The sequence below is a fragment of the Gallinula chloropus genome (assembly GCF_964237585.1).
Source record: "Gallinula chloropus genome assembly, chromosome: 16".
Taxonomy (NCBI): Eukaryota; Metazoa; Chordata; class Aves; order Gruiformes; family Rallidae; genus Gallinula; species Gallinula chloropus.
Genome location: NC_140101.1, coordinates 1,054,603 through 1,114,757, shown reverse-complemented (window position 1 = coordinate 1,114,757; position 60,155 = coordinate 1,054,603). Strand labels below are relative to the sequence as shown.

Below are 60,155 nucleotides of genomic sequence, written 5' to 3'. Positions count from 1 at the left end.
ACCAGCTAAAGGAGCGGCGCAGGAGGAGGTGAAGCCACCCACCACCCTGGGATCACTGGCAGGGGGGTAGCTTTCTCCTCTCGCCTGCATCCCTTGGGCTTCATCTCTCCTCCCCTGGAGTGCTGTGAGCGTTGGACCCTGCTGCCTGCTGCCTTGATGTGCTGCAGCGTGGAAGCCCCCCAGCCTGAACAACACCACATCCGGCTGCTTGTGGGGCTTTGCACAGGGTTGTGAGCTACGCAGGGCGGGTCACCAGCTCCCCGGAGGGAGGGAGCTCCGCAACCCCCCGGCGTACAGAGCAGGGGGGCTGCGGGGGGTCCGGCTGCCCGTGCGCGCGGGGGTGGCTCTGGGCCGGACGAGCCCTTGTGTGCGGCTGGGGGCAGCGCTGCTGGCGACCTGCGCCCGCCGAGGGGATTAAACCCCCTTCCTCCCGGGCTGGCAGCAGCAGCGGCGGGCGCGCTGCCCCCCTGCCCGCGCTGGGAAGGAGCCGGGCCGGGCCGGGGCTCTGCCCCCAGCGCCCCTCGCCACGGGCACCCCGCGCATGCGTGACCGCGTGAGTCTTCCCGCCCACCGCCAACCTCGGGGAACTGCGCCTGCGCGTTAGGGCGTCGTGACGTGGCGCTCGCGCGCCGTCGCTTGACGGGCGGAGGGAGCGGGCGGGGGCGGGACGGGACCGGACGGAGCGCGGAGCCCCTAGCCCGGCCCGGGCCGGCCCGGCCCGGTCCGGTCTCCCTCCCGGCATGCGCCGAAGCGCTCGGGAACATGGCCCGGCGGAGCCCGCTGCGCAACGGTGTCGGCGGCCACGGTACGGGCTGAGCCGGGCCTAGCGGGCGGACGGGCGGTGGGCACCGATTCCTCTCAGGTGGGCAGGGGCTGGAGCGCCCCTTGCGGGTGCGGCCGCGCCCCCTAGCGGCGGGGCGGTACTCGGCGCTGCGCTCGGGGCCGTCCCGGCGGGAGGCGGGCGGGGGCCGCGACGGGGGGGTCCCGGGGCCCGAACCCTCCCGCGGCTCCGGACCCGTCCCGCAGCGGGGCAGCGCGCTCCCTCCCCGGCCAGGGGCAGGCGGGGAGCAGCCGCCGCCGGTGCCGCGGTTTGGCGCTGCCTGCCCGCAGGCCGGGCCCCGGAGCTCTCCGGGCCGCCCCTCCCGGCGGGGCCCTGCAGCAGCGCCGGGCCCGGCCTGGCCTCGCCGGGCACCGCGTAGCTGCCGGCGCTCGGTGCCCGCACGTTGCTCCGGCAGTGGGAGACGCGCAGCGCTGCGGCCCTGCCCCGGCCCCGCAGGGGCTGCGCTGGGCCAGGCAGGGAGCGCAGAACCGCCCCGCTCTCCGCCGGCCGGTCGGACCTTCGGCCCTGGGGCCGTTCGAGCCACGACAAGCGGCTGCGGTGAGCCCCTGCGCTGGCGGCTCCAGCTCCCCTCCAAAGCGCAGCCGGTGCCAGCAGCTCAGGCTTTGTGGGTGCAGGAGGAAAGGGTTTGAAACGCTCATTCTTCTCTGACGCCTCCAGCTGTTGCCCCCTGTGCACCTGAATAGTGTAACTGTTGGGGTGTTGGCTCCTGCCTTCACCTTACTCCTGAAGTACTCGTGTGTGGACAGGAGTTTCTGCTTCCTGAGGCTTTGTCTGCTCCTTCCCGAGGCTTCGGGTGTGTGAGAGCTCAGTGTGTGTGTGTTGCAGCACACAGGGAGCCAGCTGAGCAGAGCTGGTCGTGTCCAAACCCCGTCGCTTGCGCAAGGGGCAGAAAAGGAAATGAAATTCCAGTCACTGGGTGAGAGGTGGAAGCGTCAACATTACCAGGAACCTGGGCTTGGGAGGGGAGTTGGAGATCTGTCCTAGGCTGTCACAGCTTGTTTTCATCCAAAAAGTGTTCACAGAGGGTGCTGTGAGAAGGGGCAGTGGCTGCTGCTTGACCTGCTTGGCGTTGCTGTGTCTGAGCAGCCTGCTGTCCCACGCTGTCCCAGCGCTACCAGCCAGCCCCAGGAGCAGGGAGAGGGCTGGGGCAGTGCTGGAGATGCCACGTGTGCAGGGGAACGTGCTCCCTGAGTGGCTGCTGGGAGGGTGGGGTATGGAGAAATTCCTTTGAGTTGCTCCCACCCCAAATGCTACTTTGGGACACATCCCTTATCAAACAAATCCCGTTTGGATCCCAAGAGTAGTTGGGTCTGTGGAAAAAGCCTTTAGGTAAAGGCAGCATTTGCAGCCTCATCCTGTGCTCCAGCCCCACTGCTGCTCAGCAGAGCCTCCTCAGTGGAAACTCTTGCAGTGTGGGGTATCAGATGGCTCTCAGCAGCCGCTCCCCTTCCTCACGTGAGGCAGCGGTGACAAACACCGTGATGCAGTGTGAAATAGTGTCCTTTCCCAGCCCCCTGAGAAGCTCTCTTGTGTCCTGCCAGTGTGTTTAACCCATCTGAAGCCAAAGCACTGTGTGCTTTGTGTGTTACTCCCCTCCCTACCTGCCCCAAGTTCTTGTGCTCCAGTGGTGTTGGTTTCAAGCTGGCTGACCCCCACGCAGACAAATAGCTGGCTACTTTGTGTTTGCAATTCATTAGCTCTTCTATAATTACGTCCTCTCTTCTGACTGCTGCTGGCAGTGGAAACGCTCAGGCTTCTCCCTAGACCAGCTGCATCCCAGGGTTCCCAGGAACACAAAACCCTGGTCTTGGGAAGCCCTTGACACCGGAGCTGGCAGCTGCACACGCACTTCAGGGTGGCTTTGTGTGGCTGCTGCTGCCCTGCCTGGAGCTGTGAGCTGCTGGGGCCTGTGGGAGCTGAGGGCTCTGCTTGGGCAGTGCTGGCAGCTCCCATGCCACAAGGAGCAGCAGAGAGCACAGTGTCCCAGAGTGGGCCCAGCAGGGTTGATAGGCAAGTATTGGGGGTGCCCAGAGGGCACCATGAGGTGCCCCCAAGGCTGAGCCTGTGGAGATGGGGACAGTCAGCTCGTGAGTCAGTCCCCAGGGTCATCCCTACCCTGTCCCATGTCATCACCCTTGCTCTGTGTGACACGCTGTGGGTGTATTTTGCCCCCTCTGGTCAGAGTTGCTGCCCCCCTCCATGCGCTGGCACTGCCTGTCACCTCCCCTCTTTGCCATCTTCCTACAGACTTGGACTCTAAGCAGAAGAGAAAAGTGGCAAAAATCTACCAGGCTCTGAACAGCGACCCCATCGACGTGGCTGCGCTCAGGCGGATGGCGATCAGCAGATGGGGGCTCCTGACAGATGAGATCCGCTGCAAAGTGTGGCCAAAGCTGCTCAGTGTCAACACGGACGATCTGCCCCCCCTGCCAGGTACAGAACAGCCCTGTGAGCTCTGGGGTCAGGACAGGCTGGGGTCACCTGCTGGAGAGGAGCTCTGCGGAGAAGGACCTGGGGGTGCTGGTGGGTGACAGGGTGGCCACGAGCCAGCAGTGTGCCCTGGGGGCTGAGAGAGACAATGGGATCCTGGGGGCATCAGGAGGAGTGTGGGCAGCAGGTCACAGGAGGGGATCCTCCCCCTCTGCTCTGCCCTGGTCGGGCCCCACCTGGAGTGTTGTGTCCAGTTCTGGGCTCCCTGGGATCAACCAGCCAGGGATCTCCTGGAGAGAGTCCAGAGGAGGGACAGAGGTGATGAAGGGGCTGGAGCATCTCCCCTGTGAGGAAAGGCTGAGCGAGCTGGGGCTGTTCAGCCTGGAGAGAAGACAACTCAGGGGGGACCTTATTAATGTTTATCAATATCTGAAGGATGGGCTGCAGGGGGAAATGGGCAGCCCAGGTGTAGGTGAGGCATGAAGCACATGGGGGGGTTGGTCAGAGCAGAATCAGGGAAAATGTCCTTCCTGGTGAGGTACCTGTGTTGATTTTAAAGCTCTAAGCCCTGTAGCTTTTACAGTCACCATCCCTGGGATGTATTTTATTGTCCCTGAACCTGTTGAGAAGTGTGCATCCCCTCAGTCCAGGCAGCAGGTAGGTGATCAGAGCTGCTGGAAGGCAATGCTGAATTTCACAGGATCATGCAGATAGATCAGTGTGCCAGCAGAGGTCTATTTTTCTCTTGTAAGTATTCCATGCTCCCCATGGGTGAGGTTTTCTTTTCAATTATTTCTAGTTAAGAAACTATTCTTGGTGGTCTCCACAATGTATCATGCCTTGGTCCTGCTGAGTATGGCTTTGAATTCCCCAGCAAAATCACAGAGGCAGGATCTTCCAGGAGTGCTGGGAGTGGAGTCAGTTTGAGCATTTTAACCTGTGCTGTTTAAAGAAGTAATAGTCTTGTTTCCACCCCCTGAAGTGCTGCTGGAATGTGCAGCAGTGAAAGGGAGGGGACAGGGCTGGTGTCTGAGGCATGAGAGGGGGTACATGGAGTGGTGTGTCTGTGTGCAGCCTCCCCCTTCAGCAGGGTTCCTCTGGCTCCCTCCCACTGCCCCATTCCCAGCCCCTTTGCACTGCTCTCTGTTCATCACCCCCCTTTCTCTCCTCAGGAAAGGAGCTGCGGGAGGACAATAAGGATTACCAGCAGGTGTTGCTGGACGTGCGGCGCTCGCTGCGCCGCTTCCCACCAGGTGAGAGGGGCTTCCCCTGGTCCAGCTCTGCAGGGGGGAGGTCTGTGCCACGGGGCTCCCTCCTGCCTCACGCCTCACTCGAGGGGTGCAGGAGGATGGGCATTCTGGTGCTGCCAGAGCCTGACTTCTGGGAAGCCTTGTCCTTGTAAGCTCACAGCAGCTTCTTTGGAAGGGCGATGGGATCCTGGGCTCCATCAGCAGAGGGGTGGCAGCAGGGACAGGGAGGGGATTGTCCCTCTCTGCTCTGCCCTCCCCAGCTGGAGTCCTGTGTCCAGAGCTGGGGCCCAACACAAGGAAGATGTGGGGCTGGTGGAGAGGGGTCAGAGGAGCCACAGGGATGCTCAGAGGGCTGGAGCAGCTCCCCTATGGAGAGAGGCTGAGGGAGCTGGGCTGGTTCAGCCTGGAGAAGAGAAGGCTGTGGGGGGACCTCACTGCAGCCTTCCAGTCCCTGAAGGGAGCAGAGGAACAGGAGGGGAATCAGCTTGTTAAAGGGCAGAGACTGGCAGGACAAGGGGGATGGAGTGAAGCTGAAGGAAGGAAGGGTTAAATTGGATATTAGGGGGAAGTTCTTTGCAGAGAGAGTGGTGAGGGGCTGGAACAGGCTGCCCAGAGAGGGGGTGGGTGCCCCATCCCTGGGGGTGTTCAAGGCCAGGTTGGCTGCGGCCCTGGGCAACCTTGTGTAGCTCCAGGCCTGGAGGTTGATGTCCCTGCCTGTGGCAGGGGGTTGGAGCTCTGTGACCCTTGGGGTCCCTTCCATCCCAGCCCAGTCTGGGATTCTATGATTCTTCATGCAGAGGAGCCATTCTTCTCTATCTGCTCCCTTCAGCTGCATGACTTGTTCTTGCTGTGGCTCTTCCAGCTTCCCCCAGCTCCACTGAGCCCCTCTGCCAGCAGGGCAGTACCAGTGAACAGTTGCAGCACAGAGAGGCCTGGACCCTGTGTGCCCCTCTCCTGTGAGCAGGGTGAGATTAGGATAAAAGGAGTGCTTGAGAAATGTACCATTTGTTTCAGTTTATTTTAGCCCATGGTCTGGCTCAGGGGCATGAAAGGCAGGTTTGTCAGTGCCTAGAACAATTTCTGCCATAAAACAGTCTCAAAATGTGTGTTTTGCACCAAATTTAAGAGAACCCTAAACCTTGAGAAGCAAAATGGTTTTGCTGTTGTTCAGCTCTGATGGGTGGTTGGTGCCTTGTGCTATTTATAAAGCATTTAATCCAGCAGCTATCTAACTGCAGAGCAGTCGTTATTTCTGGCCAGAATCTGCTTCCCCCTTCTGCTCCCTTTATTTTGCATAAACAGTTGGTTCCCTCTGATCCTCTTCCCAGTGCAGACTCTGCTCCTGAAGGGTCTGCTAGTAGGGATTTTGTTTTGCCCTTGAATGGCAGAGTCCTCCCTATTTTTAGACTCATTAAGGAAACGAGGAAAGGAGAACTTTGTCATTGCAGGATCTCCACTGGGACTTTCTGCTTGGCCTTTGAGTGTTTTATCTGTTGACAGGGACTGCCAGGAACCAGCTGCAGCTGTGTGTGGCAGCAGCAGTGTTTGTCCTGTGGCATCCTGGCCCTCAGCATGTGTCATCAGCAGGGGACCGGTGATACCAAGCAGTGGTGGTGGAAGCCTCACAGTCTGATGTGGCTGGTGTGGTTTCTGTGGAAATGGGTCCTGGTTGATTTTTGTCAAGCTCCTGGGAAATGACAAGTTATGAAAACATCCTGGGTGTGCAGAGCCACTCACTGCTGGGCACACAGCAGCAAAGCCTGCTCCTGTCCCCCAGCCTGCCTGCCTTGCTGGTGGGGACGCTGCAGCTCCACAGATGAAATAGTGTCACAATTGCTGGCTTCCCCTGGGCCATCAGGGTTTGGGGTGGGGGCAGCATTAGGGGTGTTTCTTCTGCTAGTTTTACACACCCTGCCTCCCCTCTGCACCTTGGGATCGGGCAGGTTGGTGAGTGCACAGGTCCTCTCCCTGAGTACTGCAGCTGCTCCCACACAGCCCATCCCACTGGCCCTGGTTGTGTCCTCACAGGGATGCCCGATGACCAGAGGGAAGGCTTGCAGGAGGACCTCATCGACATCATCCTCCACGTCCTCAAGCGCAACCCCCAGCTGCACTACTACCAGGGCTACCATGACATCGTGGTCACCTTCCTGCTGGTGGTGGGGGACAGGCTGGCCACAGCTCTGGTGGAAAAGCTCTCCACACATCATCTCAGGTACTCACCTGATGCCCGTGCAGATGGGGCCGGCCTGGAAGGGGAGTCTGGAGGGCAGAGCCTTGGGTTACACCCTCTACCTGTCACACCTGTACCCAGAGGGGTGTTGCGAGAGCGCAGCGTGACCGCGGTGACACGTGGCTCTGCAGGGAGCTGTGCTCTGGGGAAGGGATAATTGAAGCCTGTCAGTTCATTTGTAGCATCTCTTGAAGTTGGAAAAGCCAAGGCACATGCATTATTCATAGTTCCCTGGCTGGCTGTGCTGTCGGGGCCTCTCTGGCTCCTTGGGGGCTGGCTCCACACGCTGCCTTCCACTTGCCTGATACAGCCCTGGGCAGTTTTACACTGAAGCAGTGGCCTGTACAACCAGCACCCTGAGCTCCTGTGTCAAATGACTCTCCTGTGTGCTGCAGAGTGGTTTGGAGGGATTCTCCATCCTCTCCCAGATGGGGAGTTAGGTTTTGGGTGCTGGAAATGCTTTACAGCTCATGCAAATGCTGCAGCAAAATAAGTAGTGTCAGCTGACACCAGCAGGATTGTCTGGGCACAGGTTTTCTGTGCAGATCAGCCCTGTGTGTCCCAGACAAGCAGGAAGGAGGCTGTCCCAAATAGACAGATTTCCTTGGGGCTGGGGTCCACCCTGCCAGCAAAGCTGTTGATTGCAAGTACCTTTATCTACCTTCTGGCTGCCTCCCTGGAGGGACACTTCACTGGTGTCGTTGCTTAACAGAGCTGCTTGTCATTCTTTCCTCAGGGATTTTATGGACCCAACGATGGACAACACCAAGCACATTCTAAGTTACCTGATGCCCATCATAGACCAGGTGAACCCTGAGGTGCATGACTTCATGCAGAGGTATGCAGATGTTCCCCCTCAGCTCTCCCTGCCAGCCTCACTTACTGTTCAGGGGGCTGTGTGCACTGCAGTGGCTGTCTCAGAGCGGGCTGACAGCTGACCCACAGCAGACAGTAATGCTCCAGAGCCATTCAGCACTTTGCTTCTGAACAGACCCAATCCTGCACTGCCTGTTCTGAGCAGTTTTACATGGTGCCATGAGGTCTGCAGTCTGTATGGAAAGGCTGGGGGGTTGTGGACTGTGTTCTATAAACCAGCTACAGCCCCTTCACACACACGGTTTTGTGGCTGCTGTCACCTTGTGGTTTGTTGCTGCTTCTGGGGGTAATTCTCAGGTTGTGCAACAGGGACACATGGGTGTAACCTGGGCAGAATAAAGCAGAAGCAGGAGGGTAAAGTGGGAAAGTTCAGTCCAGAGTCCTTCCCTGGGCAAGTGGCTCTGTTACATTTCACAGCCAGGGTGACTTTGGGTGTGGAGCTTGATTAGAAACTCCCACAAACTGGTTAAACCTTTGGGCTGGAAAAGAATCTGAAAAGTTAACTCTGGTGCAGGACTTTTGGGTGTCCTCAAGCCAGCGTGCCACACAGTGACACGTTCAGGTTCTCCTGAAAGCAGAGCCTGTGCTGTGGGCTGCACTGGGTGTGAAACGAGTGGTGTCAGAGCCGCAGGTCGTGGCTGTGGGCGGAACTCGGAACGCTCTGCCGACAGCCAGCTGTGTCTCCCCTCCCATGGAAGTGCAGCACAGGGATCCATCCCCTGGGAGCATTTCAGCACTGATCCTGAGCTGCTGGCAGTGACTGCCCTAACAGCACCTTCTCTCTGCAGCGCGGAGGTGGGCACCATCTTCGCTCTCAGCTGGCTGATCACCTGGTTCGGGCACGTCCTGTCCGACTTCAGGCACGTCGTGCGATTATACGACTTCTTCCTGGCTTGCCACCCACTCATGCCCATTTATTTTGCTGCTGTGGTAGGTATCAGCCAGTGATGGGGGTTAACTGAACTCTTGTGAGGTGCTGCTAGTCTGGGGCTGCATGGAGGGGAGGGGGGACTGGCAAACCCTGTCCCTGGCTGCACCCGGTTGCGCAGTGGCCCCCAAAGCCAGTGATGTGCTTGGTGGTGGTGGAGAGCAGGTGGGATCCAGGGTTGTTTGACACAACCTGGGGGTGTCCAGATCTTCAGTCTGTTCTAGTTCAGTGCCATGGAGGCAGCGTTTCTTTGCTGTTATGTGCTGGGCACTTGCTCAGTGCTGGGGAGCCACTCAGGCTGGGGACAGCCCTGTGCCGTGCATCCCTCTGCCCTTTCTCCTATGAGGGGAGGTATGAACGAATCTCTGAGAGCAAGTCATGGAGTCAAGGCCTGCTGAGGTTCTGCTTGGGTTTCTGACCTGCTGGTAGCAGGTTCTGCTCAGAAGACAGATGTAAGTACCCAGAAAGGGGTTTCCTGTGTCCTCAGAGTCTTAGGAAGCTTTTGGCATTTCTTTTCCCAGAGGGGACGTGCTTCACTGCAGTGTGTCCCCTGAGGCAGGGCAGGTCCTTCAGCTGGAAGTGAAATGTTTCTCTTCTGTGTGTGAAGTGGCAGTGGGTGACAGGGAGCTGTCCCTGCTTTCTGGCTGTCCCTCAGTGCTCTTGCTCCTCTCTGCAGATCGTGCTGTACCGGAAGCAGGAAGTTTTGGACTGTGAGTGCGACATGGCATCTGTCCACCACCTCTTGTCCCAGATTCCACAGGACCTTCCCTATGAGACTCTGATCAGCAGAGCTGGGGACCTTTTTGTCCAGTTCCCACCGTCTGAACTTGCCAGGGAGGTAGCCCAGCAGCAGGCTGAACGGTGAGTGCAGGTCACCCCACGTGTGTTCCGTACATCCCCTTGCTTCCTCATGGAGACCTTCCTCCCTGGCAGGAGGCTTGTCCCAGAGCCGAGCCAGGGACGCTCCTTGACCGGTTCCTCCTCTTGCAGAACTGCAGCTTCCACTTTTAAGGACTTTGAGCTGGCGTCAGTGCAGCAGAGACCAGACACTGTGTTGAGGCAGCGCTTCAGGGAACGGCCCCGAGGGGAGGAACGGACAAAATCCATCTCCACAAAGCCCAGGACCAACCGCCTTGTCAAGCTGGTGGTGATGGGGCTGACAGTGGCTCTGGGAGCAGCTGCCCTGGCCGTGGTGAAGAGCGCGCTGGAGTGGGCACCCAAGTTTGAACTGCAGATCTTCCCCTGAGGCCAGAGGAAGAGCCTTCCCTGTCACCACGTCCTTCCCTGGCAGGAGGGGCTGCTGTTGGATGAAAGGATGTGTCTGGAAACCACCTCCCTGGAGATTATTTTTTATTCTTCCTGCATCCAATGACACTTTTGGCCTTTGCAGCAGAGACTGGTGGGAACCAGCCCAGCAGGATTGTTCCCCACACTGATGCTCACCTTGTTCTTTCCTCCCCGTACAGGGGGGAGCAGATGGGCAGTGCCACCCTCTCGTGAGGAACTGGAGGGGTGGGGGAGTCGGGCTCTTCAGGCTGGGCACAGGTGGGTACAAGTGGAGAGCTGCCTGTGGGCTCTGCCAAAGTGATCCCCCATTCTCTGTCAGGGGTAATGAGTGGGGGTGAGGACAGATCCTCACCTGGAGGAGAGTGCCATGGCAAGGTTTGGCCTGGGTGTGTGCCCATGTGGGGGCAGGAAGCTGCTGAAGAAGAGGAGAACCCTCTGGCTCTGCATCATTCTCATGTGCAGGCTGCTGGCGCTCCTCACCCCTGTGTTCAGCTTCAGGTGTGGTCCAGCCCTTCCCTTTCCTACAGGTAACCTCTGACTAGAGCCAAACCTTTCACAAACCCCTGCCATGAGGTTGTCTGCAGTGTGTCACACTCCTTGGCTCCTTTTGTTTCCTCACCTTTGTGGCCTGATCTGTTTAGAGGAGAGAAGGACAGGGGACAGGACCCCCAGGACTGCCAGAGGGAGCTTGGCTCTCTGTTGCTGGGTCCTTTGCTGGCAGTAGCGTGGTCATATCACAGGTCAGGGAGGTGAGAAAGAGTGTCACTTGCCCTGCCTGAGCTGTGTACTGTCATGTGTCACCCCAGGAGTTAGCAGCACCCTAAACACTCGTTGCAGACTTCTGCAGCTCTGGAAGCAGGCTGTGATGCAGAGAAAGGCTTTTTCCACCTTGTGGAACACTTTGCACAGGACAGAAGTCGCTGCAATAGGAAGTCTTGTCTTAAATCTCTCCCATGAGCTGATCAGACTTCAGTGTCACCCCTCAGAGTAACACCAGTGAGGGATTTCCCAGAAAGGCCACCTCCCCTTGCCCCACCCAGCCCCAGTAACTGTCCCAGCACTCCCTGTCCTTCAGCCTGAGCAGCGGGTCCCACTGAGACGAAGCCAACAGACACTCTATGCCTCTACCTCTCCCCTGAGCTGCTAAAGCCTCCCACAAGTGCCCTTACCTGCCCCTTCCAGCCCCCATCCCGCTCCCCTGCCGTGCCCTGTGCTGCACACCTGAGAGTCGGGTGTTGGTTGAAGAGTGAAGAGATTTCTGGATAGAGAAGAGAACTTGTGCCCTGCCAAGCTCAGCAGCCGCCTGTCCCAGCCCCCTGCCCCTCAGTTCATCACCAACTCTGTGTGAGTCCTGGGCTGCCCTGTCCCTTGGAGGGGCTGTGCCTGTCAGGCAGCTGGGCTAGCCAGGGGGGTGTGGGCAGTCGTCATGTCTGACCTGTGTTTCCCTGAGGCTCTGAGCAGTTTCCTTTGGCTCCACAGCCAGAAGCTGGGGCGGGTGAACCCACAGGGGCAGGACAGAGACCAGTTCCCTCTGCGCTTCCCCGGCACCAGCAGCTGGCTCATCCCAGGGCTGCCCCTGCTGTTTGTGAGGGGTTTCCTCTCCCAGAGGCAGGTTCTGGCCCTCAGCACCTCCCCAGGGCAGCGGGGGCAGAGGGCTGGCTGATTTAGCACTTTAGACACTCATGGCACAGGAGAGTCTGTCTGGTGGCTGCGGTGAACTCGGGCTGCTGCCAGAGGTCCTGGGACCCCTCTGTACACTCCCCCGCTGCCCCAAAGGAGGGGATGGCTGGAGCCCACCATGGGGGGAAGCCCCTGCGAGCCCCCCACACTCCCTGGCCGTGATGCACTTTAGTTCTTGTGTTGTCCCCAGGGGAGGAAGGGCTGGGGAGGAGCCGGTTGCTTTGGGTGCTTCAGTTCCTCTGTACAAAGACTTACACACACCCGTGTAAATGCAGATTTGTACAAACCTTACAACTGTAAAATAAACAGTTACTAAACACACCTCTCCCTCCTCCTGGCCCAGGAGGGGACCAGAGGGGACCAGACCTGCTCTCCTGGCACGATGCAGCCAGGACATCCCTGTGGTCACCACCCCAGGCGGCCTCACGCCGGCAGCCCCGGGGGGAAGAGGAGCAGGAGAGGAGCCAAAGGGCTCCTGCGTGCCCCGGTTGCTGTTCTCCTCCCATCTGCCAACCTCTGGGCCAGCGCCAGGGCTCCACGTGCCGTTGGCTCTCCAGCACCTTCCCCTATCCCCAGCGGAGCGGGGCTGGAAACACCCTGACCTCCCGGCCCCTTCCGCACCCGGCAGCCCGAGGAGACCCTGGGCACGGTGCCCATCAGGCATCCTTCAGCATCCTTCAGCATCCTTCAGCATCCTTCAGCATCCTTCAGCCGCCGGGCACGCTCTGCTGAGCCAGGGTGCCACGGCCACCTTCCCGGGGCTGGGAACGGCAGCAGGAGGCCCTGGCAGTGTTTACAGCATCAGCCCCCGGGGTTATTTTTAGTTCCCTGTGGCTTCCTCTCTGGGAGCGATTTTCTCAGCAGCACTCAAAGCCCTTGGGGAGGAACAGGCAGGGAGAGGCCCAGGGGCTGTGAGGGGCTGCTGGGGGCTCAGTGGGGTTTGGAAGGGGCAGAGGGGAGGCCAGGCTGAGATCTTACAGCAGAGGGAAGCCTGGGGAGCCAGCAAAGCACCTTTCCTTGCGTGATGTGTCTTTGTTACTGCGTTAATGAGGTGCCCTGCCCGGGGTCTGGACAGCCCCCCACCAGCTGCAGCCCCCCACCAGCTGCAGCCCCCCACCTGCCAGCCCAGAGCTGCTCCCTGCTCTTCCCAGGCACAGCCAGGCCCTGACTTAGGACGCTGTGGGCAGAGAGAGCAGCCCTCAAGGAAATGCCACACGCCTTTTATTTACCCAGGAAGGGCACAAAGAGGGCAAGGGGGGGCTCTGCAAGTACCTGTGTCCCTCCCAGGTGCTGTGGCATGGATGCAGCCTGGCACGCTGGGCACAGCTTGGCACAGCTCAGCAGCGTGCTGAGGGCAGGGGCTACGGGGGGGGGGGGTGACCACCCCAAATTCCCCCCACGCCTCTTCTTGGTTGTTGCAGCTCTGGCAGCAGCACAGCACCTGGTCCTGCCAAGGTGGGGGTCCTGCCAAGGTGAGGGGGTCCTGCCAAGGTGGGGGGGTCCTGCCAAGGTGGGGGTCCTGCCAAGGTGGGGGTCCTGCAAGGTGGGGAGTCCTGCCAAGGTGGGGGTCCTGCAAGGGGGGGGGGGGTCCTGCAAGGCATGGGGTCCTTCCAGGGCAGGGGGTCCAGCGCCAGGAGCTGGCAGTGCACACCCAGCCCTCCCAGCAGCATCCCAGTCTGGCAGCTGCATCGTGCCACAGCTGATAGCTGCAGTGCCAGGCCCTGGAGCCCTCCCCTCCTCTTCCTCCTCTGCTCACCAGCACCTCTGGACATGGAACCACGCAGTGCTTCCTCCCCATCTTCTTCAAGGAGCACCTGCCCACACCAGAGCGTGTGGGGTGGATGGACTTGGCCTGGGGCAGGGGCAGCCTGATCCTACAGATCCCTGTGGGATGTCCAGCCCAACCCCCTGGGGCAGCAGTCAGGGGGTCACTGGGGGCACAGGGGTTTCAGCCTTGCTGGCTGGGGGCTGTCCTGTGGCTCCAGGCTGGATCCGGGCTGGGCTCAGCAGGTGTCCCACCCCATCCTGCCCCTCCCTGCTGTGGCTGATGTCACTGGGAGCCCAATTGCAACACCCCTGGCCCAGCTCCCCTGTCCTGCATCCCCCTCCCACGTCCCCAGGCAGGCTCACCCTGCCCACACCCCACTTACCTCTGGGATGACCTTCCCTGTCCCAGGGCCATGTCCCCCAGCAGTCCCTCTGCTGTCCCTGTGTCCGGGAGGGGTCCCACAGCACCCTCCACCAGCATCAGTGCACCCCCGATCCACCCTCCTCCCAGGGACTTGGGGTGGGGATGGCGGGGGGGGGGGGGGGGGGGGCTGTGCCGGGCTGGGGGGGAGAGGGCAGAGTGTGCTGAGCGCCTGGGACCTGCCGCTGCCCCGGGGCGCTGGCGAGACCCCCTGAGCAGCCGCTGGGAGGGACTCCAGGCAGGAGCCTGGTCCATGGCTGGGGCTGCGGGGCCACCATCGCTGTCCCCACTGCTCTGGGATTGGGGTCGGGGCACCCCAGGGCCTGGGGCGCTGTTGGGCGCTGCTCCAGAGCGGGTGCAGCCCAAAGGGCTCTGGGGGGGCGGGGGGGAGGTGTCACTGCAGCACGGACACCCCCGGACACCCCCATCCCCGCCCCCCGGCCCAGGGCGGGGACCGGCGGTACCCGGGGATGCTCCAGGCTCCCCTTGTTGCCGTGGCAACAGCTGCGGGCGGGGATGGGGGTGTGACGCAAGCAGTGCGTGCCCCCCGTAGCCCTCCCCGCACCCTCCCGCGGGGCCGGATTAGCACCCCCCGCCCCCCGTCCCTTCCCTGCGGGCTGAGCCGAGCCGGAGGCGCTGCCGGGGCTGCCCCCAGCCCCCCCCCCCAGCCCCCCCCCGGCGCCGTGGGGCTGCGTGTGCACGGAGCGGGCACAGCAGCGGCGTGCGCAGTGCGGGGCACACGCACAGCACCGGCGTGCGCAGCCACACGCGTGTGCATCCCCCCCCCCCACCCCTCCCCACGCACACACAGGCAGGCGGGGCCCACGCACGCGCTCTGCACGCCGCCGGGTGCGGGCACACGCGCAGGGAGATGCACACGCGTGTGCACACACACTCACACCCTCCCCAGCAGCCTGACACGGCTCCCAGGCAACGCCCGGCAAGGGTGAACCCTCCCCCGGGGAAGGGTCAGCACGGGACCCCCCGGGACCCAGGGCTCAGGGTGGGAGCTGTGGGGTGGGGTGGGAGCAGAGGGTCAGGGTGGGACCCGGTGGAGCACAGCGGGAGCCTGTGGATCACGGTGGGAGCTGGGTACTGGCCACTGGGAACCCCCCACACCCTTGGGAACCCCGTTCTCTGGGGGACCCCAAATTCCTTTATGAGCCCCACATCTCCCTCGGAGCCCCCCCCCAGCCCCTGGGGAGGAGCGAGACGGCGCAGGAGGAGCCGGAGCCGTGGGCAACAGACCAACACACTTTATTCCACAGTCACAACAGTCAGGATAACCACCAGCCGAGCTGCTGCGGAGCCGGCCACACCGCACCCCCGGGCCGGGCGGGGGGCCGGGGCTGCCCCTCGGCTACGAGCCTATTTCTCCAAGACAACAGATACAGGAACCCTTCCACTAACACGACACTACAAAGGTGACCCCGAGCGCTGGCGCCCGTCCGAAGGCTGCGCCGGGGCCCCACCAGCTCCGGGGGCCCCCGGCCCACTCGGCCGCCGCCGGGGCAGCTTCTTCCTGAGAGAGGTTTGGTTTATTTTTCATTATTCATTTATTATTTATTATTATTATTATTCTTAGTGGCTTGGTCTGGAGTGATGACGGGATGTCGCACGCGCACGCACACACGCTCGCACACGCATGCCAGCCAGCACCGGGCAGCGGGGGGGCGCAGCGGGAGGGGACCACACGCTGGGGAGGGGGGTGGGGAACGGGGGTCTCTAAGCACTACAACCACACGGCACAGAAAATCCACCACTGTCCACAACGGTTCTCCCCCTGACAAACACACCCAGCGAGTCTCGAGGAGTGGGGGGGAAGAGGGGAACGGGGATGGGGGGGTAGGGGATGGGGACGAAGCGGATGGTGTTGTGCTTGTGGCCGGGGGTGAGGTTTGGGGGGGACACACACACTCACACCCCGGCTCTGGCTCCGGTTCTGGCACTGACCCAGAACCTGCTCCTGAGGAAATGTTTCGCCTGAGGGTGCGTGGAGGGAGCACCCTGGCCCGTGGGCGATGCACAGCACGTGGCGGCCGCGTGCCCCGAGAAGGCACCGAGGTGCTGGGTGAGATCTGTGCGCATCAGAGACACCCCCCCTGGAGCCACAGAACCCCACGGGAACCCCGAACTTGGCTCACGCATGGGAGGGGGGCTTGGAATGCTCCTGGCATGGGGCTGCCCAGGGGTGGGAAGGCAGAACCCCCCCGGGCGGAGGTGAGGCAGGAGCAGGCTGCCGGCATCGCCACTGGTCCGGCGCTTATTTGGCTTTTCCAGCTTGGGTTGGGCTGAGTCTGGTGGGGAAGGGCCAGGGAAGGGGGGGGGAGCAGGGATGGGGATGCGCTCTACACGGGGAACACGTGTGTGGTGCGGGACACCTGCCTGTGCCCACAGGCTGACACCCGCACCGGGGCTACCGAAACACCGCGGCTATCGCACTGCCGACACACACACAGCTACCGCTACACACCGACACATCTACACTGCTGCTGAGGGCTGCCCCCCGGGGAGGCACCTCCAGGCCACCCGGGACAGGGCTGGGGGACACTGAGCATCCCTGCAAAGGGCCCAGGGACACACCTCTCCCTGTGCCACAGTGCCTGGCCCAACGGCTGAGCCGGGGGCACTGGCACTTCTGGCCAGGCAGGTCCCTCCCCCCCCACCTCTGAGCCACCCTGGGGGGATGCTGGGACCAGGTCGGGGGGATGCTCTTCCCCTGATCACAGCTCTGTCCAGCCCCGCACCAACGGGCAGGCACAGGGCAGCCTGTGACCAGAGGAACTGGCAGCCCCAAAATAGGGAGCAGAGCCCCAAGGAGCAGGTCCCTCGCTGCCCCCAGCATCCCACTACCCAGGAAGGGTCAGAAGGGCTCCCGTACACCCAGAGCCCCTGGGGAATTGGGGGCGTGGAGGACCTCAGACACTGCTTGAAGCAGCAGTCCCAGCCAAGCCCAGAACAGCTCTTCCAGATGCTGCCAGCCCCCACCATGGCCGTGTCCCCAGGGCTGGCAGCTCAGGGTGGCTGGGGTCCCTACCGGCACCCCACACAGCACGGCCATACCTCTGCACAGCCCCTGCCCTGCAAACGCAGCCTGCAGCGACCACCGAGCCGGCGCCGCAGCCACGTGCTCCCTGGCAGCGGGAGAGGAGGAGGCAGCTCCTGGCAGGAAGGAGCCATTAGGAAACGCAAGAGAAAAAGAAACGGCGCCTGGAGGAGCCACTGCGGCAGCACCATCCCTGCTGGGAAGCTCCTCGGCAGCGCTCTGCCGGGATGCCCCTCTCTTGGTGGGGCCGCGGCGAGGGGATGGCGAGGAGCCGCGTGGAGGAGGCCGGCGCTGGAGCATCGCTCGCGCATCACGCGCCCACCAGCACCGGCTGCCCACGCTGCTCTCAGCCCCGTTTGGGTGGTTCCTTAAGGCAGATTTCCCACAGCATCCCTCCCAGGCCACCCTGTCCTGCCTGCTCCCTGCCACGCTGTGAGGGCATCACCCACTGCTGCAGGGCACGGTGGTACCCAGCTCCACTGGCCAAGGGAGAACCGGCCCAGAGCGGGACTGGTGTGGCCACCGGATCCAAGGATAAAAAAGGGGGATGGCTGCTCTGGGAAGGGCTCTTTCCCTACTGGGGTTCAGGGTGGCTCCTGGCACGGGCTCCCCCCTCTGCACAAGTGCCTGGCGAGAGGAACAACACAGCCTCCCGCGTCCACGTGCGCATCACGTGTGCGCAACTTGGCTCTTCCCAAAGTCAGTGGCGGGGAGAGCGCAGGGAAGGAGCTGGTCTAGTGGGACACTCAACCCCCCAGGCTGGGGACCACCACAAAACTGGGCATCGGGCAGGAAGGGCTCTGCATAGTTCTGCCACCCCCAGATGTGGTGGGGCCACAGCTGGGGACCCTCTCCCAACACCAAGGGAGAGGAGAAAATTGAGGATGCGCTTTAAACGCGGCCAAAGAGGAAAAGGAACCGGCCATTCCCCGAGGAATGGAGAAGGTGGGATGGGCGCTGAGAGCTGGGGCTGGTGTGGGTCCTCCCACTGCCCGGAGAGCCAGAGGGAACACAGCGCAGCGGCCGGTGGCCATGGGAGCGGCTGGGAGCAGCCTGGACCGGCAGCACCACGGCAGCCGGAGCCGCAGGGGGAAAGGGCCGGGTGGTGACAATAAACACCCGAGGAGCCGCCTGCATTTCACGGGCAAATAACCACGGCGGCCGGGCAGGCATCCCGCGGGGGCGAGGCAGAGGCAGGGCCAGACAGACGGACGGATGAGGAGTGGGTGTGTGCTGGGGGGATGGGGTGAGCAGGGAGCTCTGCCTTCCAGCAGCTTCAAGGCAAAATACCTGATTCCTGCATGTAAACAGCTGGTTTCTGTTCTGTTCTCTTTTTTTATGGGTTTTTTTTCTTTTTTTTTTTTTTGATACGACCTGATTGGGTGGGTGGGGGGGAGAAAAAGAGAGAGAGAGAGAGAGAGAGAGAGAGAGAGTTACCTGCAGAGTGTGGGACTCAGTAGGTAAAGACCAAGTCTGAGATGCTGGACATGAGCCAGTCCCCTGCTATCATCTCCGTCACCTCGGGCGTGCAATAGTCCGGGAACTCGAAGTGCGAGGAGCCTCCCCGCGGGAAGAGGTCGTGGTCCTTGTCGAAGACTGACCAGTCCAGGGCACCGCAGGTGGTACCGGTGGGGGCTCGCCCAGGCAGGACCCCCAGCAGCTCTTCCTCCAGCTCCTCATCAGAGGAGCTGAAGGAGGAGGAGGAGGGAGGGGACCTGGCCGACATGGGAGACGGGGACGCGCTCTCCGGGGACCTCCCCGCTTCGGGACAGGCGGCGGCAGGGCTCGGGGGCGCGGGGGGCTCCTGGGGGTCACGCTCCCCGGCGGGGGCCATGTGCCAGGCGGCCAGGCCGGGCGCCGTGGGGCAGTCCTCGGCGGGCACCTCCGGCGCAGGCTCCTGAGGGGTGTCAGGGCTGGCGGGTGGCTTGGGGGGCTGCCGGCGGCCGGTGGGGACGCGGCCCAGCACGGAGGGCTTGATCTTCACCGGGAGCCGCGGGCGGGAGGCGCTGGCGCCCACCTTGCCCTTTTTCCGAGGCCGGTACTTGTAGTCGGGGTAGTCAGCCATGTGCTTGAGGCGCAGGCGCTCGGCCTCCTTGACAAAGGGGATCTTCTCGGAGTCGTGGAGGAGCTGCCAGCGCCGGCCCAGGCGCTTGGAGATCTCGGCGTTGTGCATGTCGGGCCACTGGTCCATGATCTTGCGCCGCTCGTGCTGCGACCACACCATGAAGGCGTTCATGGGCCGCTTGATGTGCCCGCTCGGCGTCTTGCACCAGGCGGGTTCGGCATCGCGGGCGGGTAACGGGGCGCAGGGCTCCCGCCGAGCCTCCGCGCCCCGGCCCCGCACGCCGCGCTGCACCATGCCGGGGCCCGGGACCCCACCCCCGCCGCCGCCTCCTCTCCTTCCTCCTCCTCCTCTTCTTCCTCCTCTTCTTCCTCCTCCTCCTCCTCCCCGCCCGCCGCCGCCTCCCCGCCCGCCGCTACGCTCCGCGCCGCGCCGCCCCCATTGTGCGGAGCGGGCGGCGGCGGCGGGGCGGGGCGCAGGGGGCCGCGCCGGGGCCCGGGAGCGCACGGCGGGGGCGGCTCCGCCGGGGCGGCGGCCGCTGCGATGCTCCGGAGGGGCCCTGGACCGACCCGGCAGCCTCTGGCTCGGAGATGCTCCGCGCCGGCTCGGGGGACGCTCCGGGATGCTCTGTACCGGCCGGGGGGGATGCTCTGCGCCGGTCTGCAGATGCTCCGGGATGTTCCGCACCGGACCGGGGATGCGGCGCGCGGCGCGGGGGGCTCCGCACCGCTCCGGGGGATGCTGCCTCCCCCCCGGGTCGAGTCGGCGGATGCTCCGGTCGGGCGCGGTGCGGGGACGCTGCGGCGGGTCGGGGGTGCGCGGGGGCGGTGCGGGCAGCCCAAGAGCCGCACGCCCCCCCGGTGCCGCTCTTATAGCCGCCGCCGCCCCGCCCCCCGTGCCGCCCCCGGTAAACACCGCCGCGCCGGTTCTGTCAATGGGAGGCGCCGCCTCCCCCGGCCCATTGGCCGCGGGGCGGGGGTGAATATCCAGCTCCGCCAATGGGCGCCTCCCGGAGAGGGGTTGCTGGAGAGAATGGCAGGGCGGCACGCCCCGGTACCGCCGCCACGGCACCCCGGTAGCCGCCGGTGTCCCTACCTGAGCAATACAGCATCCCCGGTGAGCCCCGGCACCTTCGCACCAGCGAACCGGTACGCCGGCCCGGACACTCCGGTACCCACTCGGGGATGCTCCAACTCCAGCCGCTACCCCACCGCATCCCCCGGTCCGGGTAGCCCGGTGTCCCCGGCGCCCTGACACCCACCCAGGAGCCCCCGCACCCCGCACAGGCCCCCGGCAGTGACACCCCGGCCCAGACACGGCTCCGCCCGGCCGGGACGCTGCTCCCGGACCCCGCCCCGGCCCGTCCCACGGGGTCCCGGGGCAGTCGCTGTCCCCGGTCCCCCCGGCGGAGCCCTGTCCCGGGCCAGCCCCGGCGCTGTCCCCCCTCCACGTGCAGCGCTGGTTCCCCCGCGGCGCGGAGCGGCCGGAGCCTTCGTGCTCGCGTCGTGTCCCCACCCCCCGCAGCCGCTCCGGCGGCGTCTCCCCGGGGCTCGGGTCAGGGCGGGGGACGGGACCTGCCCGGGGGGGTGTGGGGGGTGTGAGGGGATGTGAGGGGGGGTCTCCGCTGCCCCCGCGGCTCGCCCGGTACCACGAGCGGGGCCCTGCCCCGCGCGGCGCGGCCCCTCTAAGCCCCGCCCCCTCCGCGCGGCTGCGGGCGGCACCAATGGCGCGGCGGCGGCGGCCCTGTTGCCCCGGAGACCGCGGGCTGCCCGCCGGGGGCCGCGCCCATTGGTTGCCGCCGCGGCGCGCCGGCCCGCCGCAGGGCGCGCTCCCATTGGCTGCGCCGCCGCCGCCAGTTGCTGTGGTAACAGGGCCCGTGTGCGGCCTGTGCCGGGCGCCGCGGCCGGGCCCGCTCGGAGCCCCGCGGGCCGGGGAGCGCCTCCGCATCCTCCGCCGCGGCGTCCCCCGTCCCCTTGGGCTTTGCGCGGAGCCGGGCGGCCCGGGGCTTGCGGGCGGCGTCCCCCCGAGCCGTCGCAGCCCGAGGCAACGCCCGGCACGGGGCGCACGGCGCCGGTGGGTCCCTCGGCCCTGCCCGCCACCCGCGAGGCTTCGCCCGCGCATCAGCGAGGCAGCGGCCGTAGCGCGGAGCCCCGAGCCGGCCCCGCGCCGGGCTGTCCGGGAAGGCCGCAGCGGCTTCTGCTCCCTCCCGGCCCCAGCGACCCCGTCCAACGGGCCCGTCCGGTGGGTCCCACCGCCCGGTCCCCGGGCTCCCGTCGTGCGGAGGCAGCAGGGAGCGCCCGTCCCGCCCCTTCCCGTGATCGCGGGCCCTGCACCCGCCTGCTGTCGGCATGGAGACCGGCCCGGGCCCGGGAGCCGGGCTTGCGGAGCACGGGGAATCCCCGTGGGGCAGGAGGACAAGGGGGTTATAGGGGATCGCCGGGTCCCAATGGGGCAACGGAGCGGATTGAGGGGGAGGGGGTGACTTCCCATAGGAGACAGGACTCCCCGGGGACATGGGGGGGGAAGGGGGTTAGGAGATTGTGGGGAGGGCTCCCCGTGCGGTGAGGGAGGTAGATGGAGGTGGGGTTCACCAAGGGTACCGCAGCCCAGGAGCTGTCGCTGCCTCTCTGCCCTTTGGACCCACAGAGGCTGATCTATGGGGACAGGCAGAGCTGTGGGGCTCAGCCTCCTCAGTGGGGTTGTGCTTTTTCCTTCCAGAGCCTGTGTGGACATGGATGTGTAGGGCCCCAGCCCGAGCGCCATGCAGGAGTTCCAGAGAACAGTAAGTGTCTCCTTCCCCTGGGGCTCGTGGCACTTACAGCACCCTGGCTGGAAATGCAGCATCCCTGAGACTCCCTGCTGCACGGGGGATCAGAGGGACACCTGGAAGCCCCAGAGGAGTTGCACAAGGGGAGTCAGAACTATGGGTCAAGTCAGAGAGTTCCCTGCTCACAAACCTCTGCTGACTCCCCATCTTTTCTACTCTGCCATCGTGCTGAGTTCAGGATCAGAGCAAGTGGCAGAAGACAGATGCAGAGGAGGGAAAATCTCCAGCCTGCAGGTTGACTCTGCCACCACTCACCGATAGGGACAAGAAGAAGAAAGGGGAGAAGAACAAACCAGGTGGGGAGAGATTCCCTTACACACCACCCCGCTCTCCCTGCCCCTTTTGCATTAACCTGCTGCTTTCTGCCAGGAAAACGTTCAGCCAAAGCCACAAACAGACAGTTACCCAAGGGGAAATGCTGAGAATAAAGAGGTAGAGCTAGAAAAGGCCAGGGAGTGCTTTGGGGGCCTGATTTCTGGGCTGTAATTGCAAGCAACTTCTGCTGGGACTGCAGAAGGTTTGAATTCAGTCTCTCCATTGTTCATTATATCTCCCTCAGCCACATATGCCAGGAGAGAGCAGACATAAGGTGTTAGAACCAGACTGAAATAAGCACAGGCAGGGGTTTTTGTTTGGTTTTTGGGTTGTTTTCTCTTCTTTTTGTGTGTTTCACCAGTTGCGTTTCTGCTGAGTAAAAAAACCACCCTTGTTCCCAGAGACAGCATCACCCCAGGGGAAATCCACCAGTTTTCCTCAGAGGAAATTAGCACTCCAGAAGGCTGAATTAGCTCAGACCTTGGAGGAGATCAGAATCCTCACGGTAGGTGCACCAGACACCAGTGCTGGGGTGGAGGGAGCAGACCCACAGTTAGCCCAGCAGCCTGACTCCTGCCAAGTGGCCTGTGTTGGTTCATTAACACATGGGAGGTAATTATGCTGCTCTGCTTAATGCTGGTGGTACCTAACCTTGATAGCATCAAGAAGAATGAAGAGTCCAGACTGCAGCAGGAGGAAGGATGGGGATTTGGGAATCTGTTAGGAAAGACAGTTGGGATCAGGTTTTCTGGGGGTAGCCAAGAGAAGGGGGAGGTGGAGGACGTGGCCTCAGCTTTTTAGTAGGTGAAAGGTGGTTATAGAAGAGATGGTGGCTCTGCAGGAGGTGGTGAGGCAGTGGGGAGCAGGGGTGTGCTGTTTGGGGGTGGTCAGGGCACCTTGGCAGGGAGGCTGGGGTTCACTGAGTGGTACCAGGGTGGCTTGTTGGTGCTGTTACCATGGGACAGGGATGGCCCAGGGACAGCAGATGATGGTGACAAGACTTGGGGCAGGTGGGACTGGTGCACAGCACTTTAACGCCCAAATTCCTGTAGAATCTGACCCAAGTGAAGAAAAATGCCATTGAGGAGCTGAAGCAGCACAGTGCCTGCCTGGCAGGGACCAACTGCCAGCTGATTGAGGACATCCAGCACACTGATGACAGCACTGCCAAGCAAGCCAGGGCCCTGCTGCAGCAGCATGAAGCCCTTCAGGTGAGGCTTTAGGGTCGACCAACAGACCCAGTGCAGCAGAGTGCAGGACTTGGTGTTACTCCTCAGTACTAGCAAAGGGCTGAGGCACTGCCCAGCCCCTTCCACTGGCACCAGCTGCAGGGAGGGATTCCTCTGTGCTGCTAATGCAAACAGCAGCACGTGAGGGGAAGGTCAGGGATGGTGCCAGGGGGATGTTTCAGAGCTCTGTGGAATGAGCAGTGGCTGGATTTCTCCCTGTGCAGAGGAGGAAGGCAATGGTGAGGACCTGCAATCAGAAGCAGCTGGACACAGCAAGGGCAGAGCTCCAGGAGCTGGAGAAAACAATGGAAAAGAATCTGGGAAGTGAGTTGCTCACATTACTGTGAGATGCAGTCTCTCCAGTCGTGCTACCTTTGCTTTCCATCTCCCTGGGTTAAAGACACTGTGTTGATCTTATAAAATGTCAAACAATTCCACTTCTGAAAACAAAACCTGTCTGCTCTGTGGGGATGATCTTCCTGCCAGGAGGGAGGGAGCCCTGTGCCACCCTGCAGCCTGTGCTCAGGGGGGTGGGAAGAGTTCCCTCCTTGGCAGCTGTTTGCACTGTCCCCTCGGGGCAGGACCTGGTCAGGGTGGCTGTTCCCAGTTCCCTCAGGAGATGTAGGTCCTGTAGGGAGAAGGGCTCAGGCACAGCAGGACAGACTCCTTAGCTCAGTGAGGGGGTGAAGCTCTGGAACCCCTGGGTTGAGATCTTCTCTTCTGACTTTCAATCAGATCTACAGCAGCAGCTGGATGAAGTCACATCAAAGGTGGAGGTTCTCCAGGACAAGCTGGTTGTCCTGAGGAGCTACATCGATGGGGAGTACCCAGCACCAGCTGTCCAGATAGTGCAGCTGCAGCACAGCATCCAGAGCCTCAAGAAGCACCAGCAGGTGCTGGGACCTCCCCTTCCCCCTGCCTGTGCCAGGCAGTAATGCAATGCCTGGCTTGCCTAAGGCTCCTGCTGTTTCTGTGCCCTGCTTCCTGCTCTTCTCAGGAGGAGCTGCAGAAGGCAGAAGCAATGCAGAAGGCCACCTTGGAGGAGCTGCAGGAGGAGACACGGGTGAAGCAGGAGGCACTGCTGCAGAAGGTCGTGGAGGTTGGTGGAGCAAAGGGAGACAAGGCAGGGGCTGCCACCCGTGGCCTGCAGGCTGCAGGCAGCACTCCAAGAGCAGCAGAGCATCACTGCTCCCCTCTGGCCCTGCATGGGGCTGCTGCTCAGGCTGGCAGGGTACGTGGGCAGCAGCTCTGAGTCGCTGCCTTAGTCTGTTGTGCAGTGTCCCCAGCCTCACTCCTGAGGGTGTGCTGTGTGGAGGTGAGAGCCCTGTGACCCAGCCCTCCCCCTGCTCTTACAGCCCCTGTTATGTTACATTATTTAGGTAGCTGCTTTGCTAACTGGCTGTGGCACTGCTGGGGCAGCACACATATGCCTGTAATCAGTTCATGAGATGGAGCTATTTGCAGTGCTACAGTACAGGGACTGCTGCTGCTCTTCCCAAAACAAGAGGCTGGCTCACATGATGATGCACTTAGCACTTTCCCTGGCTTATCAGCTTGAGAGCCCTAAGAAAACACTAATTACTGACTCCATTTACATCTGTGAGGTAGAAGTGCAGTGCCCTTCCTCCAGGTGAGTTTGTGAGGACAGGTGGTAGCAGTAACCCAAGTAATATTAATGAGCTTTCCCTGGGAAGCTGAACTGGATCTCTTGAGTTCCTCAGTCTCATTCCAGGATCAGCACAGTGAGAGCTCAGTGACAGGCTCTCCCTGCAGCTGAAACCCAAACCTTATTCCAGCAGAAATTGCTTCCTTGAAGAGTGAGGCACCTGGGCATGGCCAGTTGTGGCAGGGTTTTGTGCTGGTGGTTACTGGGGAGTTTCTGCAGCTGGTTTTCTTCTCTTCACCCACACAGGAGATGCTGCTGCACCAGGATGGCCTGAAGCAGATGGAGATAAACAATCACATTCTGCGACGTGAAATACTGAGGCAAAGGGAGGTGAGTGAGCTGGGGGAGAACCAGTGCAGGGCAGCAGGACCAGCCACCCTCAGCCCTTTCCCTTTGCCAGGGTTCTCTCTGCCTTGGTGGGGTATGTTGCCTTCCCTTTCCACTGGAGTCAGTGGGCTGTGGGACATCCTGAGGGCAAGTCCAGCAGGGAGTTCAGGAAGCCAGTTAGGGGCTTGCTTGCATGAGGGGTGTTTTCTAGATCTGCTGTTTGCTAAATCTCTAAACCTTTTAATTCCTACTTCCCTTGTGGAGTAAGGAATTCCTGGAAATATCATTCATTCAGATTATTAAGGACCTGGAGGAGGAGATTGGTGAGCTGAAGAGAAGCATCCAGACGCTCTGCCAGAGTACAAGAGACCCAAGAGAGCTGATGTTCGCTGACTTTTTTCTCCACAGACCAAAGTAAGGCTGGGCAGGGGGGATGCACAGCCCTTTCTCCCTGGCCTGGGGTTGCAGGGTCTTTGTCACAGAGTGCCACACTGTACCCCATGGTTTCCACAAGCATCCCTGTTCAACCTGCACCCAGGCTGGGATGTAAACCCACAGTGACTACACCGACTCTTACTCTGATCACAGAATCCCAGGGGTGGGAAGGGACCCCCAGAGCTCATGGGGTCCAACCCCCTGCCCAAGCAGCTCCCCAGCTCATATTGCACAGGGCGGCGTCCAGACGGGGCTGGAATCTCTCCAGAGATGGAGACTCCACACCCCCTGGGCAGCCTGTCCCAGGGCTCCCTCACCCTCCCTGGGGAAAAGTTCTTCCTCTGCTCTAACTTGCAGCCATTGCCCCTTGTCCTGTCCCCACAGACACTGACAAGGGGCTGCCCATTTCCCCCTGCATCCCATCCTTCAGATATTGATAAACATTAACAAGGTCCCCCCTGAGTCTCCTTCTCTCCAGGCTGAACAGCCCCAGCTCCCTCAGCCTTTCCTCACAGGGGAGATGCTCCAGCCCCTTCATCATCTCTGTCCCTCCTCTGGACTCTCTCCAGGAGATCCCTGTCTGTTTGATCCCAGGGAGCCCAGCACTGGACACAACACTCCAGGTGGGGCCTGACCAGGGCAGAGCAGAGTAACGTTGTTTTCACTGTGGTTGGGAAAAGCAAAACCTGAGGGAAGGGAGCAGGGTCCCAGGGAGCATCCCTGTTGAGGCAGGTCTTGTCCATCTAGAGCCTCTTTGCTGGCTGTGTGAGGTGTTTGCTGTGTCAGAAGAGCCATGGGCAGCTGTTCCCCTAACACACAGAGCGTTTGGTGGCTCTGGCTGACAGCAAAAGGCAAAACTTCATTTTCTTGCTGCTTTTCCCCTGCCCCAGTTCTCCAGCAGCCAGTTCCTGACTGGGTGCTGTGGGTAATCCCTGCTCCTGCTTACCAGCAGCAGAAGAATGACAACCCACGAGGTGAATCCTCACAGCAGCGATGGGGAGGAGGCCCTGCCAGCTCCCTCATGGGAACACCGGGCTCTCCTCCCCAAGGATAGACCCAGACAGGCCCAGTCCCTGGGCTGGATCATGCCAGCAGCCAGCTGTGACAAGCTGTTTGCCCTCACACCCCTGCTGTGCTGGAGCCAACGCTGCCCCTTGTCCCATGGGGTCCTGCGCAAGGTGGGATGAGTCACCAATCCCTCCGAGCTGCTGAGGTGCCTCTGGTGTCTCTGCTGTCTGGGGACAATGCTGAGGGAAAAAAAATGGGTCAAATATGTTTAAATCTTGAGTATGCCATAGCCCAGCCCACACAAATGGTGTGCAGAACAGCAGGCACGTGCACAGTTATTTACAGAGCTGCCTCTACAGCCTGTTCCTGGCACAGGCAGCCGCACACAGGCGTTCCTGCCCAGGGGCACCCGCTGCTGCAGGTGCAGGCCAGCCCTCAGCTCCTCTGCAGCTTGGTTTGCAAGGTGGAATAGATCAGAATAGACTGGTTTGGGCAGGAAGGCACCTCAAAATCCACTGCCGTGGGCAGGGATGCATCCTGCCAGCCCAGGGTGCCCAAAGTCCCATCCAACCCGGCCCTGAGCCCTGCCAGGGATCCAGGGGCAGCCGCAGCTTCTCTGGGCACCCTGTGCCAGGGCCTCCCCACCCTCACAGGGAAGGATTTCCTCCTAATATCTCATCTGTATCTCCCTCCTTCACTTCAAGGCCATTCCCCCTGGTCCTATCACTCCCTGTCCTTGAAACCAGCCCCTCCCCAGCTTTCCTGTAGGCCCCGTTTTGGATTAAAATGTCATCCCTTGGGATGGTGACAGGGGCCAGGTGACAAGAGGGGCTGGATCTCCTGCCCCAGGTCCTGGCTGTCAGCTGGAAGCCAGGTATGGCTGCAGCTCTGCTGAGGCAGGAGGCAAGCCTGGAGCGTGTCAGGAGGCTGCAGGGAGGGGGGTGGCTGCATGATGGATTAATGCAGCTTCATTTTTTTCCAATAACAATAAAAAAAAATCATTTTTAAAAAAAGGGGAATTAATTAACCTCAACAGCTGGTGGGGCTGGGGTTACTAAGGGTGACTGGGAGAAGAGTTAAAAATAGCAGGAAGGCCCAAGTGGAAAGTTTCTGTAACATCACAAGTCAGGCATTTGGTGCTTACCCGGCCTGACAGGCGGGGCCTGTGCCAGAGCCCTCTCCACCATCCCCTCCATCCCTCAGCCCTTTCCCACTGACCTCCCTGCGACTTTTCACACGACTTCCCCAACCCTTCAGGGTTTTGGGTTTTTTTTATTTCTAATTAACCCTTTGGTTCCAGACCCCAGATTTGCTTCTTGGGAGAGCAAAATCCAACACGAGCTGCGCTCAGCCGGGCAGCCTAAGGGTGTGTAGGCACCCAAGGGCTCTCCCTGGGCCTCCTTGGGTGCCTCTGTATCCATTCCCACCTCCAGTTCAGCTCCCCTCCCAAAAAAACCCTCTTGTTCCAAGGGGCCCCGGGGTGGATTTGAGCAGCAGCTCCCAGCCCTGTGCTGGGACACTCTGGATGCACAGTTTGTCCTGGGCTGAGACGGAGATGGATGAGCGCGGCTCTGAGCAAGCCCAGCTCGCTGTGCTTGTCCTCTCCCTGCGAGAAAGCAGATGTACCTGGCTGCTCCCACAGCCTTTCTCTGCTTCTGTTTGTCTTTCAGGATTGACAGTGAGGGGTGGATAACTTCATTCCTTCTCCCGCTCAGAGCCCCAGGGGTTACATCTGGCTCTGCCTCTGGGAAAGCCGGCGAGCGAGGGCCGAGCCTGCCTTGCAGAGGGCTCAGTCACAAGCTCGGTCTAAGAAAGGGCCCTGGAGCTGGGCTTAGGCTGGGAGCTGGTTTCTTTCGTAGGCAGAGGTGTTGGTGGCCAGGACAGACCATAAAGGGGCAAGTCAAAAAGCAACATAGTGCTGGGGTGAGCTGGAGGTCGGGCTGGGCTCTGGTTCCTGTGGAACAGGGGCTGTGAACAACTCCTGTCTGGGTTTCAAGGGTTTTTCCCAGTTCCTCCAGCTGCTTGCTTTGTCCTTGTGTCCCAGAACCAGCAGCTGGGCTCTCCCCACTGAAAACCAGCCCCAGGGACATCTCGAAGGTGGGGGCAGCAGACACACAGCAGCCTTCCCTCCCCCTGCCTCGCACGGGGCAGCCGTGCAGGGGACAGGGCACCTCTGAGCGCTGGGTGGGCTGCACAAATCATCTGAGCAGTCACCAGCCTCCCACCTTGGCTGCACAGGAGCTTCTCCTCCTCCTCAGTGAACGAGCATGGCAGCTTACCCTGCCCTTGGCTTTGCTCCCCCCCAACTCCCCTCTCTCTCCCTCAGGTGCTCGCCGGATGCCCGGGTGGTCCTCAGCATCCCAGCCAGGGAGGCAGCGCTCAGCCGATGCTCAGCCACGCTCCCCACGCCGGCCCCTCGCCCAGCGCCCAGCTCGGGGGGGCTCAGATGAGGTGCTGAGCTGCAGAGCCCCCCCTTTCCCTCGGCACTTCCCCAGCCCAGCTCGGCTCGGGAGCTCCCTCCTGTTCTATGACGTAGTAAAGGTGTTGACATCATTGCTGGGCTGCGCTGCGCTGCGCTGAGGGGCTGCAGCCCCCTGGCAGGGACACCGGCCCAGCCCCGCCACACCGGGCCCTCGGAAGGAGCAGAGCAGGGCCCGAGCGGGGCTCCGAGGGCCCGGCAGAGCGCGGCCACACCGGGCACCGCGCACCGGGCACCGCGCACCGGGCACCGCGCACCGGGCGGGCCCGGCCCGGGCTCGGTTCGCTCCTTACTTGGCGAAGCGGCGGAGCCGTGCGCTGCCCTGCGCCGCCGCGAGATGGAGCCGGGACGGGGCCGCGGGGGGAGCACGGCTGCGGGGAGCCCCGGGGTGCCGGGGACACCGTGGCCCGGGGGCAGCGTGCGAGGGGAGCGCGGCGGAGCTGCTGCCCGCGGCGGCGCGGCCGGGGCGTCCCGGTGCGAGCTGCGCTGCGTCCCCGGGGCTGAGGGGTCGTGTCCCGCACCCCCCCACCCCCCACACACACCGGGGGAACTCGCCGTGCCCCGGCACCGGGAGCCCCCCGGGGACCTCGGGGACCGGACAGGGCGGCCGGAGCCGGTGCGGGCGGGGGTGTGTCCGTCGGGGGAGGGCCCGGGAGCGGCCAGGGGCTCCACCTCCCGGGGTTTAAAGCCCGGACCGGGCGGCGGCGAACTTGTCCCGGGGAAAGTTGTGACCGAGTTACCGCCGGCTGGGACGGGCACCGGGAGCGACACCGGGAGCGACACCGGGAGCGGCACCGGGAGCGGCACCGGGAGCGGCACCGGGAGCGGCGCGGTCGGGTCTCGCGGGGAACCGGAGCCCCTCGGGGCGGCCTTTCCCAGCCCCGCTGCCCGCGGTGCCGCCGATGACCCTGAACAGGCAGCGCGGGAGCAAGAGCCCGCTGCGGAGAAGGGCCAGCACCCCTCTGCCACGGCCGGGGGTGCCGGGTGCCACGCCGCAGGCCGACCCCTACCACCCTCAGCTCGGCTACTCCGCATCCGAGCCGGGCAGCAGGGCTGCGGCACCCCGGGGCAGCTGGTCCTCCGACTCCTCGGGCTCGTCCGGGTGCTGGGAGCCCCTGTATCGCGTGGTGCTGCTGGGTGACCCCGGCGTGGGCAAGACCAGCTTGGTCAACCTCTTCGCCGGCATCCAGGAGCGGGACCTGCTGGAGCAGCATGGAGGTGGGTGCCCGGCGGGGGGGCTGGCTGGGGTCCCTCTGCAGCAGGGTGACCCACCGCGGGGGGGGGTGGGAAGCCGGGGGGTGTGTGTGCAGGCTCTGTGCACAGCCTGGGCTGGGAAAAAGCCGTGTGGAAGGTGGAGAGGAGCCCGGAGCTGGGCCTGATTCTCGGTGCCTGGGCAGCGCCGTGCCGACTGGGCTCTCCTGGCATCTTGCAGTGGCTGCGTACGAGCGCACGCTGTCCGTGGATGGTGAGGAGACCACGCTGCTGGTGATGGACATCTGGGAGCCAGAGCAGCGGGTATGGCATGGCCGGGGCTGCGGGGAGCCTGTGCTGCCAGCGGGGCTGGGGCTGCCGGGATGTGCCCAGGGGACATTGCACAGGCACAGCCACTACTCTGGGGCCTCTGAGCTCCATGAAGCTCCCCAGGGCTTTCCCAGCCACGTCTTAAGACTTTCCCAGCCGTGTCCAGGGCTTTCTGCTGCCCTCCGTGGAGAGCAGGACGCACATGCTGAGCAAGACAGTGACTGGAGACACGTCTCTGAGCAGCTCTTTGCCCACCTTCCCATGGTGTGGGGGGCTGCCCACTGTGTTCTTGCTGGTGGGGGGCTCTTGGGGGGAGGCACCGTGAGCACGGGAGCAGCTGTGAGAACACAGGGTGTCCCTCGCATGAGGTGGGGGGGGAGAAGGAGCCATGGGGAAGGAGTGTGGTGCCAGCCTGCATGGAAATGGTTTGGGAACGGGGCTGAAGGAGCCAACTGGGCAAATCCACGTGATGTGGTGCTGTCAGCCAGGCCACGTGCTTTAACAGACACAGCGGTGTTCCTGGGAGCCTGGCATGGGGCATTCCTTCTGCCCAGCACACAAACGCATCTCCTGGGCAGAAATGCCAGTGCTGCAGTTACTGCCTCCCTCAAAACACCCTCTCACCTCCCTCTGCAGCAGGGCCCTGCATTCCTGCGGGTCCCCAGGAGCAGGGATGAAGCCAGTCCCTGGGCTGTGCACGTGGGCACAGCACCCACATGGGCTGGAACCACGTTTTACACGTGCAGCTGCACTGTCCAGGGATGCTCCAGCACTGTAACACCCCAGCAGTGGTCCCTTATTTCCACTATTGCTCATTTCCACGCTGCCTGGCAGGGAATGGTGCGTGGTTCACACAGGGCACTGCACCCACAATGATGGCATTATATGGCCAAGGGCAGCTCTGGGAGGTGCAGCCTCAACCCCCTGGGTCCAGCTGAGCCCACAGCCCCAGTTTGGTGCTGATAGAGGAGGAAATGCTCACACACCCTCCCAAACCAGGAGCTTTTAATCTGCAACGTGTTAATGGGGCCACGTGTCTGCTCCCCATGACGTGGGGGCTGGTGGGGTGCACAGGCAGGTCCCATCAGCGCTGAGGTGCTCTGCTGACCCCAGCAGCAGTCGGGGCTGCTGGCAGCCCCTGCAGAGCCAGTGACATCTCGTTCCTCATGTGGTGGCAGGGGGAGGAGAGCTGGCAGCGCAGCCAGTGCCTGCAGGTAGGGAACGCCTACGTCATCGTCTACTCCATCACCGACCGCGGCAGCTTTGAGAGCGCCTCGGAGCTGCGCATCCAGCTGCGCCGGGCACGGCAGGCAGAGGACATCCCCATCATCCTGGTGGGGAACAAGACCGACCTGGTGCGGTGCCGAGAGGTCTCTGTGGAAGGTGAGTGGCGGTGGGGGATCCCCGGAGGGGGCCCACAGCCGGGCTTCCCTGCCCAGCTGCTTCTCCTGCTGCCTGTGCCCTTGTCCCTGGAGTGCCTGTTCGCCCCCGTCCCCCAGCAGCCAGGGTGGGTGTCACAGCGGGGCCGTGCCCCTCTCCCTGCCCCTTCCCTTGCAGAGGGCCGTGCCTGCGCCGTGGTGTTCGACTGCAAGTTCATCGAGACGTCGGCAGCTCTGCAGCACAACGTGGCCGAGCTCTTCGAGGGGGTGGTCCGGCAGATCCGCCTGCGCCGTGGGGGCAAGGAGGCCCCAGCGCGCCCCGCCAGCGGCCACCGGCGCAAGGAGAGCCTCAGCAAGCGGGCCCGCCGCTTCCTCGACAGGCTGGTGGCCAGAAACAGCAGCAAAGTAGCCCTCAAAGTCCGCTCCAAGTCCTGCCACGACCTGTCCGTGCTCTGAGAGCCACCACCTTCCCGTCCCTCTGCGCGCACAGGCTGGGCCTCTCCTCTCTGCCTGGCGGCTCTGCCCGGAGCCCAGGTCTGGAGCACTGCTGAGGATGTGGAGCTGGGCTCACTGGAGGTGAGGGACGCCCGGGGTGCTCCGTATCCAGCAGCTTCCCCTCCAAGAGGGGGGACAAGTGGGGCTGGGTCCCCTGGGCTGCACCCATGCAGCAGAGGGCGGGATGGGCACCTGTGCTTGGGGCGGTGGGATCCTGGATTACCGATGCTTCCGAGGAGCTGGAGGTGAGGGGTGGCCGTGCCCCGGTGCAGGGCTGCCTGCAGGACTGGAGGCTGCTGGGAACACAGCAGGTCCTACTCATGGTGCCTGCCCTTTGCCCCGTGGGACTGGTGAAGGCTCCAGAGCGGTGTCTGCTTTGAGGATGTCCTGGAGCCTGGCTGGGAAAGGGACAGGGGGACCACCAGCAGCATCACCTGGCACCCCTGGCCCCTGCGCGCCAGGGGTTTGTGCCACACCTCCCTGGCACCAGTGTTTCTGGGAGGGAGGTTTTTCTGTGTACTGGTGCAATGGGGAGACCCCTCGGTCTGCAGAATAAACCACATCAGGGAGGTGCTGGTCTCTGCTGGGTTCCTGCCCTGGGGAGCTGAGTCCTGGAGCTGTTCCTTGCCCGCAGCTGGGGCAGAGGACCTGCGTCCTGTTCCATCCAGGCCTCACCATGCTCCATCTTCCCCAGCTGGAACATCTCCGGGCAGGGAGAGCCTTCGCCTGGGGCTCTGGGGCTCTCGCAGTACCTCACCCAGCGGTCGCAGCGTTGTCCCCTCTGATGGAAGAAGCTCCCACCCCCCTGCACCTCCTGGGTCCTGATCTGCTCTGGAAAAGCCTCTGAGAAGGGCTGTGCAGGTTTCAAGCCCCTTGAGCAGCGTGGGAGCCACAGCCTGGGCAGGGAGCCCAGGTGCCCCAGGAAGAGCAAGGGCTGAGCAGCGTGGCACAGGCTGCAGCAGGGGCTGGGCAGCGTGGCACAGGGTGCAGCAGGGGCTGAGCAGTGTGGCACAGGGTGCAGCAGGGGCTGGGCAGCATGGCACAGGGTGCAGCAGGGGCTGGGCAGCGTGGCACAGGCTGCAGCAGGGGCTGAGCAGTGTGGCACAGGGTGCAGCAGGGGCTGGGCAGCATGGCACAGTGCAGCAGGGGCTGGGCAGCATGGCACAGGCTGCAGCAGGGGCTGGGCAGCGTGGCACAGGCTTCAGGGGCTGGGCAGCGTGGCACAGGGTGCAGCAGGGGCTGGGCAGTGTGGCACAGGCTTCAGGGGCTGGGCAGCGTGGCACAGGGTGCAGCAGGGGCTGGGCAGCGTGGCACAGGCTGCAGCAGGGGCTGGGCAGCATGGCACAGTGCAGCAGGGGCTGGGCAGCATGGCACAGGCTGCAGCAGGGGCTGGGCAGCGTGGCACAGGCTGCAGCAGGGGCTGGGCAGCGTGGCACAGGCTTCAGGGGCTGGGCAGCGTGGCACAGGCTGCAGCAGGGGCTGGGCAGCGTGGCACAGGCTGCACTGTGGCACAGGCAGGGAGGGACGTGCTTGGCCGCAGCAGGCAGTGGGTGACCCGGGGCACCCCAGGAGGCTGATGCTGGAGCCGTGTGGGCTCAGCGGGTTGTTTTTAGGCTGTGCAAGGAGCCGGGATGCTGCGGGGTAGCCTGCTCAGCAGCTGCGGGCCCGGTGCCAGGGAGGCTCAGCCGTGCCCTCCCTCCAAGGGTCAGGTCGGGAGTTTCCGCTGGCTCGAGCGTGGGGATCTGCTGGCTGTGGCCAGTGCTGACAGAGAGGGGGGTCACCAGCACCAAGGGGACACAGGGATGGGCCGGCTCCCCATCCCTGTGGGAAAACAGTCTCCCCACAGGTGCCAGCGAGGGGTTCTCCTTGCTGGCTCTGTCCCCAGGGCCATGGGAGCCTGCTTGGACTTTCCTCCCTCTTGATCCGTGTCTCTTCAGCCCGCTGGTGACCAGAGTGCTGCTGCTGTCTCGCTGCTGCTCCGGCTGCTTTGCTGTGCCCCTGCACCCCTGCTCCTCGGGGCGTGATGCTGTGGTTCACGCTGGGGTTGTGCAGGGGGGCTGCACCCCAGGGACAGGGGCTCTGTGCATCCCTCCTGCAGCTGCAGCCGGCGTTTCCCTGCGGCAGGAGGCGGGGGGGGGGAAAGGGGGGTGTGCAGGATGGAAAGTTGGCAGCCAGCAGAGAGGGGAGTGGAAAGAATGAGCTCAAACCCAGAAAAATGCAGCCGTGCTGGAGGGTGGGAGGAGAGGCCAAGGGGGGCACGGGGAGGTGCTGGGAAACCAAGGGCGGAAGGAAGGAAGGAAGGAGGAGGAGGTGCTGGTGGGGGCTGGGGGCCGCGGGCAGCCCCCAGCTCAGCCCACACCTGGGGCAGGTAGTGTGGGGGCTCAGCAACCCCAGCCCAGTGGTCTCTGTGCCATCCCAGTGCCCTCCGTGCCTGCATGGCCGTTGGCCCCGGTGCCATCTCCTCCCAGTGCCACCAGCTCCCTGGTGACATTTCCCCCCCCCCGTGCCATCCCCCCAGCACCCTCAGTCCCTGGGATGGGCAAAGGGATCCCACTGGCTCCTGGCTGGCACTGAGCCACACTGGGACACCAGCCCCACACGTGCCCTGGCACTCCCCACTCACCAGCCCAGCTCCATCAGGCTCTGGAGACGCAGCTATTCCTCACTCAGTTTCCTCAGCCCGTGCACCAGGACTGTGCCACTGAAATGCAGCTCACCCCCCCACCCCCAGCCCTCCCTCCGGGCTCCCCCCAGCCCAGGACAATGTCCCACCCTGGGTAACTGGGGTTTAGTGTAAGAAGAGCTGACTCGGATGCCTGGAGCACCCCAAGTCCCTCTGCTCCCACCTGCCCTCCCTTCACCGGGAGCAGCAGGTGGAGCTGCTGATCTCGCTCCTTGGGCAGAAACCAAACCCAAAGGAGAAGCTTTGGGGGATTCCTGGAGAGGGGTTTTCGTGGCCCCCAACTGAGGGGGTCTTGGGGGTGTCGTGTCTGAAGGCTGGAGCACTGCAGGGCTGTGACACCGGGAGCCGAGCAGTGGAGGTGAGGCAGGGAGGGGACGAGTCACCCTTCATCAAGGGTTCCCAGGCCAAGGTGGGGTTTAGGGGGCAGGTGGGCACCCAAAAGGGTCTGTAAGGGTCTAGGTGAGGGGGTGAGTAGCTGTGCCGGGCCATGGCAGGCAGCAGGCTGGGAAGCAGCAGGCAGCGAGCGGGCACGCTGCCCATGGGGCTGCCGGCTGCCGCCCTCGGTGCCCGTCCTTGTCCTTCTCCTTTGTGGGAGAGCTGGTGGCAGGCAGAGGACAGCGTCCCGGGCGGGAGGCCAGCCCCGCCGAGAGGCACATCGGTGCTCCCGGGAGGCCCTTCCATCCGCCCTCTGCCTGCAACACACAACTATGAATCACCCCCCGGTCCTGAAATAGCTTCCTCTCAAAAAAGAGAAGAGATAAAAACAGTTTAAAAAAATAAAAACTTGCTTTTTATTCCCTGCTGAGCTCCCTGCCCTGCCCGTGGAGCTCAGCCTGGAGCAGCACCCTTTAACTTCAGGCAGGTTTTAGTCTTTGCTGGTGGCTCTGCAGACACTTTGCCCCAGTGATGGCAAGAGGGATGTGAAGGAGGAGGAGGAGAAGGGAGCTCTGTGGTACAGCTGGGCTGCCAGTGGTTCAGGGGGAGAGGGAATATTTCATGGAATCACAGAGTCACAGGGGTGGGAAGGGACCCCCAGAGCTCATGGGGTCCAACCCCCTGCCAAAGCAGCTCCCCAGCTCATATTGCACAGGGCGGCGTCCAGACGGGGCTGGAATCTCTCCAGAGATGGAGACTCCACACCCCCTGGGCAGCCTGTCCCAGGGCTCCCTCACCCTCACTGGGGAAAAGTTCTTCCTCTGCTCCAACTTGCAGCCATTGCCCCTTGTCCTGTCCCCACAGACACTGACAAGGGGCTGCCCATTTCCCCCTGCATCCCATCCTTCAGATACTGATAAACATTAATAAGGTCCCCCCTGAGTCTCCTTCTCTCCAGGCTGAACACTCTGAATATTTGTGAGGGAAACACACGTTTCAGCCAGATTTCCCTGGCCCCACAGCAGCACCGAGACTGTGCTGCCATGTTTTGGAGGCATTTTTAAGGGAGTTTCAGTGTCTATGGAGTGTGGCAGCCCCGGGGGGAGCGGGGCAGAGTGCGGGAAGAACCCTTGGGAAATGGCAAAGGACAGGGAAAACCCCGGGCTGGGTGATGGGGAAGCCCGACAGCTTCCAACCCGACTGCCCCCGGGGCGGAGGGGGGCTGAAGCTGCCCCTTTCCTGCTCCACGCTCTCCCGGATGGGGGTCCCACTGGCCTTGGGCTGCCCCCACCGGGGCCTGGCACCGCTGCCATGCCCTGCACGTGCCCTTTTGCCTTCTGAGACACGAACCACACCTGCCCTCTTTACAAACTGCTTCCCATGAGAGCAGCTTCCAGAGGGGAGGCAGAGGGCTGCCCGCACCCCTGCCCATACCCCTGCCTACACCCCTGCCCATACCCCTGCCCGCACCCCTGCCTGCACCCCTGCCCATACCCCTGCCCGCACCCCTGCCTGCACCCCTGCCCATAGCCCTGCCCATACCCCTGCCCGCAGCCCTGCCCATACCCCTGCCCATACCCCTGCCTGCACCCCTGCCCATACCCCTGCCTGCACCCCTGCCTGCACCCCTGCCCATACCCCTGCCTGCACCCCTGCCTGCACGTCTGCCTGCACCCCTGCCCATACCCCTGCCCATACCCCTGCCTGCACCCCTGCCCATACCCCTGCCCGCACCGCTGCCCATACCCCTGCCTGCACCCCTACCTGCACCCCTGCCCATATCCCTGCCCATACCCCTGCCCGCACCCCTGCCCAGCCAGTCCCTGCCCAGAGACTTTACCTCAGGCAGGCAAATGCCCCCAGGCAGCACCAGAACACAGGAGCCCTTATGCAAAGCAGCCCTGCAAAGGGACAGCAGCTTATCCTGCCCACAGCTGCTGCCACATGGCAGCTCAGCAGCCACTGCCCAAAGGGCCAGGGGAGAGAGGAGAAACCCAGCCCCAGAGCCACAGCCAGGCCCTGCCTGCAGAACCCCCTGGGAATCAGGGAGCCCCCTGATGTGAGGCTGAAGGGCAGACAAGGGGCCTCAACGAGCAGCAATGAACCAGACTGGGCAGTAGGACAGTCCCAGCTCCCCAGTGTCAGGAGCTGAACCATGGAGTCCAAGTGCCAGCTGCCCGAGGCCAGGCAGGAGCCCCAGGGAGCAGCAGGAGGGGTGGGACAGGGCGTGCAGGCAGGAGAGCAGGGCAGCTCCCCGGGGCCCGGCCCGGCACTGGGGGGTACGGGCACCAAAGCTCCCACGAGCTGGCCCAGCACAGCATCTCCCGCGGGGGGCCGGGGCGGGCAGGGGGTCTGGCAGGAGCTTTGCAGCCCCTGAATTCATCCCCACGGCAAGGACGGGGCTGGAGGAGCCCCGGGGGGCGGCAGCTCTCCCACCGCGACCCCCCCCCCGCCCCGGGACGCGGCGCCGGCCTCTGCAGGGCCACAACGGGGCTGCGAGACGGAGCAGCCAGCGCAGCCCCGGGGCGGGAACCGAGGCCTAAAGCCCGCCGAGGGTGTCCCGGGAGGGGCGTGCGAGGCCCGAACCGCCCCGGGTACAGGCTGAGGGGGGACAGGCCGCCCCGGCAGGGCAGTGGGGGGTGTGTAAGGCCGCGCTGCCCCGGGTACAGGCTGAGGGGGGGACAGACAGCCCCGGCGGGGCAGTGGGGGGCGGGCAAGGCCGCGCTGCCCCGGGTACAGGCTGAGGGGGGACCCCCGAGGCCTCCCCGCCCGTGCCAGGCCCCAGGCCCTGGCGCTCTCCCGGTCTCCTAGCAACGCGGCCCGTCGTTGCCCCGGGGGGTGGGGGGCGTGGCCAGCGGCGGGCGGGAGGGGGCGTGTCCCGGCGACACGCGTGACGCACTTCCCGCCGGGGAAGAAGACGTGTCCCTGGCGCGCGCGGGCCGGAAGCGGACCGCGGTGGGAGCAGCCGCCATGGAGGAGGCCGCGGCGCACAACGGCAGCGCCGCCGGGGCGGGGGCCGGGCCGCCCAGCCCCGCCGCCCCCCGGCCCCCCGCGACCCCCGAGGGCATGGCGCTGGCCTACGGCAGCCTGGTGCTCATGGCGCTGCTGCCCATCTTCTTCGGGGCGCTGCGCTCCGTCAGCTGCGCCAAGAGCAAGGTACCCCCGGGCGGCGCGGCGCGGCGCGGCCTAACCCACCCCCAGCGCCCTGCCGGGGCGGCCTGTGCCCCCCCCCCCCAGCCTGTACCGGCAGCGCGGCCTAACCCACCCCCAGCGCCCTCCTGGGGCGGCCTGTGCCCCCCCCCCTCAGCCTGTACCGGCAGCGCGGCCTAACTCACCCCAGCGCCCTGCTGGGGCGGCCTGTGTCCCCTCAGCCTGTACCCCGGGCAGCGCGGCCTTACCCACCCCCAGTGCCCTGCCGGGGCGGCCTGTCCACCCTCCCCAGCCCTGTACCCGGGGCAGCGCGGCCTTACCCCCTTCCCCCTGCCCTGCTGGGGCAGCGTGTTCCCCCCTCAGCCCTGTATCTGGGGCAGCAGGGCCTCACACCCCCCACCTCCATTCCCCCTGCCCTGTCGGGGCGGCCTGTCCCCCATCCCCAGCCCTGTACCTGGGGCAGCGTGGCGTTACTCCCCCCATTCCCCCTGCCCTGCCGGGGCGGCCTGTGTGTGTGTGTCCCAGCCCTGTACCCAGGGCAGCACACGGCCTTACACCCCCCACCCCCATTCCCACTGCCCCGCCGGGGCTGCCTGTCCCCCCCTCAGCCTGTACCCGGGGCAGCGCGGCCTTACCCGCCCCCCCCTGCCCCGCCGGGGCGGCCTGTCCCCCCTCAGCCTGTACCCGGGGCCGTTCAGGCCTCGCACGCCCCTCCCGGGACACCCTCGGCGGGCTTTAGGCCTCGGTTCCCGCCCCGGGGCTGCGCTGGCTGCTCCGTCTCGCAGCCCCGTTGTGGCCCTGCAGAGGCCGGCGCCGCGTCCCGGGGCGGGGGGGGGGGGGTCGCGGTGGGAGAGCTGCCGCCCCCCGGGGCTCCTCCAGCCCCGTCCTTGCCGTGGGGATGAATTCAGGGGCTGCAAAGCTCCTGCCAGACCCCCTGCCCGCCCCGGCCCCCCGCGGGAGATGCTGTGCTGGGCCAGCTCGTGGGAGCTTTGGTGCCCGTACCCCCCAGTGCCGGGCCGGGCCCCGGGGAGCTGCCCTGCTCTCCTGCCTGCACGCCCTGTCCCATCCCTCCTGCTGCTCCCTGGGGCTCCTGCCTGGCCTCGGGCAGCTGGCACTTGGATTCCATGGTTCAGCTCCTGACACTGGGGAGCTGGGACTGTCCTACTGCCCAGTCTGGCTCATTGCTGCTCGTTGAGGCCCCTTGTCTGCCCTTCAGCCTCACATCAGGGGGCTCCCTGATTCCCAGGGGGTTCTGCAGGCAGGGCCTGGCTCTGGCTGTGGCTCTGGGGCTGGGTTTCTCCTCTCTCCCCTGGCCCTTTGGGCAGTGGCTGCTGAGCTGCCCTGTGGCAGCAGCTGTGGGCAGGATAAGCTGCTGTCCCTTTGCAGGGCTGCTTTGCATAAGGGCTCCTGTGCTCTGGTGCTGCCTGGGGGCATTTGCCTGCCTGAGGTAAAGTCTCTGGGCAGGGACTGGCTGGGCAGGGGTATGGGCAGGGGTGCAGGCAGGGGTATGGGCAGGGGTGCAGGCAGCCCTGTGCCTCCCCTCTGGAAGCTGCTCTCATGGGAAGCGGTGTGAAAAGAGGGCAGGTGTGGCTTGTGTCTCAGAAGGCAAAAGGGCTTTATGAATCTGGGGCTTTTGAGCACAGGGACCATCCCAGGAGCGGGGTTGGGGGTGGGAAGGTGGCTGCAGAGAAGCCTCCCTGAGAGGGTGAGCACCAGATGCTCAGCACAGATGGGGAGGCTGAGCCCGAGCAGCAGGGGAGCCCAGCTGCCCTCTGGGCACAGGGAGGAAGGAACACCCCCACCCTGGGGTTTGGGGTTTCCCCCTTTCCTCCAAGAGGAACACAAGCCCTGAGCTGGGGCAGCCCTTGGGGAGAGGAGCGTGGGGGTCCCTTTGCCATCTCGGGCTCTCCCTGTGGTGCAGCCACTCCAGCAGTGAAGGAGGGGGGTCAGCAGGTGCCCTGCCCCTCTCAAAGCCCCCACAGGCCCCTGCTGGCCGTGCCTGCCCCCTGCTGAGGTGTGCAGCTCGGGCAGGGGCTGAGCCTCCTGTGCTCCCCTTGGCAGAACTCCTCGGAGATGCCGGAGACCATCACCAGCCGGGACGCTGCTCGCTTCCCCATCGTGGCCAGCTGCACCCTGCTGGGGCTCTACCTCTTCTTCAAGGTAAGTGAACACCAGCAGGTGCTGGGCCCTGCCCTCACCCCTGCCTGCTCAGCAGCTCCCAAACTGGGACCAGCTGGGATGTTAGCTCCCTGGGGCTGGCTGGGCTGGGGAGGCTGCACAGCCGGAGCGCCGCAGGAGGATGTCACTGCCCACCTGGGTTGTCACAGTCTGGAGGAAATCAGGGCCTGTTTGTGTGCAGGGTGGCTCTGGAGAGCTGCCAAGGGGTGAGTTCAGCCCCCAGCTCTGCCTGCCTCTCTGTGCTGACCTGACACTGCACAGACTGCAGGGTGCTGGGGGCGGGTGCTGTGCTCCATGGTGTGCTTCAGCTGCAGGCCTGGGGGGTCCCTGGCTCGTGGGCAAGCTGCTGTGTGCTGAGGTGAAGGCTCTGAGGTGTGCAGAGCCACGTGCAGGGCTGTTCTGGAGTCTCAGGCCGTTCCTGTGTGGAGGTGATGTCTTGACTTCCAACCCCTCTGGCTGCCCGGGGGGTCTGGCGTGTGACTGAGCTCCTGGTGAGCACAGAGCAGTCCTTGCAGCACAGCAGCTCCCAGCCCCTCTCTCTGGGCTGCCTGGGAGGGGGCAGGGTGCCTCTGGCTGGCCAGGAGGGGATGTTTAAGGTGCAGAGCTGGGAGTGTTGCAGTTTGGGGTCCCTCCTCTGCTGATCACAGCCAGCAGCAGCTGACTGAGGCTGTGGCTCCTGCCTGGGTTGCACAGGCAGCTCTGCAGCAGCAGACAGGAGGAGCCTCCCCAGCAGTGTGCCCTGCTGTCCCCACCCTGGGTGCTCCTGGGGGCTGCAGCTTCTCTTCCAGGTCAGCTGCAGCAAAGCCAAACCTCTGCTGAGCCTCTCCTGATGCTGAGGGGTGGAGACCCTGCCCCCGGGCTCCTCTGGCTCCTGAAAGGACCCCCTGCATCCCCCCCCTTCCCTGTGACCCTTCTCAGGGTGCTGCTCCCCCTCTGCAGGTGCCTTTCTGCCTCTTGCTCCTGGCTGGGATGGAGACATCAGGGGGAGAAGTACTGAGCGTGCAGGTGCAGTCAGCCCTGTGCTCAGCCCCCTCCCAGGAGAGCACAGAGGACCCCAGGGTGCCCCCTCCCCTCCTGCTGGGCTGCAGGGGTGTGGTTTGGCAGTGAAGCAGCGTGTGTGAGGGCAGGAGTTCTAATAATACCCCTTTAATTAGGGCAGGACGTGCTTGGCCTGCTGCAGGAGCAGGGTGGGGGTGCTGCTGCTCCCCTCTGCCAGGGCAGCCCCAGGGGCAGCAGGCTGCCTGGCTCCCTGCTCAGCCTTGCTCTGCAGGGGCTGTGTGGGGGAAGCTCTTGCCCTTTCTGCAGCACAGGGGTCGTTTCTTGACCTCAGCAGCTCCTAGATGTCTGTCAACTCACAGGCCCACCCTGCACATGACTCTTCCCAACCCAGTTCCCATCAGTGGTGCAAGAATTGGGGTTATTCCAGCTATTCCTCCCTTCTCCCTGGAGCACTGACACAGCAGTTGGCAGCAGAGGTGTGAAGCACAGTGGATGGGGAGGGTGCTGTGGTGACTGACCCCCTCTCTGGGTTTGTCTTGCAGATCTTCTCTCAAGAGTACATCAACCTCCTGCTCTCCATGTACTTCTTCGTGCTGGGCATCCTTGCCCTGTCCCACACCATCAGGTACAGCAGAGGGAGGGGTGGGCTGGGCCTGGGCTGCCCTCCCTGTGGGTGCAGAGGGGTGCTGGGTTTGTGAGGGGGTGTCTGCAGCACCACTGCCCTGCAGCAGAGCCACGTGCTGGTGTGAGGCACCCAGAGCACACTGTGAGCCCTCCCTGTGGGGCAGCCAGAGCCTCAGAGGGCCTGTGGAGCATCCCTGGGGACAGCTTGGAGGTGCAGGTGGCTTTGCCACCCTGGGACGAGGCCAGCTCCCCCTGAGGAGCTGCTGTGGCCTGGCACAGCCCTCGCTGCTCTGTGGAGGGGAGAGCTCAGCACCTGCACTGCTCCTCCTGGCTGAAACAGGCAGCTGCAGCCTGTGGTCACAGCCCTGTCCCTCTGCTGCTCTGAGGTGTTGCAAGCTCAGGCTGTGGCAGTAACGGAGGGAGGAAAACTGGTTTCCTGTTTCCTGAGCTCTGGGTGTTGGGGACCAGCTGCTTTCCCTGCCCTGGCACTGGGGCAAGGGCTCTCCTCCTCCTCCTCCTGCTCTGCAGGACAGACACTCAGTGGTGGCCCAGGCAGTTCTGGGTGCCCAGGGGGGCTGCTGGGGGGCACAGGGTGCACACTGGGCTTCGGGGTGGGTCCTCCCTTCTTGCAGGTGATGCTCTGTGCCTCTTGCCCTCCAGCATTTTGGGGTGCTGTCACACAGGGGCAGCTCAGCCCCCTGGGGAGGATGAGGTTGGTGGTTGAAGCTGGGGCTCCTGCCAGTCCCTCCTGTGGCAAAACCTGGGGCTTTCCCTCCTTGGGAGGGGGTGTGGGCTGATGCCTCTGCTGCCCTGCTGTCACACAAGAGGTGCTGGGCAGCTCATCCTGTGAGGTTTCCAAACTACCCTTCCCTACACCTCTCATTTCAGCCCCATGATGAACAGATTCTTCCCTGCCAACTTCCCCAACAAGCAGTACCAGCTCCTCTTCACCCAGGGCTCCGGGGAGAGCAAGGAGGGTATGTTGGCTCGTGGGTCTCTCTGGGGGCCAGAGTGGTTTCTGCCTTTACTGTGCTGTTTCTTGCCCACTTGGCACTTTGACTGTCAAGCCCACTGAAACAACCTTCCCAGGGACTGGCCTCTGGCTCCCTGCTGTGCCTCTGCAGCCAGGGGCAGCCCTGGGTGTCCCTGCAGAGTTGGGGCTGCTGCTGGTGTCTGGCTGCTCCTCTCTGTGCTGCAGTGGGACCCCAGAGACAGACCCCAGAGCGCTCCAGGAGTGGAGCTACAGCAGCTGCTGCTGCATGTGCTGCCTTTACTGAAGCCTGGGTAGCACTGACTTCCTCATGCTGCCTCAGTTCAGCTCCCTGTGCTGTTAGAGGATGCTCTGAGGAGCATCCTGCCCAGTAGCTTTACTGGTAAGGCCATGCTACTTCTGGTGCTACCACCAGGAGTTAACTGGGGCAGGAAGAGGGAGAAGATCTGCCTCTCCCTGCCTTAGACAGTGCCTGAAGCCAGTTTCCTTGTTGCCAGAAGCATGGCAGATGCTGTCCACGTGGCAGTGTCTGCCTGCAGGAGAAGGTCTGGGCTTGCCAGGACCTTCCCTGTGGGCACAGCCACTGCTGTGGGTGCAGCCCCCTGGTCTGGGATGCAGGTGTAGCTCCTCAGCTGCACAGTCACCCATCCCTGGGCTGCACAGGCAGGGGAGCTGCCTGGCCTGCCCCAAAACCTGACTCCTCTCTCTCCTTGGGTTGTTCTTTCCCCCCAGAAATAGTGAATTACGAGTTCGACACCAAGGACCTCGTGTGCCTGGCCCTGAGCAGCGTGGTGGGGGTCTGGTACCTGCTGAGGAAGGTGAGCAAACCCCAGCCCTGCTGCAGCCCCAGGCTGGCTCAGAGCTGGGCCCCCTTCCCCCCCCAGGGCTGAGGGGGGGGCTCAGTGGGCCCCAAGCCTGCCCCTGCTGTCGTTCCCAGCACTGGATTGCCAACAACCTCTTTGGGCTGGCGTTTTCCCTCAACGGGGTGGAGCTGCTGCACCTCAACAACGTCAGCACTGGCTGCATCTTGCTCGGGGGCCTCTTCATCTACGACGTCTTCTGGGTGAGCAGGGCTGTTCCCTGGGGTGGGGGGTGGGGGGAGGGCTGTGTGGGGGCTGCACCCTGGCTGGATGCTCCTTCACAGTCGGGATTGTGGCTCCCTCAGCCCTCAGGGGGTGCTGGGGTGAGGGCAGACTCAGGCAGTGGCAGAACCTGGCTCAGCAAATGCCTTAATGTCTGGCCTGGAGAGCTGGCAGATCTCATCAGGGCTGCTGGGGGGTGGCACATCCAGCTCTGGTGACCTGTGTTCCCCTGTAAGGGCTTCCCAGTGCCTGGCAGAGCTGCTGGGATGCTCTGGGGTACACTGATCCTGCTTGTATGGGCTGTGCCTCAGCTCTGCCACCTCCCTCAGGTCCTCCTGTGCTGCACAGACCACACACCAGAATGCCCCCAGCCCCTCAGCCAGTGCAGCCCACTGACATCCTCACCCTGAGGGGTTCCTCAGCTGTGTGCAGTGAGCCTGGATGCACATTTCTCCTTAACATCCACGTTCCAGGGTCCTTCCTGCTGCCTCCACCTTCTGAACTGCTGGGTTTCCAAATGTCTGAGAGCCTGTTACACCTTCAGGCCTGTCCAGCAGCTCTGCAGCTGCCTGAGTGATCCTCCCCTACTTCAGCCTGGCTACTGTGTGTTAGTTTGTACTTGCCAGCTGTGCCCTGCTGTGGCTTTCCTGGCAGCTCAGGGCCTTGCTGGAGCCTCACAGGGCTCCAACACAGAGACCCTCTTACTGTGCCCCTCTGCAGGGTCTGGTCACTGGGATCTCAGGGTGGGTGTAAGCACAGTGAGGCCCAGGGAAGGTTGCAGTGAGGAGGAGCTCCCCCCCTACATGGCTTTTCCCTGGTCCCAGCCTGAAGTCCTGTCACTCAGTGACACCTGAACACCTTACTGGGGCTCATCTGGTGCCCAGTGCTTCTGCTTTTAAGCTTTCTCTTTGGTCCTGAGCTCTAGGGTGCTGCTGGCCTGGAGCTGCCCAGCACCTGGTTTGTGTGCCTGGTGCAGCTGAGGCTGGAACAGCAGGAAGGGAGGCTGGTCTGTGTGCTTACAGCCCAGCTCAGAGCAGTGCCAGCAGTGCCAGCAGGAAGAGGGAACCCTGGAGCAGAACACAGCTCATCTGCCAGTTGCTCCAGTCCCTGTTGGAAGCTCGTGGGCAGCAGCCTGGTGCTCCTCTGTTGGGGGCTCCTGCCCTCTGATAACACCCTGAGTGGGGGTCAGGCTTTCTGCTGAGCTGACTGATCAGAGCAGAACTGACCCCCAGGGCAGGCTGGGGGTGAGCAGCACCCTGACCCTGCTCTGAGTGGGGTCTCTGCTGTGCTCACTCCCCCCTGTGCCTTCCCCCCTGGGCTGTGGGCTCACTTACAGGGCTCCTCTTCCCCCAGCTTGGCATCTCTTTGGCTGTTTTCTGCCCCTGAGGCTGCTCCAGGCCCTGGGGGGAGGCTGTAGCTGTGCCCCTGTGCAGCTGTGCTCACCCCAGCCCCCTCTGCTTGTCCTCAGGTCTTTGGCACCAACGTGATGGTGACAGTTGCCAAATCATTTGAGGCTCCAATAAAACGTGAGTAGCTGTTCCCTGTGTGCTGGGGGAGGGGCTGCCCACCCCCCTCCACTCACTGCCCTGGGCAGCCTCTGCCTTCTGGGGTGCCTCAGAAATTGGGGGGTGTGCAGGAAGGAGACTCCTCAGGGTGCTGGGTGGTGCCACCGACCCACAGGGAGCCTGACCAGGTCTCTGGGGGGGACAGGCTGGGTTGGGCTGTCCCCCCTCTCAGAGCTGGGGATTTTACCTGCTCCTAAGAGAAAAAGAAACCTTAAAACCCAAAACCTCCATGAAAAAGCAGCAATTTCTGCTGTTGTGGAGCATGCAGTGATGTGAGCTGGGGCTGAGACCTTCAGGACAGGGGCACTGGGTTGCTCCAGCCCCTTTTCACCAGGCACAGTGGTGCTGAGTTCTGCTCAGCACAGACACTTCCCCCCTCACTCCTCCTCTCTCTGCTCCTCGTAGTGGTTTTCCCTCAGGACCTGCTGGAGAAGGGGCTGGATGCTGACAACTTTGCCATGCTGGGGCTGGGGGACATTGTCATTCCAGGTAAGGACAGCAGGGGAAGGATGTGAGCGGGGAGCTGGGCGGGTGCCTCGCTCTGCCCATGCCGAAGCCCTTCAAGCCTCCTGCTGGGGAGCTGGGGAGTCTCCCACCAGGTCCCAGTGCTGTCCCAGTGCCGCGAGAGGGCACTGTCAGCCCAGGCACAGCATCCCGAGCCGCCGCAGGTCCTGCCCTGCTTCCCTCAGCCTTCCCTAGGACCTCCACCCCCCCCTTCCCTCCCCTCACTGTCCCCTTCTCCCCGCAGGGATCTTCATTGCCTTGCTGCTGCGCTTTGACATCAGGTGAGTGGGCAGCAGGGAAGGGGCTGTGCCAGGCTGGATCCTGCAGCTCCTCTCAGCTGCTTTGGTAAAGGAAAAGGGAGGGAGAACCAGGAGCTGAGTCGTGTGCTCCCCCCTGGGGCTTGGTGTGGGGGCCCAGGAGGGGTGTGGTGCAAAGGGCAGCTCTTGGAAGGGCAGGTTGGGCTGTGTGGGGAAATCCTGAGTCCTTCCAGCTCACAGGTCTTGCTGCACACACAGGCAGCTCCTGAAGGCCCCTCAGAGCCTCTCTGCCCCCCTGGCACTGAGGAGGAGCGGGCAGCGATGCTGTGGGAATGAGGAGCAGCCAGAGAGGGGGAAGAGCCAGGGTGCACCTGGGAAGGGCTTGTGTGGATGCAGGTCGGTGCCTGGCAGTGCTGGCTGCCTCTGGGGTGCTGCTGGAGGAAGCTGAGCTGCTTCCTACACAAGGTGCAGCTTCCAGCTGTTGCCCCACACTGAAAGTCTCTGGCTGGGGAGCTGCCTGGAACGGGCTGCTCTGGCTGCCTGTGGTGCTGTGGCCCTGCTGCTGTTGCACAGCCCCTCTGCTCTGTGCCAGCTCTTCCAGGTGTTCCCACCCACATCCTGCCTGCACCTGCTGGGAATCCCAGTTCCCACAGCCTGCCCTGTGACGAAGCACCCTGTGCTGAGAGCAGGGTGCCAGGGGCTGGCTGTGCCTCTCCTGGGAAGGTGGGACCCTCTCCCTGGGTCCCAGCACCCATTCTTCCCCCCACCATCCAGCAGCAGGATGGTGAATCTCCTTCCCCAGCCCCTCACATGGGTGTCACCCCACTCACTCCCCTGCTGCTGCTGTAGCACCCAGAGCTGTGCTGGTGGCAGTGTCTGTGCCAGCCTGAGAGCAGAGCTCCCAGTGCCATGGGAGAGGTGAGCAGAGCTCCCAGTGCCATGGGAGGGGTGAGCAGAGCTCCCAGTGCCATGGGAGAGGTGAGCAGAGCTCCCAGTGCCATGGGAGGGGTGAGCAGAGCTCCCAGTGCCATGGGAGAGGTGAGCAGAGCTCCCAGTGCCACGGGAGAGGTCTGCACATGCTGGGCTGGCTGCTTCTGTCACTGGCAGTCCCAGACCTGAGGTCACTGGGCTCTGTCCCCTCTCCCTACAGCCTGAAGAAGAACACACACACGTATTTCTACACCAGCTTTGTGGCTTACATCTTTGGGCTGGGCCTGACCATCTTCATCATGCACATCTTCAAGCACGCCCAGGTGAGCTGAGCTGAGCTGAGCCAGCTGCCCCACAGCCACGTGTCCCAGGCAGGGACACACCAGCCTGGCCACGACCTGCCTGCCAGGAAACAGGGGCTGCCTTCCTTCTCTGGACCTGCCTGCCTGGACCTTTCCCTGCCCAAAGGTTATGTGCCTGGCTGGATCAGAGTCCTGTTTGGGGCAAGGCTGGAGCAGGCAGCTGTGTTCCCAGCAGCAGCAGCAGCACCTCAGCCAGGCTGCCCTGCTCTTCTGTGGCTCTTTGCCACGATGCTGCTGCTGAAGAGGCTGGGAGCACACACACCATGGGTGCTGTTGCTGGTCTGCCCTGGGGGCCCTCAGGGTGTTCACAGCCCACCAGGACCTCACAGCAAAGGTTTTGTGTGTTGTAACTTGGCTCTTGAAGCCACTTTCTGGGGTCTTAATCCTCTGTGCAGCGCTGTGACAAGACAGGGTGCAGGGGGGACAGGGTCAGCTCGCTTCACTCCCCTCCCCAGGGTGGAGGGTGATGTGTCCTGTGGTTTAACAGTTGTTTTCCACCCCCAACAGCCTGCTCTTCTCTACCTGGTCCCTGCCTGCATCGGATTCCCACTCCTTGTGGCCTTGGCAAAGGGAGAAGTAACTGAAATGTTCAGGTGAGCATCAGCTGGGGACGGGGCTGGTTCTGCCCCTGGCGCTGGAGTGTGCAGATGTTCCCATGGCTGGGCACAGCTGGAAGGCTGGGTTCACCTGGGCAGGCCCTGGGTGTGTGTGAGCACACGTGCATGGGTGGAGGGAGCTGGGCCTGTGTTGGTACACGCCAGCCCTGGCCCCAGCCACCCCCTCGCAGCCGGGCTGGCGGCAGCACAGCCGGTGACAAACCCTCCCCTCCCCGAGTGCTGGCAGCCTGGGCAGGGTGGGACTGCACACCTGGGGCTCAGGTACTCGGTCACTGTGTCCCAGGGGCTGTGGGTGGGGGAGGAGGGAGCTGGCTCTGGCTGCAGGAGCAGCCAGGGCTGGTTGGAGCACATCCCAGCCGCCTCGCTCCGCGGAGGATCCTGGGTTGCGGTTGTCTCCCCTGCCCTGGGAGCTGTAGGGGTGGAGAAGGGGACCTGTGCTGTTGCACTCGGGCCCATCAGCCTGCCAGGCTCCAGGCATTCCCCTCCCTGCTCTCAGCAGGCAGCTCTGGGCTCCTGCCAGCACTGTCTGAGCCCTGGGGAGCACGGCCCTGCCCTGCCTGGGAGCTGCCTCTCCGCTGTGCTTGGGGCTCAGCGGTGGCCCAGTGGTGTCCCCTGAGGATGGCTGAAGCCCCAAACAGGGCCACGTACCCCCCAGCCTCCCTGCTCCAGGGCTGCCCCTGCCCTCAGGGGCCTGTCTGAGCCCCCAGGCAGCTCAGAGAGAAACCAGCAGGGAGGTGCTGCCCTCCCCTCCTCGCCCTCCCCTGGGAGATGGAGGTATGCATGTTCCCAGCTCCCCAGCCCTGCCGCACCTGCCTGGCCTTTGATGTTTGCTGCTGAGATCGCTGCTGCAGGCACTGAGTGTCCTGGGATCGTCCTTCCTGTGCACCTGGGATCCTGCAGCCGCTCTCCCCAGCGCTCTGACTCACCAGCTGACAGCACCAGCACCTCCTGTGCCAGGAAACTGGGGAGAGATGAGGTGCAGGTCTGGCCTGCCCGGCAGCAAGGCGCTCACAGAGCCTGGCAGCTGGACATGGGGGGGCTGATACCCTCCCAGAGCATCAGCAAAGCACTGCCTGCTGCCTGCTGAGCGCTGCCAGGGCCAGCGTGGGAGGCTGGGGGGTTGCAATCTTGATAGCCCTGGGGTCAGACCCCCCCTGAAGTCACTTCAGTTGCAGGCAGAGGAAGTGGGATGAGATGGGGCTTGTGCCTGGAGGGCAGTAGCTCTCACCACAGGTGTAGCTCCCATGGCAGCTCCCCTGTGGTCTCTGCCTGCTCACAGTACCTCACAGGGGTGGTCAGATGCCCTGAGAGAAGGCAGTGAGGGTCTGGTGAATATGGGCAGTGCTGTGGAGAGTGTGGGACCAGGCAGATGGGTGCTGCAGGCCTGGGAAGGGGTCTGATGGAGCAGAGCTGGGTAACATCAGGATTGGTTTCAGGACTCCCAGCCTTGCTGAGCCTCCCTGGGCAGACAGTAACCTTCCCTCTTCCTCTCTCAGCTGTCAGCAGTGGGAAGCCTGTTCCACGTGCTATCCTCAGGTGGCAGGAAGGGGCCTGCTGTGTCAGTCTGCTGCCTGCACAGCACCTGGGCTGCTCTGCTGCTGCCTTCCCAGTGCCCAGGCTTGTTTTCCCATGGGCTCCAGCTGCCTGGCTCTACCCGTGCCAGCGGGAGCTGCCTTCTCCCCAGGTCTCAGCCCTCTCTCTTCCATGCTGCAGCCCTGCCCTGGGGCGTGGAGGAGAAGGGGGGTGCAGGCAGGAGCCAGCCAGCGTGGCCCCAGGACCACCCCAGCCTGAGCTGGGGACAGCAGCTGGAGGGGTCAGCGTCCTGCCTGCGCAGGGTGCTGGGATCACAGCAGTCTCACGCCAAAACTCTTCTGCTTTCTTCTTTCTCTCCCTCCCCCTTTTTCTGTCCTCCTCCCCATCCTGCTTCCCCTCTCTCCTGCAGCTATGAGTCCTCTGCTGAAATCTTGCCACACACACCAAGACTTACCCACTTCCCCACGGTGTCGGGCTCGCCAGCCAGCCTTGCTGATTCCATGCAGCAGAAACTGTCCTGTCCCCGCCGCCGCCGGCAGCAAAGCCCCAGTGCCATGTAGCAACCTGTCCCTCTGGCCAGGTAGGGGCTGGTCCCAGCTCTCCCTTCCCCCTGGACAGCTGTCACCACGCTGCTCTGGGCTGGCTTCTCTGCCTGTCTTGGAGGGGAGACTGTAAAGCGCAGAGGGAATTCGATGTCTCTGTCACCCTTGTGCTTCCTGCTGGAAGGCAGCACTCCTGGGTTGCTTCCCCAGGGCCCAAGGAGCAGCTTGAAGGGGGGGTTGAAGCCAGAGGAGCCACCGTTGGTCTTGCTGCAGCTCCCCCCACTTAACCAGCCCCACAGGCACCAGTGCTTGCCCCTTGCATGACAGTGGGGGGAAGCCTGGTGCCACCCAGGAGCAAACACAGACCCCTTGAGCACAGCGCTGGCCTGAAGGCATGGCTGGGGGAAGCCCTAGCCCCCTGCCTGTGTGCACCCCATCACTGGAGAGGTCGGAAGGGTGAGCAGGGCTGGGCTCTGCCCCCTTGGGTTTCCTACACATGGGATGCTGCTGGCTGGACCCCACCCCCTCTTGGCACGGCAGGGCAGGGCAGACCCCAAGCCTGTGGCCCCAGGCTCGTCTGTCCCTGCCCTTCACGGGTCCCTGTCCCCAGAGAACATCTGGTACCACTCACCCCACCTTGTCCTTCTCCCCCCCAGCTACGAGGAGAGCTCTCCCCCCAAGGAAGTGCCGGGGGCCTCCAGAGAAGAGCCGACAGAAGCCGCCAAGAAGGAGAAGTGACCTTGCCCGTGGGCTGCGCCCGGCGCCGCCGGGCTGGGGCCCTTCCAGACCCTCTGCCAGTGACAGACGACGAACCAATTGTGCAAGAGCATCGTGTTGTGTGTGTGGGAGCAGCCCCCCCGGTGGGCTATCGATGTATGCCGCATAGCCACCCCCCGCCGGCCCCCCGGGGCCGCACCGTCACCCCCCCCCCTGCCTGCTGCTCCCCCCCGGGGGTCCGGGGCAGCTGGGGGGGGACAAACCACAGGCCGGTTTTTAAATTTTGTATTGTGCATTTGCTTTCTCTCATATTAAACCATGTTGAAGGAAGGAGCTGCGGGTCTGGCCCCGCTGGGGATGAGCTGCCCCAGCCCTTCGCCGTGGCCCCAGCACCCTGGTTGTAGCCCCGGCTCAGCGCCGGGATCAGCAGCAGCCGCCTTCTCCCTGTGGGGCCCGTGGCCGTTGTCTGGCTGTTTCCAAGTGACCATCCCCTTCCCCCTCCCGCTCCTCTGGCGCTTTGGCCTTCCCCCAGCCAGCCTCAGCCTGCTCCCCCCTGCCCTGCAGCACCCAGACTTGGGGCTGTGCTCGCTGACCCCTTCGTCTGTGCCCAGGTGGGTTTGAGCTCTGGAGAGGGGTGGGTGAGCAAAGATTGGGGTGTGGGGGCACAGTGGGGACTTGGTGAGCTGGGTCTGAGCCCCCACAGCCTGGGGGGGGTGTCCAAACACCCCCCAGAGTGGGGTAAAGGCAGGGTGGTCTGTCCCACCTTATCACAGGGAGCCAGGTGTCTGCATCCCCTGTGTGCAGGGGGCTGGAGCGGGCAGGGGGAAGCTCCAGCAGCCACAACTCCCATTGGGGACCGGCTGCCACGTGTCCTGCAGCACCAGCGGTGTCCTTGCCCCCCCGGAGTGGGAGTGCAGAGAATCCTGCGTCCCTCTGGCCCTGCCTGCTGCCAGGACAAACAGAAAGTGTTTGCTGGCCTGGCAGCCCCTCCACAAAAGCCGTATTGAGCCCTTATTCCCCACGTCGGCTGCCGAGCACTGGAAGTGGCGCCTCGTGTTCTGCCATCTAATGACCCTCTGCAGGCTCCTGCAGATGTTTTCTATGACTTACAGCTCCTTTCCCAACAGCCCTGTCCACAAAAACAAGAGGGGCCACTTTAATTCCAATTAAATACCTCCAGCTAAGCAAACAGTGTGCAGCAGGGTCCGGGCACGGCGCAGCCGCCAGACCCGACCCACGGAGTCGCTGAGTCTAGACTCCAGATGTGATTTCACCAGCCTCCAGTGGAAAACGATGCTGGTTTTGCTGTGGGGCTCAGCACCCTGCCCTCAGCCGGGGCCCTGCACCGCGCCGGGATGGAGCCCCTGGCTCGGGGTGATGGGAGCCCGGTGCCAGGGTGGCCTCTCGCCCATCCCTGAGCGTGCAGGAGCAGGTTGGGGGTTGTGTGTGACACCCCAAGCGCTGGCATCGCCCCTCTGCAGAGCTCAGGGATGCTGGTGCCAGCCCTACGTGCAGAGGGAGCTTTCCCAGGGCTGCGGGGAGCGGAAGGCCCGGGGAAGGGAGAGTGGGGTCGCCCCTCGCCCTGCCCGGCCGATAAGCCGGGGCTGTGCTGGAGGAAGGAAGCGCGCTGGGCGCTGCGAGGAGCCGCCAGCAGAGCCGGCGCCTCGGCGGCCCTGGACCCGCTGGCTCTGCCGCACCTGGAGCCCGGTGGCTCCGCTCTGTCTGGGCTGCCGCTGGGCCACCTTCCCCTCCCCATGGGGTCCCCTCCGGCTGGGGGGAGCTGCGGAAGTGTGAACACACCAGCGCTGGCAGGAAACCTCCATCCACAAAGCTCTGCTCAGCCGGTACAGGGGATGGAGCCAGCCTGCCCCACTGCTCGCGGCTGGGGGGTGGGTTGGGGTGATCGCCCCGCGGCACTCGGGGTACCGATGCAGGTGCCTGTTGGGAGGGGGGAGCCCCCAGGCAGCTCCCCATCTGCCAAGGTCCTGGCAGGGATTGCAGCGTGGCAGGATGGTCTGAAGTTGGGATGCACAGGAGCCCCCCTGGATGCAAATGCTCATACCTTTGGGGACTGCTCATGCCAGCGGGGGACACTGGGGCTCCTTGTCCCCAGAGCGATGCTGAGTCTCCCCAACGCAGCCAGGAGCAGGATGGGTGCTGGGGGCTGCAGTGTGGGGCTGAGTAAGGGGGTCCCGGCAGCGAGACCTGGGGTCCTGGGGGTGGCCGGTGCCGGCGGTGGCGCCCAGCTGGCGGCCGCAAGCCGGGAGAGGAAGCAGCAGAGAGCAGCCCCAGCCCCGGCCGGCCGGCGAGGAGGGGCAGGAAACTGGAATAAATCCCAGGAAGGGCCGCCTGGCTCCAGCTGGTCTGGGCTGCAGCGGATGGAGCCGCGGACGGGAAGGGAGAACGCGGGAGGGGAGCGCGCAGGGGTTTTCTCAGGCCTCAGCCCCTCTCCAGCTGTGCCCTGGCTCAGCATCCTCCTGCGTGCAGGGAGCAGGGGGTAGGGGTGAAGGGGTGAAGGCTCTGCACAGCCCAGGGGCAGAGGACTGCGCGTCCCCAGGGCCGGTCTGCAGCCCGTGGCAGGGAATGAGGGAACTTGGATGGAGCCCAGCTCCCAGCCAGGGCAAGAGAGCCCGGGATTGGGGGTCCCGTTCATTGGGGGAAGGGGGGGGACCCATCCTGGTCTGCACTGTCTGTCCTTCCATCCCTCCTGCTCACCCTAGAGCACAGGGCTGGGTGCTGCCAGGGCTGGGTGCTGCCTGTCCCCTGTCCCCATCCTCACAGCGGCACAGGCAGCCCCCGGCGGCCCCTCGCCGGCCTGGCGTGGCCGTGCCCTGTGTGGTCCCGGCGGGGCGGGGGGCGGCCGGAGGCTTTGATGTGCTCGGCTGCCGGGCAACCCCTGCTCGGCGCAAAGCAGCCGCCCCCCCCCCCCCCCCCGGCAGTGCCGAGCCCAGCCAGCGCCATATGGCCGAGGCCGCTGTTACCGCACCGCACGCCCCGTTCCCAGAATTGACATGGAAATGAAGCTATCTGTCTTGCTGGACAACGCGGGCCGCGCTGGCCGGGACCCTGCACCGGGACCCTGCACCGGGACCCTGCACTGGGACCCTGCGCTGGGACCCTGCACCGGGACCCTGCACCGGGACCCTGCACCGGGACCCTGCACTGGGACCCCACGCTGGGACCCCGCACTGGGACCCTGCACTGGGACCCTGCACCGGGACCCTGCACTGGGACTCTGCACTGGGACCCCACGCTGGGACCCTACACCGGGACCCTGCACTGGGACCCTGCATTGGGACCCCACGCTGGGACCCTGCACTGAGACCCTGCACTGGGACCCCACGCTGGGACCCTGCACCAGGACCCTGCACCGGGACCCCATGCCAGGACCCCACACTGGGACCCCGCACAAGGACCCCACATAGGGACACCACACCAGGACCCTGCACTGGGACCCTCCACCGGCACCCTGCGCCTGCACCCTGCACTGGGACCCCCATGCCGGGACCCTGCACCAGGATGCCGCATAGGGACCCCACACCAGGACCCCGCACCGGGACCCCGCGCCAGGCCGCGGCCAGAGCAGTGTCACGGTGCCACGCTGGCTGCCCCGACTCCAGCACCCCGTGTCTGGTCACAGCACCCCAGTGCAGAGAGCCAGGGCGGGGGCATCCTGCGGCCGGGGACATGGCGGGGGTCCGGGCCACCAGCAGCCGGGCTGCCCGTGCCACATGTGCCGCGACAGCCACCACAGCGGCCAAGCCCGGCTGGGCTCCCGGGCCGCCCGCCCGGGGTGGGCGGTAGCCAGGGCTGCGGGGAGGGCACCCTCGGGCCGCGGGGCATTGTCGGGGGAGCAGCTGGCGGTGCGGGGCCCTGAAAGGCATTCCAGCGCACAATGCCCCCGGCCTCCCCGCCGCGGCCCGGCCGCCGCTGCCAGATGGGGGCTAATTAGCAGCTTTGAGAGCCGCGGTGGGAACCGGGCAGCACCAGGCCCTCCGCCGAGCCCTGAATGGAGGGGGTGACCCCAGAGCCGTGCCCACCCTGGGAACCGACACGGCACCGGGATGGGGGACACGGGGAGGAGGGACTGAGGGAGGGACGGGGGGATGCAGCTGCCCCCCCCCACCCCCCCAGCCAGGCTGGCAGGGTTAAAGTCCGGCCGTGGTGGCCAGGATTGCTGCCTCCCACCCCCCAGAGAGGAAGAAGAGGGGAGGTCTTCAGCTCCCTGGATGCCTGGGCAGGCTGCAGCTGCTCTGCGGACAGCAGCCAGGCATGGGCACAGAGGGGGTCTGGCCCCCCCAGTCCGTGCCCCCCCCCCCAAAGGCCAGGGCACCCTGGGCCTCTGCACCCATCATGGGGTCAGCCTGAATGACACATTGTCCAAAAAAGGAGAAGATACAAGATGTCCCAGCCATCCCTGTGGCTGGGCCACCACGAAGGGCCACCACAGCGGTGCCACTGCCACCATGCAGCCCACACTGGCAGCCCTGACCCCTGGGTGAGCTGGGGGCAGCTGGGCACTGTGCGGGGTGAGGGTACACCGGTGCTGCGCTGCTGGGGTGCCCCAGCCCTGCACGGGTTTTGCTCCTGGCAGAGCCCAATGTGGCTTCTTGCTGTGGCCACCAAGGTGGGGGGGGCACCCTGGCCCCAGAGCAGGGCCTCGCAGGGTGCACGGGGGTGGCAAGGGCGGCTCTAGCACCCTGGCTCATGAGCTGTGGGGCACTGGGGGGGGTGTGGGGGGTGTGCACGGGAGTGCATCGGTGTGCACGTGTGTCTGTGTGTTCATCCACAGCCGCCCCGGTGGGACCTGCTCCCGCCCTGCCTCTGCCCGACCCCCTCCCCCGGGGGACCCGAGCCTGGAGACCCCCCAGCCTCGGCAGCCGCCGCCTCGGAGCTCCGCGGGGGTTTCATCCCCGGGACAGCGGGAAAGATCCCGGGACAGCGGGAGAATCCGAGCCGGGGGCGAGGGGAACGGGCTTGCACCCGGTGGGGATGTCCGCACCCCCGTGTCCCCGTGGGGGTCCCGCTGCCCCCAGCCCGGGCTGCAGGTGCCCCGTCCCGCCCTCCGTCGCCATGGGCACCGCCCGCGAGGCGCCGCGCTGACAGCACGCGGGGTTTTATGAATGGGTGACGTCACGACCCTGGCGTCTAACGGTCTGAGCCGCCGGGCAGGAGGGGGGGGGGGGCGGCGGGGTCCCGGCAAGTGCAGGGGGGTCTGGGCGCCCGGAGGAGCATCGCGGGGCCTGGAGGGGGGGCGCTGGGCTGGGGGCGGGAAAACGGCGTCTGCAGGGACCCCAACACCGGGACCCCTCGGGACGCGCCGCCCCCCGCTAAGCCCCCGCCCCCCGCAGCCCCCGCCGCGCTCGCCCCGCGCGGTCCCTTTAAGGCTCCGCCCTTCGCGAGGGGAGGGGGGGAAGCATGAATGGGGGTGGGCGGGGCCTCCCGCGCCCTTGCGGCGTCGCCATTGGCCGCGGCTCTCCGCGAGGCCCCGCCCCCTCGTCGCCGGCGCTCTATAAGTGGCGCGCCGGCGCGCGCAGCCGGCTGTCCGCCCTCGGGGCTCCGCCGCCGCCGCTCGCCCCTCGCCGCCCCCGGCATGAAGGTCGCCGCCGTCGCCCCCTCGCCGCTGCCCGCGGGTGCCGGCGGAGCGCTGAAAGCCGTGCGGCCCGGGGAGGCCGCTCGCTGCGGGCCGGGCCCGGGGGTGTCCCCGGGAGCGGCGGAGCAGGCGGCCGCCGCGCTGCTGTACGACATGAAGGGCTGCTACTCGCGGCTGCGGGCGCTGGTGCCCACGCTTCCCAGGCACCGGCGGGTCTCCAAGGTGGAGCTGCTGCAGCACGTCATCGACTACATCTGGGACCTGCAGCTGGCGCTGCAGCGGGGACCCCCCCGTCCCGCCGCCGCCGGGGACCCCCCCGAGGTGAGTGAGGACCCTGCGAGCACCCGCCCGCTCCGGTGGGGCTGTCCGGACCCTCCCGGCTCAGTACCGCGCTGTCCTCTTCCCGGGGCGCTCTGTTCTCCTGCCCCCGTTCCATCCTCGTCATCCCCGGGACCCCCTGCCCAGCACTGACCGGTCGCTTTGCCTTCTCCTCCTCCTCCGCAGGCCCCGTGCGTGCCCGCTGCCGACCGGATCTTGTGCCGCTGAGACCGCTCCGGACCTGCCACGGACATCCCCGGGACCCCGGCTCCGAGCGCCGCCGCTCACCCGCATCCCGGGACCCCCGGGGCGCGGCTGTGGCCCCCTCCCCTGGCAGGGCTGCCGGGGGGGTCCTCCCGCAGCCTGGGCAAGGGGTGCTGCCCGGCGGGCACGGGACATATCCTTCTCAGATTGCTGAGAGCATTCCCTGTATTGTATATTACAATGATGCTGGAGAATATTGTTCTACAATAGCTGGAGTTTTGTTATTAAACAAGCCCTGATGACCAGGCAGGTCTCTCTCTTCCTGTCCCACTCCTCCCTGGGCTTCGGGGCTCTTCCCTGGGAGCATGAAACTGGGGGGATTCTGGAGTGGGGGGCGTGTGTTGTGGGGCACAGGGGCTGGGCTGCTATGATGGGGTTCTATGGGCTGGTGGTCCTCGCTGTGCTGGGGTCCAGGTGTGCTGGGGTCTGCGGGTCACCACTGTGCCCCCACAGAGCTTCTGGGGCCAAGGAGTTCCCGTGGGGTCCCTGTCCTGCTGCACCTCTTGCTGCCTGGACTCAGGCATGAGCTGTTGGGGGTGGGAGGCATGTGAAAGGTAACTTGCACCCCGGTTTCCCTGGTGCATCCCAGTGGTGCTGCCTCTCCCCTGGGCAGGCGCCCTGATGGGATGATGGCACAGAGGGGGCAGTGCCAGGAGCCAGGTGTGGGGCTCTGTGCAGTGGGGAGCATGGAGTTGTGGTCTCAATGGGTGATGGTGAATTTGGGCTTGCCCTCACCTCATTTCCCCATAGGGCCACCTGTGCCCTGCAGTCTTCCTGTGGTTCCCAGGGTCGGGGCTGAGGTTGGGTTGCAGATGGCTCCAGGGTGCAAGGATGACGCTGCAGGGGACTGTCCCTGCTGTGTGGCCCCAAGGGAGAGTTGGGTACAAGCCCCGGGGGTTGCTGCTGGTTATGGCCCTGCTGGTGCTGTCCCTGCAGATCTGGGTTATCCTTGTGCAAGCCCTGCCTAGGAGAGCCAGGGCTGGACAAGCTTTTTGGGAGAAGGAAGTTGCATCAGGGCTTGTGCAACCCTGCGGGCTGGGGGTGCCCCAGGCAGTGGTGCTGGCCTGAGCTGCCCCGTGACTCACAGATGCCTTGGGCACATGCTGCCTCCTGCAGCAGATGCTATGGACGTTCCTGCAGGCTTGGTGGGGGGCAAATTAGGGTGTGGAGGAGGGCTCTGCTCCCCCAACGACCCCTGGAGCAAGAGGCCAGCTTGGGGCTGCCATGGCAGGGCCCTACCTGCCCCCCTGGGTGGGCAGCCAGCTGTCTCTGGGGCTGGCAGGGCTTGGCCAGCCCTGGCTACAGATGTGTGCACCTCTGCACAAGCTCGTGTGTGTTCACACGGTCACAGCGATGGGTGTCGGGGTGCACACCCCTGGGGTCACAGCGATGGGTGTCGGGGTGCACACCCCTGGGGTTCCCCATCCCGGCACATCCCCGGGCAGGGGTGAGCGCCCTGAACTGGGACACTGCCTGGCCCGGCCAGACCTGTCCTGGCTGTGCCACGGCAGCAGGGGACGTGCAGGGAGAGGGGTGGGCTCTGGGTCCCCGTGGGTGACCTGTCCATCAGCCCCAGGGTCCCTCCCTTGCCCCGACGACGGCCACCGGCTCCCGCCCGGTCCCGGAGCGGCACCGCCGCGGCGGTGGGTCCCTCTCCCGGTGCCTCCTCGCACTGCACGGCCCGGGCCGCCCTCCCGGAGAAGCCTGGAGGGTCCCAGCCCGGGGTGAGCGGGGAGCTGGGGGCTCTGCTCGGGCTGGGGGCGGCGCGGGGGTGCCCGAGCCGCCTGTGCCCCGGGGCTGAGCGATGCAGCCCCGGCCGGCATCCCGCCTCGGGGCACGGGGCTGCCGCAGCCCGGAGCCTGGCAGGGCCGGGACAGCGGGGAAGGGGCTGTGTGGAGCCGGCCCGGGCTCGGAGCAGGGCTGAGCCACCCTCCACGTGCCAGGATGCCGGATGCACCGCACCAGGATGTGCTGGGAGAGCCCCAGGGAGGGCCCAGCCCTGCGGCTCCCTGCGCCCTGACCCGCACTGTTTTGATGGCACCTGATTCACCCCAGAAGGGATTAGGGATTAGGGACCGGCGAACTGAGTGACATTCTGGTCTGACCAGCCCGGCTGCCCCAGGATGGACATTGGTGTCAGAGCTGCTCCCCGCTGCTCAGTGCCACACACGGCCCTGGGGACATGGCAGAGCTCAGACCCACGGCAGGACCCTCCACCCCTGCAGTGTGGGGCCCCACAGCTGCCTGCCACGGTGAGAATTGGGGTGGGGGCACCCGGGGATGGGTGGGCTGTGGTGGGCATGGGGCTGGGAACTGGGGGTGGCCTTGGCCTCTGGATTGCTGCTGGGGGTCGTGGCCATCACTACAGC

At 64.4% G+C, this 60,155-nt stretch overlaps 6 protein-coding genes across 7 annotated transcripts; 5 read left to right on the top strand and 1 right to left on the bottom strand.

The window, feature by feature from the left end:
• Window positions 1-762: 762 nt before the first annotated feature.
• On the top strand, window positions 763-11,846 carry TBC1D20 (TBC1 domain family member 20; the record flags this gene model as incomplete). Its single annotated transcript, XM_084271574.1, has 8 exons — window positions 763-805; window positions 3,089-3,274; window positions 4,444-4,524; window positions 6,550-6,736; window positions 7,491-7,592; window positions 8,419-8,560; window positions 9,235-9,419; window positions 9,549-11,846. 8 exons carry the CDS (start codon window positions 763-765, stop codon window positions 9,802-9,804), a joined length of 1,182 nt encoding a protein of 393 aa, XP_084127700.1. The 3' UTR covers window positions 9,805-11,846.
• A 6,366-nt stretch (window positions 11,847-18,212) lies between these two features.
• SOX12 (SRY-box transcription factor 12) lies at window positions 18,213-19,118 on the bottom strand (the record flags this gene model as incomplete). The annotated part of the gene is made up of 1 exon (XM_084271793.1): window positions 18,213-19,118. One exon carries the CDS (start codon window positions 19,116-19,118, stop codon window positions 18,213-18,215), a length of 906 nt encoding a protein of 301 aa, XP_084127919.1.
• A 2,464-nt stretch (window positions 19,119-21,582) lies between these two features.
• LOC311197687 (uncharacterized protein C20orf96) lies at window positions 21,583-29,078 on the top strand (the record flags this gene model as incomplete). The annotated part of the gene is given in 11 exon segments (XM_084271480.1): window positions 21,583-21,603; window positions 21,827-21,944; window positions 22,325-22,350; window positions 22,352-22,468; window positions 23,016-23,174; window positions 23,417-23,516; window positions 23,928-24,122; window positions 24,125-24,291; window positions 25,105-25,188; window positions 25,481-25,599; window positions 28,955-29,078. Coding segments are annotated over 11 exon segments (1,230 nt in total).
• A 931-nt stretch (window positions 29,079-30,009) lies between these two features.
• Window positions 30,010-32,664, top strand: REM1 (RRAD and GEM like GTPase 1; the record flags this gene model as incomplete). Its single annotated transcript, XM_084271704.1, has 4 exons — window positions 30,010-30,325; window positions 30,540-30,622; window positions 31,807-32,011; window positions 32,186-32,664. The coding sequence occupies 4 exons, from the start codon at window positions 30,010-30,012 to the stop codon at window positions 32,461-32,463; spliced, it is 882 nt and encodes a 293-aa protein (XP_084127830.1). The 3' UTR covers window positions 32,464-32,664.
• Window positions 32,665-38,521: 5,857 nt separating this feature from the next.
• HM13 (histocompatibility minor 13) lies at window positions 38,522-51,944 on the top strand. Of its 2 annotated transcripts, XM_084271604.1 has the most exons (13): window positions 38,522-38,716; window positions 40,772-40,870; window positions 42,430-42,512; window positions 43,400-43,488; window positions 44,235-44,320; window positions 44,440-44,565; window positions 46,053-46,110; window positions 46,555-46,638; window positions 46,898-46,934; window positions 48,061-48,163; window positions 48,710-48,795; window positions 50,762-50,932; window positions 51,551-51,944. In XM_084271604.1, the coding sequence occupies exons 1-12, from the start codon at window positions 38,531-38,533 to the stop codon at window positions 50,910-50,912; spliced, it is 1,188 nt and encodes a 395-aa protein (XP_084127730.1). In that variant the 5' UTR covers window positions 38,522-38,530; the 3' UTR covers window positions 50,913-50,932; window positions 51,551-51,944. The 2 variants fall into 2 exon arrangements, with proteins under 2 accessions (XP_084127730.1, XP_084127731.1); XM_084271605.1 differs by lacking the exon at window positions 50,762-50,932.
• Window positions 51,945-57,167: 5,223 nt separating this feature from the next.
• Window positions 57,168-58,033, top strand: ID1 (inhibitor of DNA binding 1). The gene is made up of 2 exons (XM_084271615.1): window positions 57,168-57,525; window positions 57,709-58,033. The coding sequence occupies exons 1-2, from the start codon at window positions 57,205-57,207 to the stop codon at window positions 57,748-57,750; spliced, it is 363 nt and encodes a 120-aa protein (XP_084127741.1). The 5' UTR covers window positions 57,168-57,204; the 3' UTR covers window positions 57,751-58,033.
• The last annotated feature ends 2,122 nt before the right edge of the window (window positions 58,034-60,155 follow it).

Coding starts and splice junctions, on each gene's coding strand:
- HM13 (XM_084271604.1), top strand. CDS start 38,531: ATGGAGGAGGCCGCGGCGCACAACGGCAGCGCCGCCGGGGCGGGGGCC. Junction 42,513..43,399: donor GCCCTGTCCCACACCATCAG/GTACAGCAGAGG, acceptor CTCTCATTTCAG/CCCCATGATGAACAGATTCT. Junction 48,164..48,709: donor ACATCTTCAAGCACGCCCAG/GTGAGCTGAGCT, acceptor CACCCCCAACAG/CCTGCTCTTCTCTACCTGGT.
- ID1 (XM_084271615.1), top strand. CDS start 57,205: ATGAAGGTCGCCGCCGTCGCCCCCTCGCCGCTGCCCGCGGGTGCCGGC. Junction 57,526..57,708: donor CCGCCGGGGACCCCCCCGAG/GTGAGTGAGGAC, acceptor CCTCCTCCGCAG/GCCCCGTGCGTGCCCGCTGC.